Source organism: Pimephales promelas, chromosome 21 (genome assembly GCF_988280905.1).
Source record: "Pimephales promelas chromosome 21, fPimPro1.hap1.1, whole genome shotgun sequence".
NCBI lineage: Eukaryota > Metazoa > Chordata > Actinopteri > Cypriniformes > Leuciscidae > Pimephales > Pimephales promelas.
This window is the reverse complement of record NC_142789.1, coordinates 16,340,159-16,412,247: the sequence shown is the minus strand read 5'-3', so window position 1 is coordinate 16,412,247 and position 72,089 is coordinate 16,340,159. Positions and strand designations below refer to the sequence as shown.

The window sequence follows — 72,089 nt, the reverse complement described above, 5'->3', positions numbered from 1 at the left end:
CTATAGCAGCTGAAGACACACCGCGGTGCCGCTCCTGTCAGGTAAGAACAGGAAACTGAGGCTACATTTTACACAGGCTCAGTAAAATTGGACAAAGGAAGATTAGAAAAACATCGCCTGGTCTGATGAGTCTCAGTTTCTGCGGTGACATTCAGATAGTCGTGTTAAACGATATGAAGAAAGGATTCATCCTGCTTTGTATCAACAGTTATCAACAACTCAAACGTTTAATCCCAAATTTTTTCTTGCAACTTGAGTACATGCATTTTACTCCTTAGACCTCCCCAACACTCAAACATAATTCCCTTTTGGATTTTATGTTGGTTAAGTTAGTGGAATTTTAAGTTTTATACTCGGTCACAATAGTGACCGGTGGGAAACAACAAAGTCAGAATTCATTCACACAATTCATTCCAAGACATCCAATATCTCGTTTTGTCATTTCGTGAAGAATGCTTAGTGAAGTGAAAAGGTTGTCATGTACAAAGTTACACCCTGGAGGAACTTCTGCTTGTTCGGCTAGACCCCTATGGGCTAGACCATGACTACACTTGGGCCCTATCCAAGGCCAGTTTCAAGGAGATGTGTGTTCACTCATTCAGTGCACTGAAGATGGGCCGAACGTTGTAGAAAGGGTTGTTTGTAGTCATGTGTGGGGCACACACCAATTGGTTCTCATGAACATCTGCCCAATCCTCCAGATAGTTCACCTCTGCATTGCCATTCAATAGTCTACTTGGCAAATGGGCTGTTTCACCCTGGGACTCCCCATCTGAGCCATCACTATCATAGTCACTTTCAATTTGGGGTGGGGGGAAGGGGGCACGTACGTCAAGAAGGTCCAACTCATTGAACGTTTCTGGGATGCTGAACAAAATTATAAATGCAACACTTTTGTTTTTGCCCCCATTTTTCATGAGCTGAACTCAAAGATCTAAGACCTTATATACACAAATGGCATATTTCTCTCAAATATTGTTCACAAATCTGTCTGTGTTAATGAGCACTTCTCCTTTGCCAAGGTCATCCATCCCCTCACAGGTGTGGAATATTCAGTGTAGGATTGTCAATGCCCGCCAAGCACTGTGTTTTACTACTTAACAATTTTTTTTAAGTCTTACGAGCAAAATATATATGCAGGAGTCTAATTCTCAAAATATATCAGTAGTAAACCCTTTAAAGAATTTATGCACAAAATATGATAGTTTTAACTGTAAATTAAGATTTTTTTATGTAGTAGTCTGAGGTAGAAATCTTCTTCTAGATGTGCAAGCAGGAAGTGAACTGATCTGGTCATGTGACCTTTCACAGTAGTCACATGACATTAATTAATTTTAATCTATGTTGTCATTTAAAAGTTGAATTTCTTGCCCAAAGTCAATAACAACATTTTTAGAGCTTCCAGAAATAAGAAAAAAGATGCAGTCACAATTGTGACCGGTGAGATTTGTCTCAAACTGGTTTCTTGAATATGACAACGAGTTCAAAATACTTGCAAGGCCTCCACCGTCACCAGATCCCAATCCGATAGAGCACCTTTGGGATGTGGTGGAGTCTGCAGCAAATGTGTGATGCTATCACATCAACATGGACCAAAACCGCTTGTTGAATCTCTTCAATGGAAAAATCAAGGTATTTCTAAAGGGAAAAGGGGGTCCAACCCAGTACTAGCAAGATGTTCCTAATAAAGCATGGAAAGTTGTTATCTCCAACGATGTAAACCAGCAAGACACCTTTCGTCAACCCAAGATCATTGGGTTTACTTGCAGGGATAATTTACTTGCAGGAATAATTAGCATTCAGCAATGTCTTATTATTATTAGATCAAATGTGCCATTTCATGTGACCTTTTCATAGTATTGAGTTAGCAAACTCAAGTCTGATAGCAAATGAAAAACAAAGCCATGCCACAAGGACACGCTCAAGATAGACAGCCGGTTGCATTACTGTGAATGATGGCATTAGTGTAATATCTGGACAGACATAACACAGGAGCCACAGAAACATCGCAGACATAATTCACACAATTTTATCACCGCCTACGATAATATATCACATTATTTTGCATTTCCAGAGGGCGCGCACCGAGACGCATCTTTCTTGGAAGAAACTTGGACTCCTTTGAAATTCATTTCAGAAATGTCACTGATTTTCCATCTCCAACTTGGTCATTTCAAACTCATTTTGAGCAGCGGCTTTGATCACCTCACACAGCTGCACTGAACCACTTTCATTGCTCTCACAATGGAAGAAGAGTGTTTTTCTCCAGAAGAAAGCCCGGGGTTTAGTTCCCAAAGAAAGCTGAAGTTTAGCTCCTTCACTTTCTCAGCATTGTTATGCTAACAGGGTCAGGGCTGAAGAAACATCCCATTAGCATGTGAAGAAGACCCCACATCTGAGAGGAGACCTTCCAGAAAGACAATCTCCCATTCCTCTCTCACTCTCTTTCACTTATTCATTCATTCCTTCTCATTCAGCTCTGATCCTTCACTCTCTATTTTCCTGTCTTTCAGGCTTTTTTATTGTTGTGTGTTTCCAAAGATCCTCCATCTGTTTCCCTCTCAAAACGAGAAAGTGCATAACATCATTACTTTTTTAGAAGCTTCTTTAAACGTAGGCTCTTAACGCTAAACAATATTTATTGTTAATCACATGGCAATTATTGTTACCGTGACTCACGCTGTAATAGCAGCCCTAAACGTATCCTTCAGACTCGGGATGAATTCATCATGTATATGGCAACAGTGTGTGGCTTAACTGGTGACAGATGTGGAGACCTTCAAATCTGTGTGTGCGTTGCGTAGATCATGATAAGTATGACCACACTGATTTCTGTCTTATACCGAAACTCCATCCATCTTTAAACGCACATCAGCCAGAGTAAATGTATGTTTAGATGCCATATTGAGCACAGAGCTGTTGGATTTTAGACATATGGTTCTGCTGGAAAACTGAAAGCTATCCAGATTATAATGGGAAATATGAAACACATACTTCATAATGACAAAATATGCCGTTTAAAGGATTATCTATCAGGGTGAATGCGAGTAGCTATACTTTGGAGACAAAACTGTCCTTGATACAGCTAATTCTGACAAAATCTCTCTTTGGGGTTGCCCTCATAGTTAATAATAATAATTAATAGATATTTAGTTGAAATAATATTTTGTTTTATATTATAATTAATAATGTTTTATACTGATATTTTTACAGTTTAGGCAGTGTTACAATAACACTTTGTCGAATAGTACCCTCCACTAATGTTGGCATCATTGGTAAATATGAATAAAGGAGTGGGGGAAACTCACATTATGAAATATTAGCCACAATTATTGGAACCCAATATTGCAATGTCCTTTTGCCCAGCTATGAGTCTTCTTCTATAATGCCTGATGAGTTTGGAGAACATGTGACGAGAGTTCAGAGACCTTTCCTCCATACAGAATCTCTCGGATTCAAGGATTCAAGGATTCAAGTCAGGCAGGGCACTGGGATGGCCATGCAGAAGCTTCATTTTGTGCTCAGTGACACATTGATGTTGTTTTGGATCGTTGTCCTGATAGATCCAACCACGGCCCATTATGAGATTTCTAGCAGAGGTCATCAGGTTTTCCTTTTTTATCTGTTGGTATTTGCTAGAATCCAGTACATCATGTATCGTGTCTGCCAAGTGAATTTGCTGGAGTTTGCTTTTGGAGGACAGAGGAGGATGATTCTGCTGATGGAGGTGGTGTTTTATAAAAATGTTTAGGTTTTCTGACCCCAAGACTCAACTAATCTCTGCAATTCTCCAGCTGTGAGTCTTTGGCCACTGAAACTCTCCTCCACGCCATGCATTAGGACGATATGTTCAGGAAGATACCAGGAAGATTTGTAACATATTTTGTTGATTGGAACTTCTTAATTATTGCCCATATGGTGGAAAGTACATCATTTTGCTACACATCAGAACTAATTCTATAACTATGTAATTATATGCATTTAATTATGTACTTTTCTATAGGGCAACAGTCAGATTCTGAAAGTAAAAACTCTGTAAGGAAATTGATTTTGAACTATAACTTAAAGGATTAGTTCACTTTTAAAAAAAACTTTTGCTGATAATTTACTCACCCATGTCATCCAAGATGTCCACGTCTTTCTTTCTTCAGTCGAAAAGAAATGAAGGTTCTTATTCATTGTCTGGTATTGTTTAAAGCCCTTTGAAGCTGCACTGAAACTTTCATTTGGACCTTGAACTATTTGGTGTAGATGCATAGATGGACTCGAGTCCATATACATCTATGGATTTCACGAGTGATGATAGGCTATTCAGCCCATTATCACCCCAAGGCATCAGTTAGGTAGCATTTTGACCATGCTTCAATATCTGACGCTTTAGGCGCCCTTTAGCGTCAGTTAGATGATGCCCTAGGATCGCGAGTAACCCTATCCCTACCCCAGACCTAAACCTACCCACGTCATCTGATGCTTTTCCTTTAGCGTCAGTTAGATGACACTGTAGGATCTGCATGTAAGTGACGCTAAAGGGCGCCTAAAGCGTCAAATATTGAAGCATGGTCAAAGGTGACGCCTTGGGGTGAGAATGCATTGGCGATTTTACTGCGCCAAGTCGAAGTGCTCCCAAGCACTTACTGTGGTATTCCGCCATACAATAATCCACTTTACACGCTTAGAGAAGTGCAACGTTTTATTTTGTGTCACTGTCCTTGGTTGAGTTACACTGCTCGAGTAACTGTTTTAAATAGGGAAAATGTGGATGTGTTTGGTCTTCTCTGCTTGGCCCATATTGAATGAACTGCGCTAGTTAAAGGATAATTCCGGTATTTAACACCTTGAGTCTATTTTGTAGTTTGTTTTGAATGAAATAGAGTGGTGGACTTAGAAATTTTGACAATGGGTCCTGTCTCGACTTTTTGACTTTTTTAGAATCGCCTGTGACAGCTTTAGACTGTCTATGGGCATGCACAAACAGGTCTTTTCAAAACTCACCGAGTGGTTGGTGGTGTTCGTTGATGTTCCGAAGTAGCGCAGTGAAATACCGTTTCTGACGTGTTTTATTTGTCATTTTTTAAAATCGCATTGATGTCTGCTGGAGGACTCAGTGCTCGTTTATATTACTGCGCTAGGCTAGCTACCAGAAATGGAAAGGGGTCTGTTTACATCTAGTTGTAGTCTTTTCGCTCGGTTCTCCGTCTCTCAGAAGGCTAGCGTGAGCAGAGCAACTGTGCTCCCGGACTTTTTTTTACGGTGCGCTAAACACTGTGTTCCGTACAGCGTCCTGGTTGTCGCCATCAAGTGGTCAGGAGTGTGCTAACGCTTCAGACTCAAATATCGAGCGGAAGTTCATACGCGGTTGTGAGCTATCTGAATAAATAGTTCCACTATAGCAAACAACACGGATTGAAAGCATACATTGCGCCGATATATTTGTTTTTAATCATCAACGAACACCACCAACCACCACCAACCACATCGAAAATGAAGGTTAAGGGTTGTTTTAAGGTCATCTTTGTGCATGCCCATAGACAGCCAGTCTAAAGCTGTCACAGGCGATTCTAAAATAGTCAAAAAGTCGAGACATGACCCATTGTCAAAATTTCTAAGTCCACCACTCTATTTCATTCAAAACAAACTACAAAATAGACTCAAGGTGTTAAAAACCGGAATTATCCTTTAAGTGCTAACAAAGTGTCTCGTGCACCAGAGCGATTGAGTGCACGCACTGAGACGAGAGAGGTATGTATCAACTCATCTAAGTTAAGGGAATAGCATAGCTTAATATGAAAAAAAAAAAAACGGTGGAGTATCCCTTTAAAAGTTTCGTATGTCATCAAAATGATCAGATTCTGTAATAGTTCTGCTACGGGTTTCCCCACTAATGAGAACATGAGTCTGCTCACATACTCTGCTCTGGAATGTGAACTTACAGGTGTAATGATACAAACAGTGAAAAGTCTCAACTAACTGTTATATGCTTGATAACAACTTATTATTCATTGAGCTGTTGCCTAAAATCAAAAGCACACCATGTTGAACTGATTGTGTTACAGGAATGCTCATTTAAAAAAGAAAAACACCGGCACTTCCTCATTTTTATCGCTAGGTAAACTTGTTAAGGTGTCAATAAGCTGGCTGATTATCACTGAGTGTATGATAAACAGTAGTGAGTGAACACTGTGAGTGATGTGACACTCAGCCTGCTCTCGTCTCTAGAAACAGAAACTACTGCCAGCTGTACAAAGAGTCAGAACCGCTGCACAGGCCCATCTGCCAGAACAACACACACACACACTCTCATGAAATCCTGGAAACTCCAGAGTCATGGTACTTGGCGCCTGCGCTTGTGAGTGATGCTTTTAGTAAACACTGAGACAGCTGGGCTTTTAGAGAGGGAAATTGTTGATTACAACATGTACCTGTGACTAGCGCTGTGGTGTAACTTAACATAATAAGGAGTTGCGTTGAGTAACCCACACATACTCAAGGATGGGTAGGGCAGAGAGGATGACTAAGTCTCGCAGTCGCACCTGCTGGGTTGTCAGGCTATTTCACTAAAGACACGTATAGGCAGAGAAAGGGAACCAGAGAGGAAGGGAGGGGGAGTAAAAGAGGATATTTCCAGTGAAGGCAGAAGGGGGATGTTGTGAAATCATGTTGCGTATGTGACTGCACAGCTGCAGATTCGTAGAGAGGGCCGGACTGAGCATGTGCAATCACAAAGAGGCACATGCATGGCTTACGCTGACATTTCGTCATCGGGGACATTATCACAGATGAAACAGATAATGTGTGAACATGATATGACCTGCCAACGTGAGGACTGGCGGTGGCAGAGGACACAGGGAACTGCACATAAACACATGCACCTTTCGTTTCCTGTGACTTTTAGGCTCTGATCCATCCAGCATTCCTCTGTTCGGGAAGGAAATGCCTCACAGCTTCGGTCTCTCTGATGGTTTGAACCAGAGAAACACCCCGGCCGCACATTGACTTCTTTTGTTCTTCTTGACATATTTATGAAGGGACTTGCAGGTGGTTAGGTCATATCTGTTAATACATATAATGAATAAAATATCACTTGAAATCAACTGATGACGCAGTAAAATGTACAAGGAGGCATGTTGCATCTCCACAAATGAATTCATGAATTATTTCATTTGTTTTACTTCAGGGCACAGCAGCACTTCAGACTGAATACTTGATGTTTAAAAATATATAAAATATACCTGAATATATATTTGTACATTATATGCTTATTAATAAGCTTATAATATACTTAATAAATAAATAATTATATAATAATAATAATCATAATAATAAATTATAATATAATACATTTAATATGATTTGTATACCTATTTAATATATATATATATATATATATATATATATATATATATATATATATATAATTACAAAGATAACAAATATACTAACTATTATAGCAAATATTTAAAATGCTTAATGTTTAAAAATATAAAAACATAAAATATACCTGAATATATATTTGTACATTATATGGTTATAAATAAGCTTATTATACACTTAAATAAATAATGATATAATAATAATTATAATAATAAATTATAATATAATAAATTCTATATAATTTAAATACCTATTTAATATAATATTATTTACTATGTTTAATATATATAGGCCTATATATATACATATACATATATATATATATATTACAAATATAACAAATATATTAAGTATTATAACAAATATTTAAAATATTTACATTAATTACTCTAAAATCCACCAATTAAGGATGGATTGATTAAGTACTGAAAGTATAAACAGTATACACATTATATTTCTAAAATACCTAATATATATTAAAAATTAGGAACATAAATAACTATGAAATAAAAATATGACTTTATAAAATATCTGCATGAATTATTCTTTATATAAATACATCTAAATGTATATTTCCTTAAATTAGTGAAACTTTCCTTGTCATAAACCACTAACGCAAACCAAGTAGAGCATGTTAATTTTGACCTGTGGGGTCTGTAACCACTAAAGCCGTTTATGGTGAAATGGCCTCCAAAAACCCAGTATAAGGATGTATAAAGCCAAGCGTCCTTCCATACAGGCGCTGTGTGGTCCAGCTCCCCCTGGAGATGTGCGCAGGAGCCCCAGGCTTTCTTACTGTCTAATTTGCTTTGATGCCGATACTCAAAGGCTATAGTGTAACATATGTATTAAGATGAAAGCATGGTCTATTTGTGTGAGGTTAAGTCTAGATAAGGTGTGTCATTTAGGTCTTCACGTCTTTTTGAATGTGAATATGGTATGTGTGTGTGTGTGTGTGAGAATGCGTGTGGGGTGGGGTACGGCGGTCCCCTCCTGCCTGGTTGCCAAGCGAGCACCATATGGGCTGCCTGTTAGGGTGCAGCTGAGGTCTCTAGCCCGTTCCCAGAATTGAGATGGTAATGAGAGTGGCTCTCTTTAACTGGACACTGGACTCAAGCTGGAGCTGAGAGGAGACGCTGCCTTTCAGTGCCTCCAACAGGCTGCGGGACAGCCCAGCTCCACAAGACGCAGCCCCTCCAACAGGGCCAAACCACCTGTTTGATTTTCTCATGAAGAGGTGGGGGGGAGCAAGAAAGAATAAAGGGAGTGGGAGAAAGCAGAGGAATGTGCTCTGCTAATTCTGTTCATGAGTGTCTCCTTCTCTTCATTCAACTTTCTCCAGATACCCCCCTCAGCAGCACCGCTGACACACACATACTCACGAGAGTAATTTAGAGTCTATGCTCACAGATGAACGCGCACAGACGTGGACAGACACTAGAGGACGATGGTGTGAACATACCACACACACAATGTTCACCCGTTCTCCCTTTGTTACTGTAACCCCCCGAAACAATGCGAAGAAAGAAGAAGAATGTAAAAGAACTGGGGCACCTTCTGCTGCCTGTTTCACACAATTGGATCCCTGCAAGTCAGGCCTGATACATGTGTGTGTGTGACCAAGTGTATGGCGTTGCTCGGGCCTGGCTGTGGGAAAAGAGATAGCGTCACTGTATGTGTGTGTTTGTGCAGTGGACACATTCTTTATACCGTGAGAATGCCCAGGGGAGATGGGATGCATCCTTTGCATCCAGATTGCAGCCTCATTCATTCCCGTAGTCATTCCTATGGACTCTAAGGCTTGTTCACAGAACAACTCTTCTGCTTGCTATGGCATCGACGAGTGCTGATAACTTAACGAGAATTATTTTAATATTATTTACTTATTTGAAAAAGAATGTAACTTAAAAGGGGGCAAATAAATAAAAGTAAACAAATAAATAAACACTTGAGCCAAAAGAAAAAAGAAGGCTGTTGATTTATTTGATGATTTAGTGTGATTGTTTACATATAAAAAAACACCATAAAATGCAGAATTTCATTTCCTCATCAATTATGCACACAGTCATTTTTATTTAGCTGTAATAAGAAATAATAGCAATATTGTTAAAATTGTACACACACACACACACATATCTATATACTGTATATATATATATATATATATAGTTTTTTTAATTTTTCTAAAAATATATTTTAAATGTGTAGTTTAAATATTTTTAAGTTACATATATATATATATATATATAAGAATTAAGTTTTAATTTTTCAAAATATATTTTAAATGTGTAGTTTAAGTAATTTTAAGTTTTATATATATATATATAAGAATTATGTTTTTAAAATTTTCCAAATATATTTTAAATGTGTAGTGTAAGTAATTTTAAGTTATATATATATATATATATATATATATATATATATATATATATATATATTTTTTTTTTTTTTTTTTTTTTTTCCCAACAAGCTGTAGTAAACAAATTATTTTAGACTTTTTTTCAGAACTGTTTTCTTAGCTGGTAGGGATGTATGGCTCAAATGTCCACATACCGTACTTTTATCTTGTAGTATCTTGATCTTCCCATGCCATACAACTGAATGACAGATGATTCTACTCTTGTGAGATCTGGCTGAATTTACATATAATACCTACATAAAACAGGTGAGTGTGTGAAATTGAGCTCTATTATATTTAACAGCCCAGCCCTGCCATATGGCAGATGGGCAGCTGAAGTGATCCAGCTTTAGGCAGTCAGTACACTTTTAAACACATAGGCAAAATGGCTGATGAGCTTCACTTGTACTAAGGCTGCAGGCTAAACACCTGTGTGGAGGGTGTATGTGTGTGTGTGAGAAACACAGGGTGAGTTTGTGTATTTTAGGGTGTGGCTAACTGCCTCTGTGGAGAAACAGCCTCACAGCAGCACCTGATACATGTGAGTTTCTGGTTACCTCTTTCTGATGTGATTGCAAACCTATTTACACTCTAATAAAGGAATGAAACCAATGAGTCAAAACCAAACAATTCCTGCCTGCAGACTCGGTTGCCTCATTGCCTTCGGCCATTTCTTGCACCTGTTGATCCCGAGGCTTGAGAAGCGGTCGCAAACATTTCTGAAAGTATGACGTCGTCACCACAGTCAATCAACTCAGCTTTTATATGCAAGAACAAAACATGATGATTACCAAAATAACCACTTGGGCTAATTCAAAAACAATCATCCTGGAATATCCTGGGCTCAATGCAGGTTAAGCATAATCGACAAACTTATTTGTGGTGGCATAATGGCGATTACCTCAAAAAAATAAAAATAAAAAAAAATAAATAAATAATAAATTTAACTCATCTGTTTTCTTTTAAAATGCAACCAAGGTATACAGTGAGTCGCTTAAAATGAATGGGGTCATTTTTTTTTTTGAGTATTTGAAAGCAAAAATGTGACGCTTCAAATTTTGTAATATTAGAGTTGCGAAGCCTCATCATCCTTTAGAGAGTTATAGGCCTTACGGTGTCAAAGGCATCAAAAAACGTTGCTGCCTTAAATTTTTTAAGTCCAATCAACTTAGATTTATAAGTTATTTCAACTTAAATTACATTAAACTGGTTTAATGAGTTGAATCTTGTCTAACTTAAAATACATTTGAAAATTGCTCAACTTGTTTTAAATGTATTTTACTTAAAAAGATCTGTTGCCATGACTTACTGATCATATAATTTTACGAAAATGTGTAATAACATCATGTTACATGCATTTTATTTACACCTTTTACACTCTAAACTGGGTTGTTTCAACCCAAATTTGGGTCAAATATGGACAAACCCAAATGTTGGGTTAAAAATGTATTTTACAACTTCAATTTTCACAACTTCAACTGTGAATTTTTAAATTACATTTTTAACCCAACATTTGGGTTTGTCCATCCATATTTGACCCAAATTTGGGTTGAAACAACCCAGCATTTTTTAGAGTGAGCTTTACTATTGACACACTGACTTAACATTCACATTTATTGTAGGCGTAATTAGAAATTCACTTTAGTGGTAATCAACATTATGCCACAAGTGCCCAGAATATTCCTTTAATGACCATACAAATCAAATCAAAGTATCTTGAGAGTGCCATACCCTGAGGAGGACAATCTTACAATCCAGAATAATCCAGATTACATAGATGCAAGACTGAAAACAAAAGAGCTGGAAAGGTCTGCTCAGTGTCAACGCCGGCGGCCATTTATCAGAACCATCAGCGGAATTCATTCTCAGGCGACTGGCACAATATGCTCTGACAAACAGGAGGGCTTCCCATTCTTTGAGACTGCCACTGGGAAAACGGATTTGAGGAATTAATCTCAGTGTGGAACTGAAGAGGAGAGAGTAGCAGGCCTCTGCATTGTCCCCTTTACTCTGAATAGGGCTTTGTGAGGGGAGCACAGCTGCCACCATCATCACACCCATCTTTAGGCCATACTTCCAGCCAGTATCCAGATGGGTTTGGTGGTATTTTAGCACATATGTGGAAGTCAGGTGACTAGAGCACACAGAGATCTATTAGACGCAACCCATCCATGGCATAAGCAACAAGCTGCGACAAGCCGCGAGACCGCAAATAGTTGCTAACGGCAACTTTTTTGACAGCTCCGTAGAATATCGGAAATAGCACAGCACCTGACACACAGGGAGATCTGGGTTTAGAATAGAACGAGCAGAAGCTCTCCAGAGGGTCTCTGGCTAAATGGCCTCTGTCCTTCTCCCCTGCTGATGGTGACAGCTGCCCGGTAGTAAGGGTCTTCCCTCCAAAACTTGGCCATTATACCCCAGCTGTGAGCAGCTGGTCTCCCATAAACACACACACACACACATCCTCTGGATTTGTCCATACAATGGCAATGTGATGTAAATGAGGGTAAGGCGAGAACATCATTCAGCTTCTCTTGTTTTGAGGTGGGACAAGAGTCATCTAAGCATCTTTAACGATCAACCTCTACCCACCTGGCAATTTGTAGACTTTTGAATGTGCATTAAACAATCATGACGCAATCACATTAGTGAATTTTCGATGAATCAATATAGTTTAGTGATGTTTGAAGCACAGCTCACACTGAAGTCACTTAAACCAAGCAGCTTTCTGTTAGCCAACGCGGTGAAAAACGTTTTGTGAAAAGTGTGTGGGGATATATTCGCATTCGCACAAAACTTTAAGCATCTTTAAGACTTTAAGCGTCAACGCTTTTTTTACGCAGCGCAGACCGGACGTTACCACCGTTGGCTCCTTTCAGAAGCTCTGCCCTTATGTCTCTTTTCGAGGATGTTAATATGGTGCTGTCTGGTTGCATTTATTACCCCACTAACAGCACAAAACAAACGTCTGTTCCCAGAAGATGACACAGTCACAGATTAACTCGAAGAAGCAGAGCTGTCGCCAATGAGCATGAGAAAAAAAAAAGGAGGAGGAGGAGGAGGAGGAAAACAAAATGTGTTTGTATGCGTGAGGGGTGTGGGGGGCATCCAGAGGACAGAAAGAGCTCCGACGTTATTAGATTTGCAACAAGCCACAACACTGTCGCCCATTGTGTATCCACCTCCTCCCCCGTCCTGTCCCGTGCGCCTCCCGGAGTCCGGAGCTTCTCTCCGTAACCCTGGCTCTCCTGTCCCATCTCTTCCCAGAGGTCCAAGTCCTCTCCAGGCAATCTCCAATGGAGTGGAAACGATCCTGGGACACAATGGCCACTCTCTGAATGGGGCTTCAGCATGCCACCGATGCTCTGTCACCAGCAGATGGGGAGCTAATTAGGAGCCATTAAGGCACTTTGATAGTGTGTGTGGGAGCCGGGCAGAGAATGTGGAGTGTGAAAGTGTGTAGTGAGCGGGGAGATCGGCCTTCACAAGATGATACAACAGAACCACTATGTAGGAAGGAGTGCTAGCCTATAGATCATCATGAGGTCAATCAGAGTATATCTGATAGTATTGGAATGTATTGAAATCTCATAAGAGTAAATCCAGCTATAGACCAATGGATTTTGACTAATGTTGCGATGTAACGAAGCGACAGATCATTTCTTCCATATTGTGATGAATATCCAAGTGAATGGATTATTGAAAAGAATATAATGTAGGGTGGGGGTCCTATCAGTTGTTGATTGGATGGTAGGAGGATAGATTGAATGAAAGGGTTGGCTGAAACGATTGGAGAAGTCTTGCATACGTCACCAGAGAGAAGTCTGCCGTTTCCCCCGAAGATCCAGTTATGACATTTAGACAAGGAATTGCGAGGTGAAATAATAATGAAAAAACGGTAAAAAATGAAACGCGCATGGATGAATTGTTCGCAATAAATGCATTCGACTTAACAGATGAGTCAATTTTCCATCTCATGCAGATGTTAAAGTCAAAAGACAAAGTGTGATTCCCAGCAAATGCATTAACTGGTAAAAAAAAAAAAAACACCCTACACTGTAAAAAATATTGTTGGTTTAACTTAAAAAATTAAGTAACCTGGTGGCCTTAAAATTTTAAGTTGGTTGAACTGGAAAAAGTGAGTTAATACAATGAATGAGATTGATTTAATCATCAGAAACTCAAAATAATAAGTTATCTGAACTAAATAAATTATTTAAGTTGATTTGACAAAAGAAAAAAATATTGTGATAACAAATCAGCTTGGATATTTGTCATTTCAACTACATTAAACTGACAATTATTACAAAAAAAGTTTAAATTAGCTTATTTTGATGTTGAGTCAAGTCACCTTTATTTATACAGCGCTTTTTACGATACAGATTGTATTAATTACTGTGATAACATGAAAATAATCAACGCGTTGTCATCCCAAGGCATCATATTGATGCTTTTGCCAATGCGTATACATCCAACGCACATGGCACCCATTAGCGTAAATATAGCATGCTTCGGTTATGGTAGGTTTAGGTCTGGGGTAGGGTTAGACCCAAGCGGCAACATTCTAATCTAAAAAAATTGAAGCCTACCCGGAAGTGCGAAAAACTGCAATACATCTATAAATCCGCTAGAGGGAGGTCCAAAAAGGGAGCAAATATCCATATACCCCATGTTAAAATGTCCGTTTTCATAGCATAAATTCATATGTTTACAGTTTGGTCCCATGGACTTTTATTGTATTTTTCGATAGGTTCTGAGTGCCTGACAACTGTGAGGAGGGTGAATTTTTTTCTAACTCGTATATTAGATATAAAATTTATGAAAATAAGGGTGGTTAACTTTAATTTGCAGCTGATAACAGGCTGCGCCGAGTGGAATTTGACGTCTCAGCCATGATCTGACACAACACATCATACTTCTTCTTTTTCTTTTTCGTATTTTGTATTTCACAAGATTTTCCAATATGGCGCCGCCCAGACCCCCTATAAACAGCCTCAAAACTGTTTTTCAGAAAGTCTATAGGTGACGTCACAGACGCTTTGTCCATATTTTTTACAGTCTATGGTTAGACCACTAGGAGGCGCCTTCTAGCCCATATATATCTACGTCTCATATTGACGCTAAAGGGTGCCATGTGCGTTGAATGTATACGCATTGGCAAAAGCGTCAGTATATGACGCCTTGGGATGAGACCGGGCTGAAATAATACAAGTTTGTTTCTAGAAGAAAATTGCGTCAATGTCCACCTTAAGTAAGGCAGATCAATAATATTGTTGAATATTAAAGTATATTATTAATAATGTGTTAAAGCAATGTAAAAACATATGTTGGTTCGGACAACAAACAAAATCACTGTAAAATGTCACAACTTTTCCACTTATGCGTCACTGGCGGTTGGAATATGTTAACCAATGCCCAACTATTAAGCAAACTTGCTTTTATTTTGGCTTCTTTCTGGTATTTAATGGCCACCATCCAATCAATTCCCACCCTACATTTTTTCCCTCACTGCCCTGTTTCAGAAATACGTTATGTTACGGAAGTCAAATGTGTTGAGAAAAGTCATTGACGTTATGTCAGATGACTCACATAGCTAATTAGGCCATTTTATGCCTGTTCTCTGTGAACCATTGTCTATGCGCTTCGCATTGAGCACTTCCTTTCTGTGTCTATCTGCTTTATGTAGCTGTGATGTTGTGAATTAAAGACTTCATAGCCAGCTGATGACACAGCACAGAACACTGCAGCCTTGTCAGACAGCGATCACATGACTTCTGACAGGATGTGATTCCCTTGAGGACAATTATCTGAGGCCACTCTTCCCATGAGAGGGGAAAGTCAAAGATACATGCAGATGCTTGAAGAAGAAGAATATTCACACTGACCCGCACCAGCTTTTTCTGCAGCATGACATATTGTGAGAACATGCAGTTGTTGACAAGATAAGGGTGGAAGAACAACAATAAATTATTTATATGCGTATTTATGTTCACCTCCATTTAAGAAAGCATCCTTTTTATTACACATAGGCCTAAGTGTGAAATTATTGACACTAAATCAATGAAGGAATGAATTAGTAAATAATAAACATATACACTGTAAACAAATATGACCAATTTAGGTCAACTAACTTTTTTAATCAGTTTAATGTTTTTTAAATTGATATGACTTAAACATCGAAGTTGATTGTACTTTGATTTAAGGCAGCAACTTTTTTTTTTTTTACAGAATAATATTAATATAGAGTGAATTCATTCTGTAGCTATAGGCACACATGATCCAGATTATGTTTTACTGAACAAATAAAAAGGCGTGATTGCTGTCCAGTGTCCAGCATATGAGGTCGTTGAGCAATAAAGCATAACTTTTTTTTTTTTTACTTTCCTTTCTCCACTAGGAATATGTTTTATATTTTACCAAGAGTTCATAAGGGTGTGTGAGTGTGTGTAAGGGGGATGTTACACTCTTTGCCTCTCTTTGCCTTGATGTGCAGTAAACAGGCTTTGGAGAGCCCAGCTGTGAGGGCTTATTGTTGGAGTCGGTAGGAAGTGCTGATAGCTTGCGCAGCTGAACAAAAGCGGGATGAGCGAGTGGAGGGGCGCTCCAGACTCGTCGGCTCCAGCCGAGATTCTCTCTCACAGTCCCGATACTGCACTCCCATTGTTCAGCTCCTCCACCTCCCCTCAACCCCGCTCAGCTGTGACCGAGCCAGAAACCTCCAGTCCCTCTTGCAGGATGAGCCGCTATGTGCACGAGCCATCGGTAAAAAAAGAACGTGCACACATTCATGCACGTTGTTTTTTTTTTAAACAAGGCTATTAAAAAAAAAAAATCTATTAAAAAAATGCACTTAAATCGCAAATAAGTCATCTCTGTTTTATAATATTCATCTTTCTTTATTTTTGTTTAGTGGACCAACTTGTTTTTTTCCGTCACATTAGCCTATTAAAAAATGCATATTTGCTTTCTATAGCCTATTTATAATTTTTATTTTTTATTTTATCGTTTAGGCCATATAAAAATTATTTTTATTCGTAAAACATGAGCCTTAAAGTTCATATTAAACGCTATGCATGTCTAACTTTTAAAAATATCCGGACGAAAATAAACAATAGGCTATATGTTAGCCTAGCTTTTTTTAAATTAGGCTACAACAAAATAAGGTTCCCAGGCATCTAAAAAAACCAACCCTCTGGCTCAATAGGCTATTTTTCACTTTGTCTCTCACTTTTTGTGGCTTTACAAGAGTCTTTCGTGGGACGACAATGGCAGTTTGCAGGTGCGCGCGGAGCGGTAATCGCATCAGAGGTTTTAAGTGATAAATGAGCGCTGACCAGTTTGTTCTCAGGATTCCGCAGCGCGCAGGTGAATGGGGGAGAGTGGAGGGATGCTAGCCTGTTGTTTGTTGTTGCTATAGAGACCGCCCGCTCGGCGCCAGGCTGACAGGCGTCAAGGCTCGAATGAATGGGTGACGTCACGGCGCTGGCGCCCGGCAGTCTGCTTCGGTTTGTTTGGACAATCTGGGGGAAGAATCAGAGCACAGCAATGCAAAGTTATGTGAGTGCGCGCGCTCGCGTTCAAGGCGACGCGCACATGTGAAGGAATTTGGAAGTTTGCGCGAGGAAACACATTCGAAGAAAGACAATGAGACAATCATTGAACAGGACATTTTTGAATAAAAATTAGATTGTGGCAAGACTCGGCTGCACAATAGGATAAACCTCGCCACTATCTACAATCTATCTGCACTTACTGTAGGATAATGGACTGTGCATAGTTTATCTACAATACAAAATAGGCTACTTGATATGCTACTGAACGCAATTAGTCTAATGCTGACGAAAATGTATACAATGTTAACCATAGCATCAGATCACAATAAATGCATTATGTATTAAAACACACTGAATCCATATCATGCCCTGTTATCACGATTTTATCAGATTTTATTCAAACCACAAAACAAATAATCCCAGTCTATTTGATATTAAGCAACTTTTTTATTCATGTATAACTTTTATGACTTAAACTGCACTGTGAAAAAAAGTTTGAACAGTTGAAAGTTTGGTTTCACTGCTGCTCTGAAATTCTTGTAAAGCAACATGTTAGCATGAGTAGTTTTGACATAGGCCCATTCCTTTAAAAGGGCAGTTTTGTTTTTAAATAGCCTACTATGAATAGCCCATTTTAAAAACTTTGTCAGCCAAATAAAAAATCAGTGTGGCAAAACCAAAAGTCATTTTATTGTTATGTGACGAGAAAACAGTATACATTGTGACTGACATTGATTTAAAAAAAGTTTTATTTTAAAAACTCATAATATTTTTATAAACACGATTTGTGTGTGTGTGGCCTACTTAAATACGTTTGAAACAATATGTTTGCATTATGATCATGTACATGTGTGTTCAGGGATCACATCTAGCGCAGTACAATGACAGCAATTATTGTGACAAATGTCAATGGATGGAAACAAAGATGCTGATGAAACATTTTAGCCTACAGTGTGCTTTGTTTCTTGACGCAGCCCACATACGAAGAAATTTGTTTCATTGGAAAGTAATAACTGTTGCCTGTTGATCCTCGAGCACCCCCTCCCTCCGCTTGATCTGTGCCTGCTTCACCTGTGGAGAGTACGGACAGCTGGATATCCACAGAAGACACACATTTGTTTCCATTTGTAACACCATCCCCCAAGCATATTGTATCTGCGATAACAGAGCCGCGCCGTGATTGGCTCCGCGCGCGACTCCGGTGAAATCCTATTGGCCCAAGCCTGAAAACACGAGCGTTTGGGGACGCCCACAATTCTTTAAATACCCAACAACTCGACACTGTTAGCATGTGGTGAACTGTCATCGCACTCTCGACGACTCAAGACCCAAAAGGAGTACGAGCACATCGCTTCAACTCAATCTCTTTGACTTAATCGTCAACTTTTACAGCCAAAATGAAAGTTGTGGGACCTACCTGCGCGCTGAAGAGCGGCGAAGATGTTGTCCGCTGCCTCTCCGACCAGAGCCTGGCTATCACCAAATGCAAGATCCCGCTGCTGGACGAGCAAATGACCATGTTTCTGCAGGACATGAACAGCTGCTACAGCAAACTGAAAGAGCTGGTGCCCACGCTGCCGACCAACAAGAAAGCCAGCAAGGTGGAGATCCTGCAGCACGTTATTGACTACATCTGGGACTTGCAGGTCGAGCTGGACAGCAAGAAGAACCAGAGCTCCGCTCCCCGCACTCCCCTCACGACGCTCAACGCGGAACTGGCCAGCATCTCTGTCGAGGTAAACAGGCCATCTATGATGCTCTCTGCTCAATTAAATGTTCCATTCAATAACAATGTCTGTGTAAATGACTCAACTAATGATGTTTCCCTTCTTGTCTTGCAGAACGGCTGTTCAGACGACCGAATCATGTGCCGTTAAAGCTAATGCTCTCGGTTTCACATCAACTGATCGAAGCATCGCGTGGATCGAACAAGGTGCGCTGAGGTGATGATGAAGATGATGATGATGATGGACCAGAACCGCCGTGACGCATTGAACTGTGTTGGGAGAGACTCTCATTCTCCTGTTGTAGAGGAAAACAACTTTCAGCAGAGAGCCACAAAACCCCGTGGACATTGAGAAGTTTGACGTGCTCTCTGAGGTCTTCCCAAACACACCGATTGTGTGTGTTAAAGCTGTGGAATCCATGGCGATTATTCACTTATAGTTCATGCATTTCCCTCTCGGTCAAAGTTTCTCCAATGTTTTCTTAAGTCTTTAGAAAATTTTCTATTTTGCTGTAAATGTCTTCTCAGATTACTGAGCGAAAGAATGTATTGTATATTACAATGACATATGATGCGAATGCCTTATTGTGTTTTTTACAATGTATATTGTTTTTTTATTATTAAAACAAGAAAATGAGACTTATTTTGGACTTGTTTGATCTGTTTTGTATGTGGGAGTGAATGAAAGTTGGACTGAATTGAGTTCCCCAATTTTTTTTAAAAGAGTTGTTGGTCAGTTTTACTGCCATTTTAAAATGAGTTGGTTTCACAAGGTTAAAGGTCATTTAGCCTCTTAACACATTAAACCGTTTGCTGTAACATGTTTTCTTCATGTTACGACATAATTGTTACACAATTTAGGTCATTACAATTAAATTGAGTTCTCAATTTCAACTTGAAGTACTTTGTCAGTAGCTAAACTGAAAGTGAACTTATCATTCCAGATTGTAACTGAGTAAATGAAACATAAAAACAGCCATTTTAGTGGCTTCATCAGTTTGAAAATGTAAATAATGAAAAACAAATTCAGCTATATAAGATAAGGGCCCTATATCTGATAAATTACATCAACAAAAGGTAAAATAAATAGAAAAGTAGGCCAATAAAGAGAGGGAACTTTATAATCTTTTCTTTGGAAAAAAAAAATGAAATAATTTAAACGTATGTATAGGCTAATTAATAAAGCATTTTAATTGGTTAAGGATTGCTTCATTCATTATTCAAGTTATTTTTAGCTATAGTGCTATTGTCAAACTTTTTTTAAAGTCTGTGATTCCGCTTCTTTTTACGCATCCCAGTATGTAAGCACGGGTAGCGGAAGGGTTAAGTGTTTTCCGAGAAGAAGGCAGTTCGTTATAAGATTTATTCCGTCTCCCTGGTGCAATGTTTTTCTCATTTCCCTGCGGTGTGATGCTCGCAGCTGCAGGCCTCTGCTCGGATCGGCCGGTGTGTGTGATTGTGTTTGTGTGATCGCTTTGTGCCAAGGGCAGGGGAGGGCGCAGACTGAGCGGCGCCGCCGCACACCTGGGGAAGTTCAGGTTAAATCGCTCCACATTCCTCGGCACACAGCTGATTGAAACATTAACAAACAGTAATCCGCAAGCCCGGGCTGCAGATGGGCCGGGAACACGGCCAAGGAACTCTCACTCCCTCTGTATAGTTTCCCACATACTACAACGAAAGCTTCTTTTAATAAGAACTTAGCGCATTTAAACATAGCGCCACACATTATACAGCCAACTTTTCCACTGGAACATCAACTTAACAGCAGCACGCGCTTTGACTTAAGGACACGTTGTTTTCAGGCCAGTGCGAGATATTTAAATTAATTATAGGTAAAAAGTAACCCCACCACCACTAATTAAACCAAATTAATGTTAATTAAGGGGCATTTAGCCTATCCATGCAAGTATTGGATGTTCTCTGAGAGACGTAAAAGTGATAAGGCCAGATACATTTTTAGAAAATCCTAATGCTCATTGTTTTCATTGAATGATATTTAACGCTTCAAGACTATTAATAAGACAATCCCTTTTCAAGAATAAAGTTTGTTTTGTAGTTGAGGCGGGACATTTGAGCTTCTAGCGCCCCTTTGTGGTAACATTATGAACTTTTTTACCTAAAGAGACGCACATAGGCTACTTTGGGTTTCCATCTTTTATGGTGACTTTCCATATAAATGGATTGTATACAGTGCAAACTGTGTATTCGGTCCCCTAACACGTTCCCTAAACACCACCCTCACAGAAAACTTCCTAGATTTGTACATATATAAAAACATAATTTGGTATGATATTATTTATGAAATGTCTGGTATTACTTGGAGTAGCTCACTTTTTTAAAAAAATTTGCTGATAATTTACTCACCCCCATGTCATCCAAGATATCCATGTCATTCTTTATTCAGTCAAAAAGAAATTAAGGTTTTTGATGAAAACATTCCAGGATTTTTCTCCATATAATGGACTTCAATGGGAACCAAATGGTTCAAGGTCCAAAAGAGAATTTCAGTGCTGCTTCAAAGGGCTTTAAACAACACCAGACGATGAATAAGGGTCTTATTTAGCGAAATGTTCGGTCATTTAAAAAATAAATAAAAAAGTTTAAGTTTTATAATCACAAATGCTTGCCTTGCTTTGTTCTGTGGTGAGCATTCGTGACTCTCCCGTTCAAACTCTTTTTTCGAGTCATGACCCGAAGGGTCCTAGATAAGACCCTTATTCATCATCTGGTATCATTTAAAGCCCTTTGAAGCTGCACTGAAACACTCATTTGGACCTTGAACCGTTTGGTTCCCAATGAAGTCCATTATATGGAGAAAATCCGTGAATGTTTTCATCAAAAAAAACTTAATTTTCTTTCTATTTTATCCCCTGAGGACAAGGATTTTAAAAATTGCCATCTTTTGGGATACATTTTGTCCCCATTATGTAGGGTTTACCAGGAACCACAAATGCACACATTGGGTTTCGGTCTGGAACTTTCTATAGACAATGTTTTTATACTGTACAAACTGTACATTATATCCCATAAACCTAAACCTACCATTTCCAGGAAACATTCAGCATATTTACATTTTCCAAAAACATAATTTACTATGATTTATAGCAGTTTCTCATGGGGACCAAAAAAAAAAAAAAAAAAAAAGGCAGGAGCGCAAGCAAACACGCACAGCTATTTAAGTGGGGTCATTCTATACACTTGTATTGTTTTAATATAAAGCTTATTATTAAAAAACAATGCAATTTTGACAATTAAAATAACCCCCAACACCTTTATTTATAAATGTCCTCAAAGTAGAAGTGTCCTCAAAAGGAGCTCTTGTCAGATTTATCTCACTTCTCAGTACAAATTTGTCATCAAAATAAAAAAAGGTACACACAAACTGCAGAACATACATGTCACGTTTAAATAGAACTTTTATTTACAACAATATCAACATCAAGCAAAATAATTAAGTGTAATGCAATTTACATCCTGTAAAATGTGAGCTTATCTTCCATGTTCACACCCCTCCGTCAACCAGTTCTGAAAACACACCAGAATAACCTAGATTTCCCGGAATTATCATTTCAAAATATACTTTGTCACAATCAACAGTAATCTAGCGAAATGAACACAAATGATAGCGTCGCTTTCCTTAAAAGACTGACGAGACTGACTTATTATTAGTTTCCCCATTGAATTTCATCCCCGCATCTGAGAATCAGCAAGTCACTGAAGGTAAAGATTTGACTAATGAAGCGGCCGAGGATCACTGCAACACAGAGATACACGAATGAGCGTCTGACAGAACAGAGTCCTTATTACTTGTACTTTTAAAAAGCACACGGCGAACCTCTTAAAAGTGGTTTAAGAAAGGTTTTAAAACAAGGTGTGTAGTTACAATTTGCCTTGGCAGTTCTGTAGATAATTCAAAATCATTCAAATCTTACAAACTGAAGAGCAAATAAACCACATGATAGAGAAATCCCCCCAAAAGCACAGACAATACTGCTAAAATATGAACTGGCCTCAAAAATAAACAGGTATACTTGGTTTTGTATGTATACAGTATATAGTACAAAATCATAATATGTAGTAATATGTTCATATGATATGTACCTTTTACTCCGCGCTTTTGCGCAAAAAACATATAAATGGATACATTTCTGTAATCAAACTTGAGGAAACAGAAAAAGAAAAGACTGAAAAAATATCTTTGGATTGTGCATGTTTCTCAAAAGGTAGATTTCTGAAGAACCGACAGTGAGAAAGTGAGTTTAATAAGAGCTAGCTTAAAGAGCAACATCAAGCTTTGCGTATCATCTGAAAACTCGCACCATTGTTTTTGTTTCGTTGTTTTTTGTTTTTTTTTTCGGTCAGAAGAACGAATGGAAATGAAAATAAAATGATGAAACCATCACTGCACAACATTTCTGCGATAAAAAAGTGCCATCCAAACATAATGGCGCTCATTGTTGGAAAAAAAAAAAAGAGAAAAATAGGCTGTGCTGGAAAAGATAAAAATAAAATATTTTCTCCCTTTGATAAAAGTTAGAATAGATGTAAAACCCAGAGCAGTATTGACCTAAAATATAGATAAGATGGACCTAACCGGGCCCAAACTCTGTGCAAAAAAAAAAGTATGTAGTAAAAGCATGTATGATACATATGTAGCATACAGTATTTACAATTCCAATCTTATTCACACACAAAAAAAGAAAAATCCTGTCTAATACTGCAGTACCTTTTGCTTTTTGTTGACACCACTTGGGTGTATTGAGAGGAGGTTTATTGCTTTGATATGCGTAAGTGATGAAGTTCTGGTTCTTACAATTCCCACGGTTTTCATTCAAAAGACAATATGCACATAATCGTTCTATAAGGCTAGAAAAGCAAAGAAATATATTGCAACCATCCTTTTCCGTACTAGCCTTAAAATAAAGTGCTCCCCACACTGTCGAGTTGTACCACAACCGTTCCTACTCTGCTCCCCCTGGTGGTTATGTTGTGTACTGCAGTACAGCCACGTGGGACAGGAGAGAGAGAGCCTTCTGAGAGAGCCATATTCCCCAAAAACCGCCACAGAGAAGGCTTGAATCTCTCTCTTTCTCTCTTTATCCCTCTCTCCCTCAGTCAAGTGTTCACTGAAGAGTTCTAGCGATTTCTCCTCTACGAGGCAGATGTTGACATTTCCTCAGTGGACTGATGTGCGAGTCCGAGTTAGACTCCAGCTTTGACAGAGATGGCTCGTCGCCTCAGCAGTACTTCTGTAGAACACATTATACACGCACAGGTAAGTAAAGGTAACGTGTTTTAATGCAGTCATGCGTACGTAAGCGAATCAACGCGGGTCTGTACCTGATCGGGTCCCATCGGCATGCGTCCCATGCCCATGGCACTCATGCCCATCTGGCCCTGCATTTGGGGCATCTGCCCAGCACCGTTGCCATTTACACCTCCCTGCATGGACCCGTTCATCATCATTCCCCCGTACTGTCCCGGCGCCCCCTGCTGGGGATATTGCTGCTGCTGGGAGTATGAACTAGGAAAAGGAAAAAACAGGAGAACGATTTAAATACGCTCTTAAGGCTTAACTGGTAGCACTTTATTTTACAGTCCTGTTCCCCATGCACATACAATGAACTTTTGCCGTAATTAACTGGGTAACTAACTCTGACCCTACTCCTAACCCATGTAGTTACCTTATATTACCCAGTATGCAAGTACACATGATGTCAAATAAAGTGCAACCACTTAACTACATTAAAGACCATGTATTTATGTTTGATTGTTCAGGTTCAATTAATTGCCTGAAAAGTTGTTTGGTAACACTTTAAAATAAGTTAAATGTATTACTTGTAAATAATATTAACAAATACAGCAACAAATGTTAGTTAATCTTTTTAATATTAGTTAAATACAGCTGTTTATTGTAAGTTCTAGTTACTAGTACTAGTAAATGTTGAAATTAACATTAACAAAGATTAATAAAAGCTGTATGTGTGTATAAATGCATTATTAGTTCATGTAGTTAACAAATCTTATTGTAAAGTATGACCAGTTTTTCATTTATTTAGCACAGTGTACCACATAAGCATTGTTTTAGTACTATTTAAATTCTATAATAATATTTATTAATAATTTAGTTGTGTGCTTTTGTCATTTTCATTAGTTTTATTTTCTTCAAATATCTTTTTTGTTGTTTTAATTTATTTTTATTTCAGTTTTAGTTAACGATAACGACCCTGCTTTTGGTCAATACATTTTTTGATTGATTTTCAAAGATTTTCAAAAATAATTTCATAGCATTTCTAGCTGGTTAAATATTATTTTAGAACTGAGCACAACTAGAAAATCTTATTTATATATAATAATAAATATTATATAAAACAATAATATAATATCTAAAAAATTCTTTTCGGTCGTTTCGCTTCCGGTCGTTTCGCAGCCGCATCGCATAACAATAACTATAATAATAACATTAGCATCCATATGATTTTGTTCTATTTTTCTAAACACAATTATGTCGTCTTCTGCTTTAAATACTCAAGCTCTTTAAAGCAGGAAGAATTCTGATTGGCTGTCTATGTTTTTATTGTTCATCAGCTGAAAGAAAATATTGTTTCTGCCATTCTTTTACCATTTCTTTAACTATATCTTTGTCATCCTTGCTGTGAAAGGGCCGTTAAGTGTGATTTTATGTTTAGAACTTACTTATTCATGGACATGGGCCCCTGTCCCCAGCCTTTCATCTCTGCGGACTGGTACATGGGATTGCTCTGTGGGTGCTGTTGCATCATGGGATTCTGAGGGCCACCCATACGACCAGACATCATATTGTTAGGGGGACTGCTGCCTGTTGTCACAAATGAAGGGTCCCCCTGCTGGCCCATCCCTGCAATCACAACACAGACAATTACAAGAAAGCAAGAAGGAAGTGCATTGTGCATAATTTACACATTGTCCCCATCATTTCATGATTACTTTAAGCAATGAGATCCCAATATGATAACTATCCTACCATAGTTGCCTCCATAGTTAAATGCCTGCTGGCCGGGCTGGTTCATTGGGGGTCCTCCCATTGGGCTGTCCATTCCTGTGGGAGCGGTGACATTAGGAGGGGGACTAAAGCCTCCGGCTGCGACCTGTTGCTGTTGATGCTGCTGTTGTTGCTGCATCATCATCATCATCCTCTGTCTTCTCATCTGCAGAAAGCAATCGTAAAAATCTTATACAAAATGATATACTTCAGTTACACTACATAAATTGCCATTGGGGGTCGAGTATGATATGTGACAAACACAAACGCATATTTTGAAAACGGTCTGTTTATACCTCTGTTTGAAGATTCATCATTTCTCTGCTGCGCTGGGCCATCATCTGAGCATTCAGAAAACCAGGCTGAAAGATGAGGAAGGGTGATATTAGAGAGAGAAAATGAACATTCAGATTTCATTAAAGGAAGAAAAAAGTACCTGTCCACCCATGCCCGGCTGCATGCTAGGTCTCATGCCAGGGTTTCCGGGCGGGTTGTTATCTGGCCGCATCACCATGCCCTGCCTGCTCTGGTTCAAAAACTGCAGCAAAGACACATCCAGATGTTATGAGAGTAACATCATACATTACACCAGGGCTGCAACTTGCAACTATTCTGATTATGAGTTAATCTCCTGGAAGGATAAAATAATAAAATCATGATCAATCAATCATAAAGTAAATGTCATTACCCGTGTTCAAGTTTAAATTATGGTTTATTTATGATTTCCACACTCCAAGTATCTCAAGTTTATCGACAACAGCAACATTTAATCACACTCTTGCTGTTTTGGATGTTCAGTTCTGGAAGTATATTAATGTCAAAAGCACTGGTTTCTCTGCATTTCTCAGATTGTGCTTGAAATTTAGAAGTCAATTTTGTAAAGTAAACATTTTACAGAACAAAAATGATTTAATGTATATTTAAAAATGCAAATATTTTATATTGCAATTTTTGCAAATATGTATTACTGAATTTTGTAAAATGACATTGTGTGTACAATGTTTTTAATTCAAATGTACATGGCTTAAATATACAAAAATGGTCAACTGTAGTCCTCATGCAAAAAGCCTTTTAATATGCTTATTCCAATAAGTTAATTTTATAAAGATATTGTTGCCATTAATATTCTTCCATATGTGTTTAAGCTATATATATATATTTCATTATGTTTTTAATGTAGATATGTAAAAATATTCCAAGTAAATGTTTGTCCCAGTTTTCTGTCATAGCAAAAAGATCAGACTAAATGATTATTATTTTCTGCCATTAATTATTATTAATTAGTAATCCTAGCACTACATTACACAAAATATTATAGCTGCTCACCTGCTGCCCCTGCAGTCTCTGCTGGAGCTGTAGTCTGAGCGGCTTCGTCGTGTTCACCATCCGAGGTCTCATCATGTTCGCACGGGGATGCATAGCGCCCATTCCACCCATTCCGGGAAAACCACCCTGCTGGCTCATCTGACTCATCATGGGGTTAAACCCTGGTCCAGACTGGGGACCAGGTCCAGGGCCGGGACCAGGGTTGGGACCAGGGCCATATCCGCCCTGCATCGCCATGGATGGGGGGCCTGGGTAGCCCTGCCCATACATGCCCTTGGGCTCCATACCCATAGACGAGTCAGGCCCCGGACAAGGACCATTGAAGGGGTCTGTCGGAGGGGTCTGGTCTGAACTATGACCCTAAAGGGAGAAAAGAGAAAGACATTTTTTTTCAGGGAATGTGACTGGACAGTTGCTCCAATGCCATAGCGTTACAGAAAGAGAACACATCTGTTCCATGAAGCAGGTTGGCTGAGTACCTGGTTGATGAGATCCGGTATGCCAAGGGCACGGTCGATCTCCTCCAGAGCAATGACGTCAGTGTTGTTGAGTAGAGAGTCCAGCTGGTCCAGCAGAGCTCGCTCATCACTCTGACCCTCAGTGGTGGATGGAGGCACCAGAAGATCATCCAGAGAGTTATTAAAAGGCAGCCTGATTCATAAAAAGCAGAGAGCAAAGAGGATGCTATTGACTTTTGGGTATAAAAAACATCTAAAAATTGTTAAAACAAAATAAATTTACTTAAGAAGTAATAAGATGAACACACTTGTTTTCAGAAAATATATCTTGAATTAAGTACTTTTTTTGGTTTTAAGAATAAATCTAACAAAATGTTGTGGAAGGGAAAATTTTATATATTTATTTTATATTAACTTAATGCAAATCTTATTTGACATGTACATTTATAAAATTTTATATATATATATATATATATATATATATATATATATATATATATATATATATATATATATATCCAACAAAAAAATATTATATATATATTAATATATTTTTTGTTTAGTTTTAAATCCTTAAAATAATGAATGTAACATTTAAATGTAATATATTTTATATATATATATACACACACACACACATACACACACTGTACATAATAATCAAGTATAATATACATTTATAATATATTTATATTATAACATTATAACTATGTGTATATATATATATATATATATATATATATATATATAAATAAAACATTTATATATAATTATTTATTTATTTATAATTGAATTTAAATATATAAAATATTTAAATATATTTATTATTAAGAAATAATGTTTGGCTTTGGTAACATGAAACCTGTCAATTTGAAAGGGCTTTGGGGAGAAAATATTTGATTGGATGCGAGGATATGATCGATTTCAAAAGTGCTATCAATGCCTCATTTATTCATTTCAGTGAATAAGTCTACCCTAATTTTAAGCATTTTCCATCAATAAAAGCAGGCAAATGATCTAAAACTGTAGATTTAGTGTAATAATTTAATTGACCTGTTTGCATTCTGTGGTCCCTCCATTCCCATCCCACCGTCCGGCCATGAAGGGGACTGTGGTGGGGGTCCCTGCCCTCTGAACGAATTTATACCCATTCCTACATCATAAGACCCTGCAAAAACAACATCATGCCATTTAAAAGAAAACCTGTTTTGCTGGTTTTTAGTTATTCTGCACATTACCAGCACTTGCCACTTACCCATATCCATCAACTGCTGCTGCAACATGGATCTGGTTGCGGGAACGCTGTTAGATCGGTTAACCATGGGTCCTCCCATCATGCTCTTAGGATTGTGGTCCATACCTGCACGACCCATGCCAGGGTGTCCGACAGGGCTGCCGGTGGAACCAGGCATTCCCCAATCTCCTGCACCTGCCATAGGGGGACGATTGGGCATTCCCATTGGCCTATTTGGACCTCCTGGGAACAAAATGGTGGATATGTTAAAAATCCAGCTATAGAATGAATGTATGGACGGTTTTACAGTCACAGTGAAAATATGAGACTCACCCAAGCCCATCTGGTTGTCAGTGTGCTCCTGTTTGACAAGAGAGGAAGGGGCGCTCCTCCTACCCGTCATGCCCGGCCCGCTCAAAGGTTTACCATCGACGGACACTGCCCTCTGGAAGGGCACACGTTGACCAGAGCCCATACCAATAACTTCCCGGTCTGGAACACACAACAATAATGCATACAATTCCACAAAGAATAAACACAATGGGGAGCAGTTTTGGTAATCTACGTGGTCATCTGCAGTTACCTTTAAAATATTTGTCCAGTTCATTTTCTGTTTTTTTACAAGTTTACATGTTGTCATCTAGTCAGATTAAATTTTCAACATCCCCTCCTGGCTTTGAGGCCCTCGAGGTTTTGTGACTCACCATGTGCGGTGCTGTTAGGTCCATTGCCTTGCTTATTGCCCCCTTCCATCCCTCCGCTTCCAGAATCAGCAAACATTCCAGAACCAGAATTCCTCAGCCCTCCAAGAATACTCTCTAAGTTATCCAGCTGGAAAAACAAAACAAAATGATGGATTTTAGAATAATAAACAAATAAATCTGAATTAGATCCCAGTTTTGCATTTCAATAAAACAATTTAGTAACTTAAAAATAAAACAATAAAACAATTTAGTAACTTAAAAAAAAAAAAAAATTCATATTGTGGAAAGATATTCCAAAACCCCTAATTTTTAAGTAATAACGAAAGTTTTTTAAATATTAATTAGAATATAATATATTTATTAACTAAAAATGAACAATAGATCGATATATGCAAATTAAAGTGTCTCTTATGCTCATAAAAAAAAGACATTATTAAAATTTAAATGATCTGTTTTCTAATTTAATGCAAAAGTGCAATTTATTCCTGTCATGGAAAAGCCGAATTTTCAGCTTATGCGACTTAATATTTTTGTGGAAAGTGCAATGCATTGTTTTTCAGGATTCTTTGTTGAATACAAAACTAAAATTCAATAAATATATCAATTAAATATTTTTTATTAAATAAATTCCAAAATATAAATCAACCACGAATACCTCGTCGGGTGGTTCGATCTTGACTTTGCCCTCCTGGTTGTTAGAGTTGGAGGTTGTGACCCCTGACCCATGCCCTCCAGTGGCCCCTCGCCCTTCCAGCTCCTCCAGCTTTGGCTTGACCTCAGTGGCATTGGGGTCTTTGGAGTCATCCTTATTGAGGAGGTAGTGAAGAAGGGCTTGGGGCTTTTTTCCTTCTTTCGGACTGTGCTGCTCCTGTTTGAGGTCCAGATTCCTCCCTTCAGCGCCTGGGTGCTCCGAACCGAGAGAGGCCTTACCAGTGGCCTCGGCTGTGATGCGAGCTACCTCATCTGGCGTGTTTCCATTTTGAAGAAGCTTGTGAAGAATCTTGTGTTTTTCCTGTAAGGTGTGAGTGGTGTGGTGTCCACTGGGACAAGCCGTGGACGACACTCCTCCCGAGCCTTGCTGATTTAGGTTATTCCCTGATGATGAACCGGAGGAGGAGGACACCCCCGTCGACGAAGGACTCATCATGCCGCTTCCTGCCTCCTTTGAGTCGGCACCCATTGGGGTGGAGGCGCGGCCTGGGACGGGTCCACCAGTAGCAGTCCCAATCCCAATCTCTTCAGTTGGGGATGTGAGCAACTGAAGTAATTTCTTGTGGCCCTTTCCGTCAGGGACTCTCCGGTTGACTTCCGCCCCAGTGGAACCGTCCTTGTTGGACTGACTGTCCGGCTTATCCGTGGTCTCTGATGAAGAAGCCTGTTGTTGCTCCAACCCTGTGCTGTGAGCACTTGACGGGCTCTTGGAGTCACAAGCGCTGGGTTTGTTGTTGCCGGTCTGGCCTTGCTGACTGGACTGGGTCGAGTTGATGCTGGGAGAGCTGTCAGATTTGTGGGCAGGCGAGTTGAGAGCTGAAGGTAGAGAAGAGCCAACACCTTCGCTTATGGCCTGGAGGGCATTCAATGAGCTGCTAGAGAAAGTGTTCCCAACTGATGGACCAGAAGATCCACCACTGCCGCCCATACCCACGGGACCCATGGGAGAGTGCATGCCTGCAACATCAAAAAAATAAAGAAATTAGAGTCAAATCTTGATGTTTGTTTTCTAACGGAGCACTGAAGGCCAAAGCTTGGGCGAGACACGGCAGGCGAAAACATTGATTTTTCATGCAGTGATCAGTTTTGAGATTTTGGGCTAGTTTACTCCTTCAATATTTGTTCCTTCAAGCTACTATAAAAAAACGTTGAAAATATACATTTAGATGGTTTTTTTTATTACATTTTGTTTACTTGCGGCAGTAAATTTCACCCGAATTTACCAAAAAGTTAGCATTCCAACGCGTTATGCTGCGTTCCATCTGCTTACTGAAGTATGTCATGACCAGTATCGTTGTAAAGCTCTGAATCTCCCACACAACACTATGCAACCCAAATATGGGCATTTCCTTTCAGTAACCAGTAACCAGTAACCAATCTCTGAATCTACCACACAACGATGTGCAACCCAAATATGGGCATTTCCTTTCAGTAACCAGTAATCAGTAACCAATTGTGACTGTCCAAAGGGTGATTTAAAGCCAATGACGAAATCTCATTGGCAACTGCTGGTTTTAGCTAACGTGATTCGCGATTAGACGCATCACATGGTGTACTCTTGCCCATGTTAATTCATTGAGTTACTGCAGTTGTAGGCCTTATATGCCTGCCATGTTATTAAATAATCAGTTTTCATGAGCTTGAAATATTATATATTATTATTACTAAGGGCCCGAGCATTTATTCTGTTTTTGAGCAATGTTTTCCGATAGAAATATATTAAATTCCCTACTTAAATCTTTAAATGCCTTTTTCTCAAAATGACTTTGTCATTCCCCAGTTGAAACTTCTCACCCAAGGTAAGAGCATGATCAAATTAGCAAATATCTTTATTAAACGAATACACAAGGTGCTTGAGATGTGGAACTTTAGAAATGACGTGTTCGAATGCTGTGGAACTGAGCAGAGCTTTCTATGGAATTATTTTAGATCCCACAGGCCTAATATTCCAACCATTTAATCTAAACTGCAAAAACAGGACACATACCTCCAGGTGAGAAAGGACTTGCACCCATTTTAGGACTCCCTCGAATCCGTGGCGACCCCATGAGGTTCTGTTGAGTAGGATTCATACCGGGGCTTCCTTGTGAGGGACTTGTCATGCCCATTCCATAGCCACCACCATGAAACTGACCCTGTTGGTGCTGATTCATGCCAGGATGGCCTATCTGATTCATAGAGTTCATCTGATTCATAGAGTTCATCTGATTCATGGAGTTCATCTGATTCATGGAGTTCATTTGATTCATCTGATTCATCTGGTTCATTTGATTCATCTGATGCATCGGGTTCATTTGATTCATCCTGTGGCCTGGGCCATACATAGGTCCTCCTCTGGGTCCCATGTGACCTTGCTCGTTCATGCCGTAACCCCTGGTATTGCCCATGTTCATCTGGGCATTTGGATTTGCATTGCCCATAACTGATCGCATTACACCACCCTGGTTGGGTCGGTATCCATTTTGCTCCCTGTGTGAAAGAGATTGAGATGAGGTCGAGGACAGCACAGAGGCATTGTCATGTAATATCAGAGTAGTGTGTAAATGTTGGCTTTGGGCAGAGCTGCACAAACCTCTGCAGAAGATGTGTAGAGAGGAATGTGACCGGGTCGTTGGTGATGGGGTTTCGGCATAACTCGCTACGTGTTTGTGCCGTTACTGGAGTGCCATCTGACAAAGAGAACCGATAGAGGGGAGTCTCTGCTCTGCCATGAACAAATGCTGAAAAGAAGCGGAGAAAAAACATCATTAATACAACAAAAGTACTCAATCTGCCAATTTCACACCTCATGCAAAAGCAGCATGTTAGCGAGTTACAGAATTCGCACTTCCATTTTGTCTTTCAACATCTTTTCTCAAAAGTACATGGAGTCATTTATTTAATTTAAACACCATACTGTGCAATGGACTGTGATGACGTTTCCGCAGTTATTAAAGGTTTTTTTTTTTTAATGTTTTATATTATGTACATGTGTTACACTATACTTTGCCACAACTGATGTATGATGTTTATTTATATATGAGTAAAAGCCTAAATTAAATCTGTTCATCATATAAAGCGATCAAGTCTCTTCAGAAAGTTTGGAGTCAACAGCTCAATTCATATGGATTCGTTTTTGAAGCCTCAAAGTGGTAATTGCATAGCTGTCAATGGAAGGACAGAAAGCTCTGATTTCATCAAAAAGACCTTCACTTGTGTTCAGATGATGAACGAAAGTCTTAGGAGTTGGAATGACATCAGGGTGAGTAATTAATCAAATTAATTCAAAATTTATTTTAGAAAAATCGTAGAGACACTAGTTTTTTGCATTTGGATTGCAACAAAAATATTTTTTAATAGCTTCCATTCACCATATATAGAAGCTTAACCAGCTATGACACTTCTGAGAACCCCAGAAATGTGAAAAGGGTTTGCACTAGAAATAAAAAGATCCATGCAGGTGTACAACCACATACCTTCTTGATAGTGTCTCTTGTAGGACCAGGGCTGACCCTCACTGCGATGCAGGAACATCTGCATACACCTGCGGACTAAATCCTCCCAGCCAGGACGCATGGTGGTGTGCAACAGGCTCTGCTGCTCGATCTCGATCAGTTTACCTGTAGTCAAATGCATTTTAATATTATATCATAATTCGGCAGCAAGTATATTACGCTGCTGTCACTTTAAAGGAGAACTCCGGTCAATTTTAACATTGAGCTCATTTTTTTGTACATTTGGAGTGCTGTCAGTACAGACAAAAACAACAAAAATCGGTGTTGCCTTCACTAGTGTTGATCTCTTTTTAAAATTCGCACCCTGTTGACTTCAATGGGGCAATTTCTAAACCTGCTTTCAGCCTCTTAACATCCTTGATTTGCCATGTGAGTGGTGTTATTAAGAGTGACCACGGTCAATCTGACTGCAGTAGATGTGAAAGATATTAATAAAAATGATGTTAATTCAGGCAGCTCACATACCTGTATTTACTTCCTGTTTTCGAAGTCCACAGTAGTGAATTGTCGAGTTTGTGCCCGCAATCATTGGTAACTAAATTATGTTCAACATTTGATTCAGATGAACTATCCATTTGAGCTGATATTCTTAGAACACCACACAGCACCGTCATTGGCTAACAGTCTGAGTCTCCACTGTTGCTTAGTTACCAATGATCACGCACGCGAACTCGACGATCGACTACTTTGGACTTCGACCGAAAAAGTAAGTAAATTCAGGTATGTAAGCTGCCTGAATTAACATAATTTTTATTAATATCTTTCACATCTACTGCAGTCAGATTGACCGTGGTCACTCTTAATAACACCACTCACATGGCTGTGCCATGACAAATCAAGGATTTTAAGAGGCTAAAAGCAGGTTTGGAACTTGCCCTATTGAAGTCAACAGGGCGCGAATTTTAAAAAGAGAATAACACTTTTTTGTCTGTACTGACAGCACTCCACATACAAAAAAAATGAGCTCAGTGTTAAAATTGACCGGAGTTCTCCTTTAAGACCTGGCATACAGATACAATATACTGTTTCACATGCGTTGTCTTACTCAACAATTACGCTCACTTAAAACATAACTGACTGTGTTTATATAAATACTCACCAAGACTGGTAATTTGACATTATTGTGTATTTGACTGTAAAAGCGCAATAAGCAGCGAAATATTTACTCAATTTAGTACTGAAAGGCGACTTTATGTGTGTGCATTTTGGGAGCACAAAATTCAAGCCATGTAACACCAACAATATTCATCCAGAGCAAAAGAAACGAGCGAGGAGGCGCAGGTTTGTGCGTAAACTCGCTGTCGGAGAGATGAGAGAATGAGAAAGCACAGCTCGTGTATTTATTCTGTGGAAATCAGATTTTTCAGTACTATCAATATATTTGAAAACACAACATTGCACTTAGTTTATTATTTCAGATGCCTTTTTAAACGACTACATTTGAAAAAATGTATATATTATCAAATTCACGGTTACGGTCAAGTATATGTGCGTGTATGTGTTTTTAAAAAAGCTTATTAACCTACAAGTTCAGTTTAATGCTACTCCTCCATTTCAGTTCATAATTGCAATATTCACATTAATTCTGTCTAATTTAAATTTGTAAACACTTATTACCTTTTTAATATCCTGCAGTGCTATATCATGTTTTCATTAACAGTATTTAATGAGTTTAAGTCATTTTAATTAAAATCATTAAATTACTGGCATGACGAATTTTCACCTTGTCTATGTATTGCAGAGGAAATCAATTTTACCTGTTAGTTCGTGTCTAGTGCTGAATCTTTCTGTCCTCTCCACTGCTGTCACTCTTCGTGCAACACAAATCATACACGACTGCAGGTCTGAAAAGCAGAAAGAAAACACTGCTTATACTTAAACTGCACTGCAAAAGAAGAATAAAAGTATTGAAATGTATACATTTACAACTGACCTTCCCCTTCCTCCATCATTGCTTTAGGCTGCGTGAGAGCGAAGCATTGCATAGTCTCGTAGCGTGGCCCACCGGACCCTTCTTCACCACCAGGACCACCATGACCACCATGGCCGAACTTCACCAGCATACGGCAGTTAAACGTGTGACTCTTCTGACGGGAAGCATCAACACCCCACGACACACTGTTGGGACCTTAACATACATACAAGATATGGTTTGCTTTAATCATGTGGCATCATGAATTTACTCATGAACACTTGACACATTGTTTGGATTAATACAGTAGCATTCCTACCATTGCTTTTGGGCAAGTTTTTATGCAATTCTTCTCTGTCTTCCTCATGCAGTATGTTGTAGATGCTGGTGTTGATCAGCTCCTCCTGTTTATACTGCAGGTACTGAGTCACATTATCCGACACAAACACAATGCTGCCTTCACGACTCACCACGAACAAAAACCCATCCAGAGCCTGAATGAGAGAAAAAGATGTAGAATCAATATTATTAATTCATTATGAATATATATATAAAAAAATAAACCTAAATACTTTTAACTTGTTTGAATAATAATTTCCCAATCCTTTGGAAACTTTAGATACACTAAATTATAATTGCAAATGTTTTACAGGTGACCCTTGACCTTTAGGTCTCTAATCTCACCTGTAGCAACAGAGGGCCCAGATGGTCCTTATCGATGACTCCTGGACCAGTGGAGGAGACATCCGCCTTCTGGACATCATCATCGCCACATGAGCTTTTACCTGTGTGATGTGCGATTATAAACCACATATTAAAAATAATTGAGAAAAATACACAAAGTTGTAATAACAAACTTTAAAAATGGCAATGTAATGTATTTTTCGACAGATATTAATTGATGAAAAGTGATAGTAAAGACAATAACAAAGTTAAAAAATATTTCAACAAAATAATTATATTAATCAAAGAAATATGAAAATGTTTCCGAAGGATCATGTGACTCTGAAGACTGGAGTAATCATGCTAAATGGAATACATTACACTTTGAAATGTATTAAAAAGTAAAACTGTTATTTTCCACAGTAATAATCTCTCACGATATGACTGCTTTTACTGTGTTTGTAATGAAATAATTGCAGACTTAGTGAGGGCAAGAGACTTCTTTCAAAAACACACAAAAAATGTTTTCACGTATAGAATATTACAGCGAGAGAACAGTTTGAAAAAGGACATTTGATCCGTTTATTTTAATATTTAGATTTGTATGTTTAAAACCTGTAAAACAAGATGAACCGAATGAATATCAAATAAGGCAGAATGAACACCAACGCCTTTTCATAGTTTTGCTGTGTGAACACCGGGTTATATAGTCTATAATATGCAAAAAGGCATGTATAGGCCTGTCTCATGCAACAGACTTGTGGAGAATACTGTTTTGAATGCAATATATAATTAAGTGAAGGATGAAAACAGGGCTGTCATTGTAGAAAATATACTCAAAATCTTACAAACATAGTAATTAGGTTAATTATTTAACTTTATGTAGAATGATTTATTGATTTTAGTCAAATTTGATTTGCTAAATTTTGCAGTCTCATTCCCATTCATTTAAATCCACAGGTCATGATTGCAATGTATTTAAAAGAGAAACTTATTGTTTGTTATTTTTTATCCGTTGAAGATGCACTCAATGTTGAGACCAGACTGCAGTAACACAACATTCCACTTGCCACCAGGTGGCAGCGTTTAATAAAACCGAGCGAATTCATCCGGTTCCGCACACTGTGGGTTTAGTCAATATGGTTACAGACAGATATGTAAAAGAGCAGTTCGAGCAGATGTGTACCTTGCTCTTTAATCTGTCGTATCTGGCGCACTGTCTCTTTAAGGATGGCACATTTATCGGGTTTGACATTGAAGCTGTCGATGTCACTAAGGTTGGCTGAAATCAGTTCAGCGAGCTCCTCTATATACTTGCTCTCCTGTTCCCTCCTGCGCTTATCACATCTGTAATAAAATCCACACATATGCCATTTTAGTGAGAAAAAAAAAAAACACGTCATACATTGCTTGTTGCATGTTTCCGTTCACCATAAAAAAAGTCTTACCCTTGTCCTGGTGTGTCACATGTGGAGAGTTTGCGCTTCCGGTCTGAGCACAACGGCTCAAGTGAGTTCTCACCCACTCCACTCATGTTTAAAACATATCAGCACCTAAGAAACACACGCAAAGTTTAGATTTGGGCCAGAAAACACACATACAAAGGCATTTTTAAGAGCTCAAAATGATAAGAAAACACCACAAGTGTACTACAAAACAAATAATGAGCTGACTTTGACACTTCTACACAATGAACTTGAGTGTTTCATCTCTTTCCATATGGTTTAATAAAAAAGTATGTGTGTGTGTTTGTGTGTAGCACTTATTTTTAAGTGTTCCCACATACAGCTGAATGTGCGGAATGTTCCAGGCCTCAGCAGCGGTGCTGCGTGCGTGTGTGTGTGTGTGTGTTTGTGTGACAGTGTGTCTGAGAAGAGACACTGATTATGATGGAGTGAAACGGGGCCCCAGGGGAAATGGATCAACCCTCAGTGTGTTTGTGTGTGTGTGTGTGTTTCTATAGCAGGGACTGGGTCAATTATCTCAATCCGTGAAGCCGTACGATGCACAAAATATAAATGAAATGTATAAATAATCTAATTAAAAAGCAGACTAATGAATCGGAATTACTCTAATACAGAATTAAAGACAATGTGGTCACAAAACACTCTCTAGCCCCCCTCCCAAAATGCATTTCAGATATATCATGTCCTTCCTCCACACGGACACACCATTTCTTCCACCTTTTTACGTTTATTGCTCCGCCCACTTCACCAATGCCAACACTTCCTCCTTTTTAGTGTCACTTTTTTTTTTTCGTTTGTTGTTACTGGCACTAGCAGTTCTGATATGTCTGTAACATGTGTACCTTTCAAGTTATGTATGCAAAGACAGAGTGAACCCAAAATATTAAAACATACTTGGCCTAATCCGAAGTTAAAATGCATAAATGTCATTGCATTAGATAGAAAATATCAAATCAACAGCCGTTTATTGAAAAGGTGAAGTATGTGACTTCTGTGCAAAAATACTGATTTTAAAACTGCAAAGTATCTTCTTTGGAAGAGTCACAATATTGATTGAAGACCACACAGGCCGATTCCCAAAACGAATGACTGTTATTAAATTGAAATGACATTGTGAATCGGAATTGAATCGACGCTGTTGTCACCAACTGCAAAAACGATGACCGTTTTACTGAACATTCTGCCATTGGTCGCCCAAACGGATCCATCCCAAACCTACAGCACTGAACTGATTGAGCCAAAGTTGCTGTCGGGCTGCACAGATTTTTATAATTTTGAATGTATTTTTTTATTTGTGATAAAAAAGAGAAGAGAAGAGAGCGACATCATATGCCGTCGATATTTATTGCTGTGTTTGAAGACATTTTGCATACTCAAAGCCTACAATGAAATTTTGCATACTCAAAGCCTCCAATGACACCTTTCTGTGAAATATATTCATAGTCAATATGATGAACTACACCTGTGATTAGCTTGCTGTGTAAACTTGAGGGGAAATGACTTCATTCATTCAGTAAAAATCCCTTAGAGGCCAGTTGGTTTAAAGTAATCACACATGGCTGTCTTTCCATCTCCGTTCTTTTCATTCTCTCTGGCGTCTTCTGCTGTTATCGGTCTCTGTCACACTGGTCATAGACCCTCTGCTGCATGCGTGCATGTGTGTGAGTGTGTTTGTTTAGAGCCCTGACCTTGCCCGGCGCCTGACCCCTCCCAGAGTTCAGCGGAAATCTCAGAGCACAGACCATCGGATTGCAGTCTTTTCCCCTTCCCTCTCTGAACACACACATGCAAACAACCTTTTCCCCTTGCTTAAAAAGATAGTTCATCCATAAATTAAAATCCTGTTATTGCGTTGTTCCAAAACCAATTACATTAGTCTTCATCTTCAGAACACCTTCATTTTTTTAAATGTATACTTTTAATATTCTCTTTTTTGTCCATTGATTTAAAGTCTGGTTGAAACTATGCTTAATAGTGATGTAGCCTATATCCATAATTTTAAGTTTAGTCAACTCAAATACCCAAGTTGTCACATTTCAAGTTGACTAAACCCTTTTCAAGCAGCACCAACACATTTTAAGTTGAATATTTTTTTAGTGTTCATAAACATATGGAAGCTTGTTTCCACCACAGAATGAAAAATAAAAAAAGGTAATAGCGACTTTTTATCTCACAATTCTGACTTTTTTTTCTCACAACTGCGAGTTTACATACATACAAAGTCAGAATTGCGTGATATAAAGTCAGAATTGTGAAATGTAAAGTCAAAATTGCGTGATATAAAGTCAAAATTGCGAAATGTAAAGTCAAAATTGCGAGATATAGTCAGAATTGCGAAATATAAAGTGAGAATTGATTGATATAGTCGCAATTTTGTTATAAGTTCAGAAATGCATGATATAAAGTCGAAATTGAGAAAAAAAGTCATAATTGTGAGATAAAAAGTCGCAATTACCTTTTTTTTAAAAAATGTTTAAGTCTTATTTTCTCACAATTGCGACTATTTCTTAGAATTGCGACTATATCTCGGAATTGCAACTTTATATCTCGCAATTGCGACTTTATCTCTCAGAATTGCGATTTTATATCTCGCAATTGCGACTTTATATCTTGCAATTCTGACTTCATATCTCGCAATTGTGAGATAAAAAGTCGCAATTTTTTTTTATTCAGTGGCGGAAACAAGCTTCCATATAAACAAGAAATACTGCTACTGGATGTTGGCAATTTTGCAGGAATTGACAGGGTTTTAGATTATATAAAATTCCTAGCGACTTTAAAGTCAATATTTCCACGTTTCAAAAAGAGAATTAAGCTGTTTAAGCCAAACCTTAAATAGACATGATTACTTTATATGATAAACACATTTATTTTAAGCTTTTATACACAATTTAAACATTGATCAATGGACATCAAACATGAACATCAAATATTGTAAACCGAAGCGGAAACAAGCCTGCTTGACACTTCTGTTTACCATAACCAAATCTTCTAGTTTACTTTTACAATGTCTTTATGTACTTTTTAAAGCATTTCCAACACTTAAAATAGGTGGACAAAAACTTATAGAAAATCTTACATTTTAAATTTTTTAAATCTTAATTTTTGTTCTGTATATGAAGCCTGGAATTACATGAGGGTAAGTAAAGGATGACAATATCCATTCCTAGGTGAACAATCTGTTTAAGGAAAACACAGTTTGCCCTCTGTCACCTTAAAACCCTCAGTATGAGCTCATCATTCCTGAGTGTGACAGAGACATTACACAACTATGCCCATTACTGCACTGCATGTGCTGACATGTACAGCTGTCTGTCACAAACCAAAAACCTGCTGCTGAAGCATTTGCATCTTCCAACTTCATTATTACTCTGGCTCTGTCTTTTACCCTTTCGATCTCCTTGAACTCTACAGTGGAGTGAAACAAACAATGATAACCATGACTGTTAAAGGGTAAGTTCACCCAAAAATTATATTTCTTTCATTAATTACTCATCCTCATGCCGTTCCAAATCCGTAAAATCTCAGTTCATTTTTGATGAAATCAAGGAGCTTTCTGCTTTCAGAGGCTGAGTATTTAATGAGACTAATTTTTGTGTGAACTAACCCTTTGGGGTCAAGGCAACATTTAAATTAAAGAAATTAAAGAGTAATTTCATCCAAAATCGAAAATTCGTCATCAAAGTCACCTTTATGCCATTCTAAACTGTGTATTAGGGCTATCAAGATTAAAAATGTGGTCAATGTACCTTATTGTGGATATTTAATAGCTTTATGCAGTGGAGAAACCCTAATACTGGCATGATTCATCACCAATGCAACATATTTAAGTAACAATAAGAGGTTGCAGTTGCTCCGAGCATGTTGTGCCAAACACTGGTCTTCAGTAATTACTAAAATTCACTCAAATCGAATCAAATTCACATCCAGAAATGAAATATCAGGGTGTTTTTCTTTAACTGAATATACATGAAAACAAGTGAGATTTGAAAGCAAAGGAGGAGGGGCAAATTGTCAGTAGATAACGCAAATTTGAGCAGTTCCTCACATAAAACCATCATAGGACTTTGGAAAATTTGAATATAGCCTAGTGAAGGAGTCACATGGACTATTTTATGATGCTTTTATGGTGTTTTTATTAAATTTTGGACATTGACAGCCTCAGTCCTCATTAGTTTTTATTATAGAATATAAAGGTCATTTACAGGTCAAACGGATTTAGAATAACACATCTATTGAGAGGGGAAAAAAAAAAAAACAATACAATGCTGCTAGTTTTCTGGTCCAAATGGATCTGTTGGCTGATCTCAAAAGGGTTTTGGGCACTTTTCAGCTGGTCAAACCAGTTAAATGCCAATTGAATTGAGACCAGTAAACCAGCTTAGACTGTTTGTAGCAGGATTTGTTTAGCAGGAATGAGAGAGTAAAAGATTTAATCTGTTCCCTTACTACTCATTCATGTACAGTTCCAGCCTCATCGATACTCTAAGTGCACCTGCAAGAAAACCAGACACCACATCAACATTCTGCTCAAGGGAGCAAGAGAGCGAGGGTGAGTGTGAATGCGAATGTGAGGAACGAGTGAAAGCAAAATACTGAGACAGAAAAAGAGCAAGAGTGAGACAACTTCAGTCCAAGGATGAGCACTTCACATATGCTTTTAATTAAGCAGGAGATGTGGAATGTAGAAGCTCAGGATCAATGATACAAGACAGAGTGCAACTTCTATCTGAATGGTGCTCTTATGTTTCCGATCTAACAGCAGAGATGGCGAATGGGTTTTAAGGACATTATGGCTCCATTATACAGTGATGCAGCTCTACATCTTTCAGAAGTTCAAAAGGTGAAGCGGGTATCTGATAAAAACACACAAGAGCATCGCTCATTATAACTGAGCTCTTAAAACTGCTTCTTCCAGAAAGCACCAGATGAGCATCTCTAAGCAAAGAGCCATTATTCTCAGAAAGGCTGGACGCTGATATTTTAATGGGAAAGTTATCGAGAATATCCGAATCAGGAAGCAGCAAAAACAGGCATCCTGTTTGTGCCTTCCCACACACACAGAGGTCTGCGTCACCACTTCCTCTTCCTGGAAAAAGCCTGCTGGCTCTTTGCAATCATATTTACATATTCAACCTCATGAGCTAAACTGGTTCTTCTGTTCAGTCTCTTCGAAGCTAATCTGTGTGTGTCTTTCCGTGGTTACTTTATCTTACACCAACACCCATCATCTCTATCACTCTCTTAATAAGAACTTAATTTTGCAAAATTATGTTATAGGAGCCATTTCTACAAGTTATTTTTTGACCCTTAAAAAGTTAATTCAGCATATGCGATCACCAGCTGCTTAAAACTATTTCAATTTATAAAGCGATTAGTTCCAATCCTTGATTGTGATTGGTTAATAGCTGTGTTTTATTCATTATAAAACACGGCTATGACTGCTCCACCAAGTGATTCTATGTATCACTACACAACAACCGCTAGCAACCACTCGTAGCAACGTAAACATATGTTTGTTCTCAGTTATTTTGTTCATTGAAGGTAGAGTACAGTATTGTGAGAGATCAAGTAAGCGAGTGTACCTGCATTTACAGTAGATACAGGATTTTCCTTCAGGTCAGTACTATATTCATAATGAAAAAAATGGCTGCTGTGAAATCTTGTCCTTTTAATGCCTGGTTCAGATTATACTTTTTTTTTTTTTGTCTGTTACGATAGTCACTGTGTCAGATTACGCGATTTTGACTCCTAAAATCTTGTCGTGTTGTGGACAGAACACTTGTCAGACTACACGTTGCTTCCTGACCAGTCATCGCATGCCGTCTTTAAAAGCGCGTGTAATGTCATCGAGAAGGCGAAACTAGTAGCGAGTGACTTTCGGAAATGAACGTAAACAAACAATGAATTAATTGTCGTGAAGCATCGCAGACGCGACGTAGGATGTCACTAGGGCTGTATTCAACCAAAGAAATCCTTAGTCGACCAAATCGAGTCCTGCTCAACGATTAGTCGACTAAAAAAAAAAAAAAAAAACGTGATGTTTTGATTAAACATTTTTTTAAACAATTGTCATTGAGCATTTATAAAACAACAACGAAAAAACATCACAAATAAATAAAACTATAATAATAATACAATTCTTTGAAAATTAAGTGATTTTTTAACTGCAAAAAGTGAAGAGCTCTGTCAGGTCTATAGTACAGTCCCAATCGCGCACCTGACCACACCACACGCTGCAAAAAATATAACTGCTATCTGCCACATAATGAAAAATCCCAACGAAAGCTCTCGTTTATACAGGCTTTATATTCTTCTTTACTTTCAAAGCTATGGGTTAACTTTAGTCCTGACGATCAAGGCGTTTTAAACAACACTCAAAAAAACCCAAATAACTTAAAAACAATCCTATAATAGGCTGTAGGACCGCGTATAGGTTTATTTTCGTTTTGTTGCATTATTTAGGCTATTTTCAAATGCGTCAAGTGTACAAATAAAAATGAAAACATTAAGAAAACACAATCTATTGAGTCAGCATGATATAGCCGTTAAAAGGCTGCTCACGTCTTTTGCGCGCTCAAGTTCGATTTTAAATGTAGGCGCGCGACTTGCGCGCTCATAATGGCAACGCGATCGCCTCCCTCCACAGTCTTGTCGTCTTTGTTTTAAAATGCAGCCAGACAAAAGATTTATATTTCCTGGACATTTTGTCGACTAAAGCCAAAACAAGCAGCGTTCTAACTGAATGAATACAGCATCCCGTACCGAGCGCGAGCAGCAGCGCAGCCAGACACAGGTGCGGTTCCCGAGTGTATTATGTGTGTGCGCTAAACTGTGGCGCAGTTACAAAAATAGCCTAAATTAAAGCATTTTAAAGTTGGGGACAAAACATAGGCTAATTATATTTAGAATACAGTAATAAATAACTGCTTATAAATGAATAAATATAAAGGAGTAAGTCATTGAAAAATTCCTTCTATTGGTAAAAAAAAAAAAAAAAAAATGCAACTGGTCGACCAATAAGAATGTCAGTCGACCACGACGGCATCGACCGATTAGTCGACTAAACGACTAAAGTTGACAGCCCTAGATGTCACCCACTATGACACACTATACGAGATGATACGATCGAATCTTGCGTCCCGACGCCCGTTGTCGTTGTCGAATCCCCACGACATCCTACAACAAATGGATCGTGCCAAAATCGGGCTAAAATCGTGTAATCTGAACCAGGCATAAGAGTCAATGGGTTTTCCTGTACCCTGGTCATTTGCGTCTTGCTTTTCCGTCTTCACAAGTTTGAGTCCTTTCAATATAAAAGTCTTCTCTACTGAGTCTTCACCCCTATTTAATGGCGAAAATTTTTTACTTCTGTTGCTGTTTACGATGTTTTTGTTTATGTTTTTACAGCTGAAAGGAAGGCTTTTAGTGATTTTACTTCATGAAAGTTGCATAGGTACATATTTTTCAGCTTTAATATTTGTATTGTGTGGTAACCATATTATAAAAGCATCTATGTGAATAAATCACGGCTGAAGGGAGGTGTTAGGCATGCCGCGAAGCGGAGCTTTGACTTATTTCTAGATACAGCACAGCCTCTCGTAGCTTATTTCTTATATATAAGGAATCAAATATTTAGAAAAAAAATTGACAATGTTCAAAATGTAAGAAATAAAACAGTAAAATTGTTTACAATTAAAAGCATATCATCTTGACACAAAATGACAAAGATTTAATACTAGGCTACCACAGTAAACTAATGAAATAAGAATAATTCATTAAAGCTGCAGTCCGTAACTTTTTTGGGTTAAAATTTATCCAAAATAAATTTGAGCAAGTACATAAACCAGCCAGTGTTCAAAACTCTCTGCCTGCCTTAGCTCAATTCAAAAGCGGTAAGCTTTTAATAATATTTTTAATTCCAGTGGTACTGGTGGATTTCCGCGGGAGATTCGAGCATGTCTTTACGTCATTATGTTACTACGTCACATCTGTACGCATAAAGAAGTAGTCTTGGCTAGTAGGATATATTGCGTGTGAGGATGTTGGAGGTGGAGATTTAAAGCCTTTTCTCACAGAACTTGATATAATTAAACTTATCATCAATTTGATGGCGGATTCAGAAAGGTTCAAATGACAATCACCAGTGACAACAGATTCACCTGTTGTAAAATGCAAAAGACTTTGGACTGAGGCCAAGTTTACACGGAGAAAGAAAAAACACAAAGTGGCATTGAGTTAACACTTTTTATTCTGCATTAAGATGAGCGTTATGGGTGGGAAATCCGCGTGCATATGGTGACACAAAAGTGTGTGAAATTCCATGTAGTATGCACTTTTTTACTTTTCACGTTTTTGCATTTTCAAGCCCCCAAAACGCTGTCACCATGTAAACGAAGGGCTTTAAATGTAGTCACGCAAAGTTGTTAACATTAAGAATTTGAGAACAAAGTATAATTTGCATGGTTTGACGTGATATGATAAACGATCATTAGATTTAATCAGCGCGATTTATTGCAATGCTTTTTTTCAGTTGGTTGGTCAGAACAAAAGTGGATTTCTTCAGATTACATAGTAAGGTGAAAATTCTTATGTTGGTCATACTTCCAAAGAGTAGAATCTGTGATTCTTCATGCTAGTATCCACACCGCATGGCAACTGACAGCTGAACACTCTCCTCAAACATGGGATTCATCCGCGCTGTGCCATGCCGAAGTACAACTCACGTAAAGTTGATAATTCCGCAAATGACTGCAGTTGCAGATTTTGAACAGAGATGGCGACAGAGGAAAAACTGCGGACTGCAGCTTTAAAATAAGAATAATTAGGTAGCCTATTTACTTGCATGTATGATACACTTATAATAAAAAACAGCAATATTTACACACATAGAGGCTTATTCTTTAGGGAAATGAAAAATGACACGGTGACAAATAGAGGTCGCCTGATTGATTGATTGATTGGTTTTGCCGATATAGCCCATTGCTGGAACAATCGGTTATCTGCAAAAATCCATACTGATCGTTTTTCCAGGTTGCGTCAATAGCTGGAGCGGCTAAGAAGGATGCACTGTCATTACACGGTATGAGAGCGGCCTCTAGAGGCGAAATAAAAACTATCACTGACGCCTCGCAGAGTTTGTTTTAAAACGTGAGGCTACGCGCTGCACAGAGCTGGACATTTCAGATGTGGATTCAAAACAAAACAAAAAAAGGTATGTATTATACAGCACTATCATATGCTTTCATATCATTATAAAGTTATTAGTTTGTTGAGTGGGGGAGAAAATCTGTACGTTTGCCATTAGGGCTGAGAGGACACTAACATTATTAGCCTACATAAAGTGGTTAAAAGAGTGGGGGAATACACGCAATGCGTAACGCGGTTAATGGATTCTCATCCTTGGAATGCACCACTTCCGGTATTTAACACAGGTAATTTTCTTTAAATCAAGTATCCGAATTTAATAGAGGAACTGTGTCAGCCCTAGACACGTTATTAACCTTAACCATCGTCACAAGACAAAGAGCACAAAAAAATATTGCAATATTCACAATGTATTTTATAATATAATATTATAATCATCATGCATTTATTGTGTGACATTCAATAGGTGTCTCAATCTTTGTTTGCAATTCTGTTGTAAAATGTTCAATACAGAAGCAGTGAATTCAACGGCTATTTGTAAATTTATACAAATGCATCTGTCACGTTTTATGGATACTAATACACTGGCCGGAGGGGAAAGAAAGAATCATTTATGAATAAAAAATAAGATATGAAAAACTAGAGATATCCCGAGTACAAATTCAACAGATATAGGCTACAAAACCACAACCACCCTCCCCAATTGCTGCCTTCTCCTCTGCCTGTTTCCCTGACGACCAGTAGGGTAACGTCTTAATATCCCATCATGCCTTGACCCCATACAGAGAGAACCTGCATTATTGATGGGGCTGCCTCCTGTCGCCAAATGCACACAACACACAGTCCACCTCAGTACCTCAGAGGCTTTTTTTCCATACATATCAGCAGTGAAATTCAATGGGCTGTTCAAAACTATCACACAGAGTTAAAGGGACAAAATGCATTATTGAAAAGAAACATAATTATGTCAGCGGCACCTGTCCTCCATGTGCAATAAAAGGTACATCAAGCCATTTAACAAATCATACTTCAAGCATGCATTAAGGTTAAATATGTTATTAGCTTATTTTCAATACCTCATAAAAACTCCATTTGGCATTTTCTATAAAACTGGAGCTGTTTTAAACCAAACTGCCACTTACAGAAAAGTGAATGGAAGACATACAACATGCACTGACTGTTAAAGGACAGCAAATTGCATGTTACGCAGCTGTTATCACTGAAAACCTGGTTACACTTTTAAAAAGACCCAAACATGAATGACAATAAAACGTTAAAAAAAAAGTATTCAGTCCACTTTGTATTTGCAAAAAAGCCTCCCAAAGCAGCAAGATTGTGGACAAATTGAGAATCGTGATTTTTTTTTTTGTTAAATCGAGATCACGATTCTCCCACGATTATGACCAGACAAGTAAATAAAGTAAAATTTACTAGAGGTTCTGACAAAACGCTATATAAAGTCGGAGCTTGATGATGTTGTGAATGAGAGCGTAATCATGGGAGTCGTCGTCTTCGCAGCCACAGCCAATGGAAAGCAATCTGACGGGAACTCAAGAGGTAAAGTCCATAACGTTACGGGATATTTTAGGTTCCAGTTTCTATTATGCTTGTACACCGCATTCAGCAACTGACGCTCTTTTCGTTTTGTTGTTTATTTTACGATTAAAGTAACGTTTAACATCCACCTCCTTCACATTATTTTATTTCATTCTCATAAAACAGCCGCAAGTGCTAATCTACTCATACAGGTCACTTTATTTGACAAATTAAAATTATAATCATATTACCAGCAATATAAGCTGGATGCCTTGTGTTGCTAAATGCCATGAAATTAATTAAAAAATATATTGGATGGCAGAGAAAATGCTGTATTACTGTTAATACAAAAACACTTGACATGTTCAAACACTTTACAGACTGTAAATTGACAGAACAAGAGATTCAAACACTACACTATATAACAATGATTAGCTGTCTGATAAAAGTATTTAAATAGTTGCTCACATGTTTTATAAAACATAATATATTAAAGTGTCTTTGGTGCTTCCGTGGTTTCTATGGATGTAAAAATGGAAATCGAGGGTATGTGACGTCACTGACACGGGCCGTTACACTGGTTAAAATATCTGATTTCTCTAGATTTAAACATTGTTGGAAACATTTGAGATCATTTAAGTACACAAGTCAACAAAATGTACAACAATGTTAAAATGGTCTTTGGGTATTTTTTTTTTTAAACTTACATATTGTACCTTTAATTGAGCAGTGTATTTAAAAATTGTTTAATTTGAATCATTTATTTAAAAAAAAAGATTTTAATGAATGAATAATAGATGAATCAGCGTTTTAGAACGAAACTCTTGAATGATTAAATGATGATGCAATACAATCGGTATTTGAAGCTTCAAGTTAATTTCAGGTGATTTGCTCTATTCTGATCGCTATTCACTACCGTAGACATAATTGTTTATATTCAAACTATAAACTTTTATCCCAGGACTTCTGTGATAATTTCAATTATTGTAACAGAAATAATGATACTTTGTGCTTAAAACACTTGTGATGCCATTTCATACGTACATGTCAAATGCTCTCTCTAGCTCAGAGACAGCGAAGCAGATTTGAATGTTCCGCTGTGATTTTGTCAAAGGTTTAATAGACAGGCGAATTGTCATTTAGAAATAAGATCATACGGGTGTTGGAATCGAGATGGTGATCTTTTAATGGTTAATCGTGCAGCTCTACATTCCAGTATTTCAAATTTCAACCAATTACACATTTACTAAGCTCAGTTCACTTTCCATTCATATAATAACTGGACTTAAATCTTTGTTTGATCCACTTCAGTTTCACTTGAATTGAAGAAGTTAGGGCTGAATTTACACTAAATGTAATTTTATTTGAATATTAGATCTAATATGACATTGATCAACAACAACAGGTCTTAATAATAACAATAATAATAATAAGCTGTAATTTGACCCACTTCAAATGAACTTGCCCTGGCTGTATATTAGATATATTAGATTTGATATATCGATGTTACAGTTCGAATAATAAGTAGAATATGTATTATTATTATGCAGTAATTTTTGGATCCACTTCAGTTACTCCTCTTGAATATCACATTAATGCAATATGCTGCTATTAAATAATAGACCAAATGTAATATTAATGGACAGTTAAACGCTTCAGCATATAATTTCAAATGGCTGAAGTCAGCAAATTGCATGTTGTTAACTTCTAAGTCCTTTTTTAGGTTTAGGCAACCATACATGTGCATGCACATATATCTGCCCAGTCATGAATTCGTTGAAACTACATGCAGTCACAATGAGAACACACACATCACAGATACTTAAAGGGTTAGTTCACCCAAAAATGAAAATTCTGTCAGTATTTACACACCCTCATGTTGTTCCAAACCTCTATGTGTTTATTTGTTCTGCTGAACTCAAAGGAAGATATTTGGAAGAATGTTTTAATCAAACAGATCTCATTCCCCATTGACTAGCATAGTATGTATTTTTCCTGCTATGGTAGTCAATGGGGAATGAGATCTGTTTGATTAAAACATTCTTCCAAATATCTTCCTTTGTGTATAGCAGAACAAATAAACACATAGAGGTTTGGAACAACTTGAGGGTGAATAAATACTGACAGAATTTTCATTTTTGGGTGAACTAACCCTTTAACTTACAGTATGTATAATGTGGGTAAGAATACAATGTTTCTTTAAAAGCAGATGAATGGAGCTTGTAAAGAAACAGAAGAGATGTAGGAATGGATGAAGAATGACTCTCAAGCAGGAGCCTTTCAGACTCAGAATAGCCACAACATTCTGGCAGAGCCTGAAATAAAGCATGAAATCTGAGCTCAGAGAAACACTCACTAAACAACACATACACAACAAAATCTATTCAGACACGGTGCAAGAGGAGGACGAGGAGGCACAAGTTACTGGGTCGCCGCTCTCTTTCTCTGCGATGGACCCTGCATGACCATGACCATCTCAGGACGGCTCCATTCTGCAGCAGAGAGGAGCGAGACAGCAAGTGCAAGAGATGAGCTGAGGTAGAACAAAAAGGAAAGGAGGGAGGGAGAAAAAAAAAACAACAACGAGAAAGAAAACAGAACAAGAACAAGGGACAGAGACTGGTTATGATTGGAGGAGGAGGGTGAGAAAAAGCAAGAGAGAGAACAATAGCGAACAGCCCAGACACGCAGACATGTGCCAAGCATGTGTGTACATGTGCAGACATCCAAAAGCTTTTCGCAGTAACACTCGCTGCATTATCTGAGCACAAGCGTACTGACACATGATTCAGTGCCAAACCTGGACGAACTCACAGTCCAGGACTTAAAAAAAAAAAGGCAAAGATATCTGGGGTCTGATGTCTTAAAGAAAAATCTGAATTATCACAATCATTCTAGAAGGAGAATACTGTTTTTGTGTTTCGTGAGCAAATCACTTTCTAAGTTTTCTTCCACTAAACCATTTAAAATTTTGTAACAAAGAGGGTGTGGCCTTATCTGTGCATTAAAGTGCACAATTTAATTTCATACTGCAATTATTTTGTTAAGTATCGTTAAGCAATGACATGCAAAATAAACATTTAAAATGTTACATCTCAAGAGCTTATGAAATGGGAATAATATCCCGTGATCAACAGGTTGTGCACAAACTAATTCATTCATTTCATGGTCCAATCAATTTCTGATGAATAAAATAAAAATCAAGCTTTATTCTACTTTTCCCCTTGTTAGGGTTAGGGTTACATTAGAGAAATAAAATGGATTGCATGTGCATTTTCTTTTTGAATTCACATTTCAGATTATACTACCCTTTAAACATATGCTTTCTTTTTTTTACAGAAATTAACATTTTAATTCAGTGAGGATGTATTAAATTGATACAAAGTTATAGTAAGGACATAATGTTACAAAAGTATTCTCTCACACAGAAATGCTGTTCTTTTGAACTCAAAATATTTTTATCACGGTTTCTACATTGAAGATAAATGTTTCTTGAGCACCAAATCAGCATATTAGAATGATTTCTGAAGGATCATGTGACACTGAAGACTGAAGTAATGATGCTGAAAACTATGGAAGCTTGTTTCCGTCACTGAATAAAAAATTTTTTAAAAAATAATTGCGACCTTTTCTCTCACAATTTTTACGTGTTATAAAGTCAGAATTGCAAGATATAGTCAGAATTGCGTGTTATAAAGCCAGAATTGCGAGATATAACGTCAGAATTGCGTGATATAATGTCAGAATTGCGAAATAGTCAGAATTGTGCGATATAAAGTCAGAATTGCGCGATATAAAGTCAGAATTGCGTGATATAAAGTCAGAATTGTGTGATATAAAGTCAGAATTGCGAGATAGTCGCAATTCTGAGAAAAAAGACAGAAGTGTGACTTTTGACTTTTTCTGACACAATTTTGACTTTTTCTCACAATTTTGAGTTTACATCTTGAAATTCTGACTTTATAACAGATAATTGCTAGTTTATATGTCGAAATTCTGACATCTTTTCTCAGAATTGTGAGTTATAAACTCACAATTGTGACTTATCAGGCCAATTCTAAGGGGAACTTTTTTCCCCTCAGAATAGTTTAAATCTCACAATTCTGACTTTGTATCACGCAATTGCGACTTTATATCTCGCAATTGTGACTTTATATCTTGCAATTCCGACTTTATATCTCGCAATTGCGAAAATAAAGTCAGTAAAGTGAGAAATAAAGTCAGAACAGCGAGAAGTAAACTCGCAATTGTGAGAAAAAAAGTCAAAATTGTGAGATAAAAAGTCGCAATTACTTTTTATATTTTTCATTCTATGGCGGAAACAAGCTTCCATAGAAAACTTTGCCATCACAGGAATAAAGAAAAAACATTTGCAAATAAGTCCAAACATAAACCATTTTAATTTACATTTGACTTAATATATTAACGTTTTGTAATTTTACTGTTTTATTGTATTTTTACTAAATAATATGTCCATCATTAATATACATTTACTATAGAATAGTAAGCTTCTCTAAAACCAAAAAAATGCAGCAAATATGAACACCATATTACAAGCCACGTGTGCTTGAAGAATAAGCAGTAGAGGCAGATCAGAGTGCTTTCCTTCACTGTGTGTGAAGCACACTATGCATTTATATTTATTGAATTAAAATCACAGCCTTTTGAGGTCCAATAATACCATATCACACCAGGCCATATCGCGAATTTCGATTTTAATCCGATTAATTGTGCAGCCCTAATGTGTAAGTGGTGTTGCTTATGGGTTCACCACAGGCCCGTTTTGTAATTCATAACAATAAATCTGTTAATCCATCTGTGTTACTGTAACAGACCACCAGATAATAAGATTCCTGCTGTGCAATACCAACACATTACGTGTCTTTAAGTACTAGATTAAGGAGGAGACAGAGAAAGCATTTGAAAGTTCGCCTTCCCTCTCCTTCAAGAAACTTGGCACATGCACCGGGTACCAACCAGGTAGAGTAAAAACTGCAGAGTTCGGGAAAATTGCAACAAACGCTGCAGAATCACCTCCGCAGGAGAGAGAGATGTGGGGGGGACGAGCAAGCATGGAGGTACAAAAAAATGTATTTAAACACCATACTATACAAATTCACTCATCAATCTTCGACAGAGGGGCTTTCATCAGCCTGACGGGGAGAAAGAAGCATGAAAGGAACACAAAAGTGAGGGAGAAAAGTAGAATATAGAGGAACGGGGGGTAGAAGGGTAACATGTGCCTGGTCATCTAGTCCAGTCCGCTCTTTCAAGCACATAAAAATCACAGAGCTCGTAGAGTAAATGGAAAAAGCAGAGGGTGGGCCTCATTTTCCTCATAAAAAAGCCCATTTAAAGAGCACAGCTCCACTTTGAAAAACATCCATGGATTTTTTTAACCCAGAAGGAAGGGAGAAAAGAGAAAGAAAGAAAGAAAGAAAGAAAGAGAGAGAAACTTGTGCAGCCTAAAACCCAACTGCATTTCTCGTTTTTTTTCCATCCGTGTTTTTCTTTTTTCTTTCTTGAACTCATGTTGACTGCTCTACACGCTTGAACAACTTATTCATTCCAGACTGTGACTGTGTCGATTCCTTTTTCCAGCCTCCGCTCTTTCTCCCTCCCTCTCCCTCTCTCTCCGAGTAAACAGAGGAAGAGCGTAGGCTCCATTCCAAACTAGTCCTGGGCGTTCCTGCGCAGCTCCGGCAGGGTCAAAAGTTTACAGTGGTTTTAATTTCACCTTTCTTCAGCCAATAGCAGCACAGCACCTGAACTCTGACCTCTACAAAGAGATTCTACTGGCAGGAGGAGCGCTGCTCTCCTTCGCTCTCCAGTCTCCCCCTGCTCTCTTTTACTCCGTTTCTTTCTCACCGCTCGGATTTGTTTTGAAATCGGTAGAACGTGGGATTTCAAACAATGTTAAAAGCAGGACGACTCAGAGGAGCTAATGTGAAGGTTTTAGTGCTGATGCTGAAGATAAATTAATGCTGTAAAAATGAATTTGCTGCAGCTAAGGTGAAAACTTGTGCCATTTTCAACGTATATTATAAATGTTTCAGGAGGAAACAACTAAAAATGAATCAAGATACATCTAGATGTTGACTATAATCATTTCAAAATCATAATTCACCTTTTTTATGTTATTTCTACCCAGTGATATTTATTAAGTGATATTTTCTAGAACAGTCAAATTAAGGATTTTTAATGGTTAGCTTGCTTAAAGCAATTAATAAAACAAAAGTAGCTATATAACTGTACACTGTAAAAAACATCGTAAAAATATCGTAATTTTTACAGTAAAAGAAAAAAAATGCTGCAGTAAAAAAACCTGTTATGGTTAAGTTTCCTTACAATGTATGCGTTGAATAACTGTAATAGATCTAACTTTACATTTAATGTAATTTTACAGGAAAATAATATTACAGTAACAGTACAGTACAATACTGTATAATGCAATTTTGGAAGTGAAAAAGAACAACTCATTGTATAATTTTCAATGAAAAAAAATGTAAATTGACATTCCCAGAATTTCCTGAGTGACACTTCACATTTGATGTTTTTTTCGTCTTAGTTTTCTCTTATCAGTTATGTACATTAGGGTTTTATGTTACATCTAATGTTGTCAACTAAATGCTTATTGCATTACTTTAGTGTCATATGTGTTACCTTGAATGACACTGTACACATTCTATATATTAGTATTTAGTAGGGGTGTAACGGTACACAAAAATCACGGTTCGGTACGTACCTCGGTTTTAAAGTCACGGTTCGGTACGTTTTCGATACAGCAAAAAGAAAGAAATGCAAGAGAAATTTCCTATTTGTTTAAAGAAAAAATATTTTTAAATAAGTGTGAGTTTTCCTAGATCTTGAAACTTTCAGGTTTATAAATGGGGGTTATCTTTGAAGGGTGAACAAATAATGTTTTGGTCATCACATTAAAAATAACATTTAAATATATATTTATTTATATAATATTTGAATTTTGAAGTGCTGGTAAAAGATGTGTGAAGTACTTGAACGCATTTCACCATTCCAGCCAAACTGGTTTCAGTTAGTGTTACTATATTAAATCCATGGTGAATGTTGCTGGTCTGTGGACGTAAAGTTCATTCACGGCACAATGTTTCTCCTGGTTTCCATGACAGCGCTGTTTGATCTAATAGAGATCTGCGGTTAATAACGGAGAAATGTGAATGCATCTCACTAGATCTCGCAGCGATGTTATTACCCGAGTGGCGAATTCAAATGTTTTCTTTACCGCATCTCTTAGCGCGGTGTAGTAACAGTGTCGCTTGGTCGAGATCGGCTCGCGCTGCACAGATGTTGCTGGTCCGAACTGATAAACGATCCGTGAAGCACATTTATAGCGCAGTTTCGTTCTGCATTCATTACGCTTGCCATTTGATGTTGCGCAACGTTGTGTTGGCCGCGTCAGCACGAATTTTGCCGGTAGGAAAAATGGTCCAAGCAATCGTTCGGTTTGTATGCGTACCGAACCGGAAGCTTCGAACCGAAACGGTTCAATACGAATACATGTACCGTTACACCCCTAGTATTTAGCATCTCAGCTTCCTTCATCATGTGACGTTCTCATCACCAGTTGTTTTTGGTGTACTTCAAGGTTAGCATATTACAATTATATCAGGTAATGAGATTAGTTTTTTTTTTTTTTACTGTTAATCTAAATGAAATCTGCAAAACCTTTTACAGTACATTTTCTGGCAACCACAGCTTTCACCAATTTTTTTTACAGTGTAGATAATGAGGACAGAAAAAATAAAAAGACTTTATAACCTTTAAAAGGGCTGAGATGATGCTTTTTTTAAATTGATGTCAATGGCAAAACTCAAATGTCAAACCAAACAAACAGTAATTTGGTGAAATTAATCTGTTACTTATCTGTCTACCAGTTTTGGACAGTTTTTGTCCCATTTGCATATGTCTTGGTAATATTTAATAATATTAAAATAATTAAATTCGATATTATATTAAATAAATAAAAAAGTAATTAATTATGAAAAAATAAATAATTATTGAAACAAGTAAAAAATTGCTGAAATTGTTTAAATGATCAAATGATCTTTTTGCGTAGATGTTTGATGTAATTTGATGAATTTTGGGGTGTTTTCATGCCTTTCATTTTGTACAACAAACAACGTTGACACTTTAATATAAAATGAAGGTAGTGAAACAAAACTGGACTGGCTTAAGACAGACCATCCCAGTGACTTTGTCTCACTTAAACAGCTGGTTCTCCTAGACTTAGAGAATAAACTGAATACTTTTTTCTCCTCCATCATCCTCATTCACAAATCAAATTATGCAGTTTTCATAGTAAAGGGAGCTAAGTGCCCCATGCCGACCTCTCAGCCTGTGACCCCTTCTGTTCTCCAGGTTCCCTTTCCTCTCCCTCACCACATGCTGCCCCAACACGGCCTAAACGGCAGCTCGACGTAGGCTAACACTATTAAAAGCGTGTTTAAATGACTTATGAGCACTGAGACAACAGAGCGGCCGAATGGCCCGAGCACCCAGGGAGCACGAGAGAAAGCCCAAAGGATGGGGAACGCTCCAATATTGAAGAGAAAAATCAACTAATCGAGTTTGAACTGCCAATACGTTCGATGAAGCCCAGTTGGGTTCAAAAGGCTTCTCTGCATATTTCAAGGTTACACTCTTTGTCACCTTGGCAGAAAACCGTTGACTGACGGGCAACTCCCGCAGTTATTTCATAAAAACGAATTGAGCTTCACACAAAGAACGGTCTGAAACCAGTCGAATGGCAAAAGCTACACAAAAAGTTTGATCATCATTTCCAAAAGACACGGAAATCAGTAAATAAACAGTTGTTCTCAAAAAGACGGGTGTGTGACAGAAAACTTACCTCAGAATGCATATGAAATTGGTGCAGGCGTCTTTTTCACAGTCATCAATGTCAACTAGGTGAAATTCTCCAACATATCAGTGCAAAACCACAGTTATGCAGTGACCTTCCTAACCTGAATTTCATCAAAACAAAACTAAATCTATAAATAAACCTGGAAACTTCCTGTAACAGTATATTCTACATAGACTTGCTAAAGCAAAGCGTCAGCTAGCTCTCAACGCTCTAAAGAGCAGAATGAACAGGGTTAAAGGCCAGTTGCTTTTGTTAGCTTGTTCTTTTCTTAAAGATAACCCCTGACCTGTTCTGGGGTCAGCAGTGCTCTGTCCTCACTGCTGATGGTGTCTGACTGGGTGCTGAGTGAGAGATCGGTCACTACGCACTGAACCTGAACACTGTTTGGTCAGATGCTGATTGGAGACAAGCACAGGTGATGAGTCAAACTGTCAGAAAGCATTGTGACACTTTCCTTAGGCAAAAAAAAGGCACATCGGCTTTTAACGTCTTCCGATTTCTAAGCATCTGACAGAACATCAATCACTGTGGATCAATTCAATCTATAGGGAAGATATTGGTACATTCAATCAATCAGAGTGATTCTTGCATTAAAATCCTGTTCAAGGGACGGTTCACTTAATGAAAATTCGATCATTTACTCCCCCTCATGTCATTCCAAACCTTTATGACTGACTTACTAAAGAAAGCACAAACAAAAGAAAATTTTCAATGTTTTTTCCCTGAATGTTGTGTCCATGTTGCGTTGGACAATGTCAATGTTGTTTGGACAATATATAGCCTATATTTTTGTGTTCTGCAGATGTTCATTCAATGGAGAATTGTCCCTTAAAGTTATATTATTTTAGGTTTATTAGCATATTAGTCACTAACACCAAACCATGAATCTTTTCTAATGCATCGGAATGTCGATGAGAGGAGACTTTTTACGTAGAATCCAATGTAACATTGTGATTAAAGTCAAAGCACTGTTATTTTAGCATTATTCATACCTTATAGTATTTATTATAGTATTTATTCATACTTATTCATAATTTTGATAGTTTCAGTTTTCTTTTTAGCCATTTTGTTTAGCCATTTCATTAGTTTATATATATATATATATATACACACTATATACATATATACACTATATACATACATAATTTATTTATTTTGGCTGTCGATTTAGCATGTTAATGATTTGTGTAAAAATAAAGCAAATTAAGTGATTTAACACATTTAAAGGGGTAATTTCTTCTCTTATTTTCACTTTGTTGTCGCATGTTTTCTCATCGAGCTCCCCCGGCCTACAGTCACAAAAAAAACTCACTTGCGGCACCTCCTCATGCTTTTTACCGCTGCTTTGCTCATATGCATTTGTTATTATCAGAGCCGGACAACTTTATAGTATGGAAGTATGTCTACCGAGTGGTTAATACATCACACAAAGTATCATACAATTATGTTGAATTGCCATAAAGCAGTTTGTGTTTCTCGCTCGTTCTCGCTTCTCACGAGACGTCTATTTCTAACTTGCCAGAACGTTAGTCCCCATGTTGCAAGGTTGGTTTTCCACCTGGGGACACTGGGGGGAGCGGGGAAAGTCACCATTCTCTCTAGAACAGGTTATTAAACCATTCAAATGATTTCTAAACGGTTTTATTAAGTTGAAATAGTTGCCAAATGCGCCTTTAATGTAGCTGCCATGCCCCACTCATTCATCTTTGGAACACAAATGAAGATCTTTTTGATGAAATCTGAGAAATCTCCATTGACAGCTACGCAACTACCACTTTGATGCTTCAGAACTTTCATAAGAGATCATAAAACCAATGTATGAATTAATCCGTTTAGTCCATTTTACTGAAGAAACACAATCACTTTATATGATAAATTGAGTTTACGCTTTTATCCACACAATTGATCAGCGAACATAAACAGAAGCTCAACTGAATCTGCTTGACACGCAAGAACAAACCTCTTGCTGAAGCTCAAATGTGCTGTGTAACACGAACGAATCTCATTAGTTCATGCATATCAAGCGAACATACTTCCGTTTACCACAACTGATGTGCGAGTTTATTAATGTTTATATGTGAATATAAGTGTAAATTCAATCTGTTCATCATATAAACCATGAGTTCAAAGTTCAAACCATGTTTAAACCATGACTCGCGACTTTGTAGCGTTCCAGGCCAGTCACGGCAAACTACCTGAACGCTATATACATACTTACTGTTTCAGACACATAATATTGTAATACATTATTGTGTGTATTATCATTATTATTATTACCTTATTATAAATTTGACTGCAACGTTACATTGTCCCAAAGTGTATTCTCACCGTGTACCGCCAGCAGAAACCATAGGCAGAAAAAGTGCATTCGTAGGGACTAGAGCCCGACCGATAAAGGATTTTGAAGGCCGATACCGATACAAATATTTGTTGATTTTAAAATCCGATATATCGATATATCGGCCAATATTTTTGTAATTTTTTTTTAATTTCAGAAACGCGCATTTCCCTAACATTAGTTATTTGTAGTTATTTATGAGTTTTAACTAAAATAATATGATATGATCATTTTAAAAAGAAACTAGTTTCTTTTATTGTCACAACAGAACAGAAGAACATCAAAACTTATTAAAGTTCTGGATCAGCGGGTTGCAGCATGTGTGGCACGTTATACACGAGTGTTGCCAACAGGGACATATAGAGTGCTCTCTGGTGGAAAAACTATACAACTCCAACACTCATGACATGGTTGAAGCTTGTTTCGTCCATTTTTATTTTATTTTTGAGATATTCATTTATTGGCCATTATAACTGCCGATACTAATAGTTTGGAAAATGCCTAATATCGGCCGATAATATCGGCCTGCCGATAAATCGGTCTGGCTCTAGTAGGGACTGCCATTGTCGTTTTGTATAGTTTCGCTAACTAAGTGACGTCAGAGCTCGTAACTGGGAGTACATCGATCTAGTACGAGTTCACGGTTGGGAAGTCACGGGTTTGACTGACGCTCCAGTGCAATTTCATGGGTACAAGGTTGTAAAAAGACGAGTTACAGGTTGCCTGGAATGCGGCATTAGCATTGCCTGTGTGACTAAGCGCTAATCGAAACTCAACATTGCTAAATGCGTCATAGCATGTCACATGTGTGCTAACTGCTAGGCTGTAACAGCTAGGCTCCGAAACAAACATATTACAAAAGTCAACCTCCTATCATATCAAATGTTGTACAAGCAGTCGCAACATGCTCCTTTGAGACACTTCCTGCAAAATGTTTACCATTCGTCATCAACTTCAGTGTCTGTACTCCATGCTAAAGACAAAAAGATTGGATTAGTCCACCCACTGAAATGCCTCTGAAAAAAATGACAAATGTCAAGATGTGAAATGAATGCAATAGATCATCCAAACAGTGTCAACCTGTATTTTTGGCATCAGGGTTTTGTACAAAGTTTCGTCATTTGCAACCACAAAGAGTGAAAGGTAAAGCAGCTCACGCCAATATGGTATGATATACAGGACCATGGCAGTCATACATAACTCAAGTTTAATTAAAATTTAGTTATGACAAAAGGCCAATGCAAGCTGCTCTATTAATAGCGCATTGGATAGATGGACCTCCTGAATGGAAGAGGACGCCCATCATCTTTTCCACAGCGAGGAGAGCTGTCCCCGCCCACGACTGGCCTCGTCACCTTGACAACAGGCCATAAACACGAGTGAAGCCATGGTGACAGGCAGACCGACAGCAGAGAGACCAGGATGTAATCTGCTTTACCACACGGTTTTGGACTCTATCCAGTAGAATGAAATGCATGTCCAACCGAAAGCCATAAGACCCTCCTACATCCCGTAGTAGCATAAATATCTAAAACCAGAATCTTAATACAGACTGACATCGATACCGATTCTAAAAGCGCCAATATATTCAATGCAAATACGCATTTTAGCCAAATTGGTCGGACTGTGGTGTCCGTTCCGTCTGTCATGCTCTTTGATGAGTGGCATGTGTGTCTCAGGTGTGTGACCGGTCCCGACAGCACAGGACGGCTGCGACAGTGGCTAATTAAAACATAAATTATGTGATTAAAGGGACAGACCGTTGCTTTCCCCACCTGGTGCCATCTTTTTTTGTCGAGGCAGACGCATGAGGTGCATCTGCTCTGCTGCAAAGCTGCGAACACACAGCATACCTGTTTTTATCACAAGCTTGTATTCTACCTTTGATTTAATCACTGCAATGCTAAAATCCTATTCCGCATTGTCCCTTCAACATCATCAGATTATCGGCCTGAGACAGAGAGATTATGACGCTCCTCAGGAACAAAGAAAGATGAAGCCTAAAGGGAAATACAGTGAGCAAAAGAGGGGTGCATTAACCTTGGATGCAAATAAGCCTCGCGGTATGAAGGTAGACATAAAAAAAATAGTCTACTTTACAATGGTGTTGCATAACATGGCTCATTCTGTAATGTTTATAATGTATAATTGTATTATTTATAACCGACAACTAATCATCACAGATCTAACCTTTTGTTTGACTAAATTATCAGAAAATATTAGGGCTGCCCCCGACTAAAGATTTTTCTAACCCACTAGTAGTCATTCATTTAAGCCAATAGTGACTAATCCAAGTTTATATTAATTTAATTACTTAAATATATATTGGGGGAGGGGGGTCATAATATATAGCATAATCCACGTTTGCATGCATAAAGCTTGCAGCAAAGCACCGGAAAAAGTAATGATTATGATTATGTCCTGAAATATGTGTGGTAGTCAATGGCGAGAGACTACTTATCTTTTTATTCCGTCTGAACTGTGCCTCGCCCTGAATTACACATATGATGTTTGTCAATTTAAAAAATAATTCTGAAAGTCAAAAACGTCGCAGTTTGTCATAAAACATAAGAGTAACGTTTAGTTTTATGTGAAAATCGCTCAATGAACTACATCTCCCGTGAAGCGAAACAACGAGCAAGATCCGCTGCTTGTGTGTGTGCAGTCTGGTACAAAACACTCAGACATGACGGCGTAACGTTACGATTATAACGTAAGACTACAGAAACAATGACAGACGTTAGCTTCAGTAAAGTTAGCCAGTCTTTGTAATTACGTATTTTCACAGTCTTATACCCCAACAGTTTTACATCAAACTGCGACTTTCTTGACTTTAAAATGTATCTTTTAAATTGACAAACATCATATGTGTAATTCAGGGCACAAATCAAACGAGATCAAAATATTTGTTGTCTCTTGCCATTGACAACCATACAATATTTTTCAGAAAAAAGGTCCCATGGTGGTGGACCGGAAGGGGAGGGACTTAGGCTCCCTATTGCAAGCACCATATGGAGTCTCCAGAATAACCCCGCCATTTTTAAATAGTTTGGCCAGAGATAGTTACTAAACTTACTACTATTATTATGGCAACTCGGAAGAATACGGCGTGGTCAAACGAGGAGGTGTAGACTTTCCTTTGTTTGGTTGCCGAAGAGAGGATCCAGTGAGAGCTTGACGACCGGGTACTATTTGTGGCAGTACTGTCTGCAATGGAAAACAGAGCGAAAAGCGAGTCGAGTCGAGTCGAGCTGGTACTGGTAATGGAAAAGCGCCATTAAGGGAACATGGCAGCTCATCCAGATAAAAGTTCTTGGTTTAAACATGTTCTTGTGAAGCATAAAATTAGACATTTTGAATAGTGAGAGACTGATAAATCGGTCTATATTTAGCTATTTTAAAGAAATATTTTACCCCAAAAATTTAAAATCATTTACTGACTCTGTAGAACACAAAAGAAAGTCAGACACCATTGACCCCACTGACTTTCATTGTATTGACAAAAATAATTTTTTTATCTCTAAACTGGCACATTGTGATTGGTCAAGTGACAATGAATGGAGCTTGGCATCAAACCTGAAAACTTGATGCACAATTTAGAAAACAGGAAAAAGCACTTTCAACATTCGTCAAAATATCTTCTTTTGTGTCTCACAGTAAAATAAAAAAATGCATACAGGTTTGGAACAACATGAGGGCTAGTAAACAATGACAGCATACTCATTTTGCGTTGAACTAATCCTTTAATTGTAGAGTAAATATTCAAGATTAATTCAGTTCGGCTGTAGTTTGTAACTCCAGCAATACAGTGGAGTTTTGCAAGTGTGGAATTCTGACTAACTCTCCACAAACCTTTCGTCAAATTGGGGGCTGGGGATGCTGGCAAAATGAAAACAAGGTGGCCGCTAAGCAGTTGAGAAGTTCATCCAAAGTTGACTTTCTCTCTTTCCATCGTCTTCTCTCTCTCTCCCCCTCTCCTTCCTTTAGGCTCAACTGCCGAAGAACGCATCTGGTAACATTTACCTCGTGACTTAAAACTTTTCTCTACTATTATACAACAGGGCCCTAAACACAACACAAACACACACCAAGTCTTGCTAACTTTTTACAATGGTAACAAGACCAGACCAGGGCTTTACCCTCCCGTGGGCTCATTCAGGTGAGCCCGTTTTACGAGCATTCTTCAGCAAAGGGTGAGAAAGCCAAAAAACGAGAGAGAGAAAAAAAGGAGTGTGCACTTTTCACTCTTTAAACCTCATTAGCCATCCACCCCCCACCCCCTTTTTTATCTGCTTTTGACAGCAAAAACAGGAAAACAATGACGGATCATGGAGAAATCAGAAACTGGGCTGGGAAATTCATCAAATTAAGTACGGCAGCAATGAGTAAATTAAAAAAACCGAACACTATATTTCCTCCTCAAGCCCTTTCACCCTCTCAAGAGAAAGTCTTCATGCACAGAACGTGTTTGCATACATTTCCAAGTTTCACTTTCAGACACCTACAGTACTGCAGAGAGCTTCCTTCCGCGTATGTGTGCATATCGAGCACACGCCGTCGCCAGGCACATCCAGCTCGACGTCACCGCCCGAACGACCTTGAGCCAGTCGTGCAGGAGTGTCGTCATGGCAACACAGCTTTACACAAGCAGCCACAGCTGGATGCAACTTACAAATTCCTCTTAAATTCGACTTGTGCTATAGGACACTGAGGGGAGCTGTAAAATGTATCCGGAGCGCACGACGACACTCGCTTGCAGATGCCATGCAGAGACTCTTAATTATGACTCATAAGTTTCCAAATGATTCACACAGAAATTTTGACATATGACAAACAAACCTTCACAGTTGAGCTCTTGAGCTGTGCCTAAAGAGTGAAGGGAGAAAGTTCACAAAATGTTGTTTATTAACGGAGTAAAAAGACTTAACTGAGGACTAACTTTACTTGTATGCTTGTTTCTCTAGTTAGCAAACTGGAAACTTTACAACGGCCTACAAATTATCATACATTATGCCGTGAGCTCCAAATTCAGAAGAGTTACGTATGAAAATGTTTTCGTGGAGGATCGTTGAGGTAAATCATTAATATCGTGAAGGTTCCAAGCCGTTCATCACAAGATGTGAGTCAACCTCGCCACGCATATTAAAAGTTTACAGGGCTAAAATAACCCGCCTGCACCAACACCTTTAACAACTCAGAGCAAAAAGCCATCGCAAGTAACCGGTATCACATTTCAATTAGTGCAACAATCAAGCTATTGTTTCAACCCACTGCCACCAACACAAGCGCCTAGGAGCAACACTATACACCCCCCACCCCCCCCACCATGAATCTTACATTTGAAACAAACACACAGATACTTGATATAAACTGGACCATTTTCCCTGCTCTGAAAATAACCGTCAGCCACAACCACACTTTTTTCCTTCTTTCATTTTCACGTAGCGCTCAGAGAACGGCAGCGTTTCAGCTTCTTCGTGTGTCGAGGACTGAAAAATGCTAAATGAGCTAGGCCGATCAGATAAGTGTCAGAAAGGTGACGGGAAGCACATTAGTCATTCTGCTGTTTCGTTAGACACAACCTCGTGTGATCCAAGAGGAAAGCCACAAAATAGGCTATATGTGCAAAAACTCACATCTATAATAGATTAGACATTATGGAATAGTTCAACAAAGAATGAAAATAACCTCCATATTTAATTTCTGTCTTCAGTTGAACTTTGCATGAATATTCTTCTAGTCACTCTTTTCCATGTTAATGGGGACTAGGGCTGTAAAGCTCCAAAATTACAATCTTACAAATATATTTATAATTAACATGTTTCATAGACTTTTGAAGACTTTTGCACGACTGAATCGACTGCTATGCGTTCAAATAACTGACCAACGTTGTCGCAGTTAACTAAAACTATTAAAGCAACACCAAGTAACTTTTCCTCTGCGGTCGCCCTACAGGTTGGAAGCGGAATTGTCCATTACCGCTGTCGTAAATAATTTTGTGTATATAGCAGCCTACTGTCGCACGCACTCTTTCCAACACCAGCTTTGGAATGAGCGTCCACAGGGTAAGAGTATGTTGCATGATTTCATGAAAGTCTGATGTATTGTGACATCAGAAACGAAGAAAAACAATATAATGACTATTGTAACGCTTGACGTAAAGCAAGTCAAATTTGTAGTTTTTTCTTATGTTGTATTAGAACTATATATGCGACCCGATCTGGCAATCTTGCATAGAGTTAGGTCTGAAACGATTAGTCGACAATAAAAAAATTGTCGACAAATAGCATTGTCGAGTAGTCGTTTGATCTCACTTGACCAAATGTAAGGGCGTGCGATATGATGTGGCACTAGAGTGTAATGCAGCCCTTTACAAATGCTATTGCGGTACTAAAATCTGAAAACTTAAAGAGAATGACCTGTTTAGTTGGCTCAAAGTTCATTAAAACAACTATTTCAAAAGCTGAAGTAATTTTCTTTTTTATATTATAGTAAGAATATGTTTAACTAAGGGTTTTAACTAATTGAAAAAGCTGAATAATCATTCCAAACTTACTGATTAGCCGGCAAAATAATTGGCGATTAGTCGATTAATCGCTCGAATAACTGATTGCCAGAATAATCTTTATTGCAGCCCTAGTGGTGGTTATAGCAGATTGTAGGACCGCAAAGCAAATCCAGAAGTGCCAAGTTTCACCCTGTTATGACTTGATGGACCACTGAAACAATTTTGGTAAAAAAAAAATCTTACTTAATGAAATTTAGAAATTTACTGAAATAAAATAAGCTGAAGAGGTAATAAATTAACTCAAATTTAAAAAAAAGCTAGGCTAAATATATTTTTTTTTTTTAAAATGCAAAAAAAGTCATAACATTATTAAAAATCTAAAACTAAAAGCTAAATTACAAACATCTAAATAAATACCATAACAGCACATAAATAATGATAAAATAACTGACTCAATGGTTAAAGTTTATGACCAATGAAAATCAACTTAAATTTTGGTCTGTTTTTTTCATAACACAATGCATGAAATAACGTGCACAAGTCATATGGTCAACTTTTATGATACTTTTTGCTTTTATGGTGCTTTTGCCTCAAGTTCGTTTGATTCAGTCACATTACATTGAAAATATGTAGGCACATCATTTTGGGGGGGAGGGTTGGGTTAACTATTCCTTGACCCACAACAATAAAATCAAAATAAGAAAAAGATGTTCAAATCAAAACTCAGATGGTCCTTCAAATATCATGGGAAAACTTTCGCACAAGGATTTTTTTTCTTCCCCAGAGAGAGTCCCAGTTAATGAGTTATAGAGCCAGAGCTAACAAATGGACGAGGACAGAGAATCTATGCATCCTTTAATTCTTAACCCCATCTGCAGTCAAAGCGTTCAACACAAGATTGATTCATAGTTAATGCAGCCTGACGCTCGGCGTGTGAGAGAGAGGGAGCTGCGGAGAAAGGAACAGATAAAGGGGGAAGGAGGGGGGGGCGGCCTGCGACTAGTGTGAGGAAGAGTTCAGAGGGTCTTTTCCCACACGCAGTCAGGGCATCCGTGGGTCCCGTAGCGTGTGAGCACCAACATACACCGCTGAGCATAATGCATGTTCTGTTCTCATGCATCCATGGAAATGTTTCTAAAATACACACTCATATTAAACTATTTTTAAGCTGTGAATAAGTGCACTAGTAGAGGCTAAAAAGGCTGCAGACCCAGTTTTCAAATTTAATAACATTAATTATCAGGAAGATTTCCTATTACACTGCGGATGCAATAAAAGCAAATCAGTTATGGTTCTAACAGTATGTTATTAAAAAGTGCAAGCATGCTTTCTACCTGTATCATCAGGGTGCAAATAATAACCAAAAGTATATTTCAAAGTGTCAACATGTCAACATGAGTGCATTTCAGGTAAACATTGGTCCTATACAAATGTGGTTCTGTGATGTTTCTATAAATGGGCAGTGAGTGAATATTTTTGAAATGTGGGATGTGGGCAAAGTCTCCTAGCTCACAAACTGCAGCATTTGGATCGCTACAAAATGTGAATTGCTTTGAATTCAGAAAAACATCAAACTTTCCAGTAGTGCTGCAGTGCACTGAATACCTCAGGCTAAATCATAGCAATTAACATTTCAACTGCAAAGAATGGGAGTGTTAAAAATAGTGTCCAAAGACTCTGATAAGAATCGTTCACGTTTCTACGTTCACAATGTACACGTTCCATGTCTGATCACTGGAGTTTGAGACACAGCCATAATTCAAGCGTCTAGTACAGTAGGTAGGTACAACCTACACCACACTTTGTCACCATAAATACGCAAAAAAAAATAAAAAATAAAAATACAAAATCTAAAAGATAAGAGTTATCCTGCTGACTTGTGCATCACTAAAGTGGTCAACTGATTTGAATTGTATTAACCCTTGAACTGTTTTGTCAACTGATTACAGCTCAGTTAGGAAAGTAAAAGCATAAAAACACAGTAAATAATGCCTAGCTTTGATTTGTTCATTGCTGACCTATGATAATTTATCTCCACCCTCAGTGTCATTAACCAGGAAACCATCTTGTTGTTTGGGTTATTTGAACTTCATGTTGAACTTAGAGCAAAAGCAACAAAACATCCTCATAACATAACACCACATCACATAATACATCTGAACAGATCGTTTGAGTTCAATAAGTTTTTCATGAAAAATCAGAAAGAAAAAAAGTTGGAAGAATTTATCAAAATATGAATTTGAGATAGTGACAGATAAAGGGTTAAGAACATGTTATGCTTAAGCAAACCAACTTCAGCTCGTGTGAGTAAACTATCAGGTGATCCACAAACTGGTAAACAAACGTCCTGCTGATCAAAGATTTTAAAAGGAACAAAATCTATTGATTGTGGTAATAATCTCAAAATGATATAAAGCAAAAACGGCAATAGTACAGTCAATTAAACAAACTTAATTATTTTGAGTTGTGGTTCATCTCAAAAGACTCAGACTAGATTCAAACCTGTTCAAAATGTTCACCAACTTAGGAAAACTGCGTTAAAATGCGTCGATTACTGACAAAATGTTATTATGGACGCAGTAGAATACAAAAATCCACATACGGATCTTGTTATGAAAAGTAAACAAACATGCTGGAGAATGTTGTATCTGGCAACACTGTGTTACTACGATTATTGTCTCAAAGGCAGAATAACTAGGTGGCAAGATCCTCACCGTGGACAAGAATGTACTTCTGAATAACCGGCATCACGTAACATTGTTTCACGAACACAACAATTGGTTAAACGTCTCCATTTACGATCGCGATGAAGTGTTTCGGTTAACTTACCGGTGTAAATGTATCCCGTGAAACACTCCAGTTTCTTTAAGCCACTTCTACGCATCCGCCATCTTCAGCATTAGCTATGTTTGTTTAAATGGGAAACACTCCCAAAGCTTAAAGAAGCCTGCCTGAACCATGCGCGCGGGGAGTTATGGGTAATGTAGTTCTGCCATCCGGGCGCTCACCGCATTCCACCCAGCGCTAAAGAGAAAAGAAACTACAAATACATGAACCCCCGCAGATCGAAAACTAGACATCCAGTAGGAGATGGGCAGTAGTAGCAATATCGTAAAAAAAAAATACAGTGCATTTATTTTTAGCTCATCCAAGTACCACATAGAGATAACAGTCACTTATAATTAATGAGTAGGCTGACGTAGCTTACGCCATTATTTACATTTTTGAGTGTGATTAAATCGCTGTCTTCACGAGAGATCGAATTATTTGTTCGCTTCACACCTTTTTATTAATTGTCTGTCAGATCAAATCACTTTATTTTCACTACTACATGTACATAAATCTCGTGTTGTCCACCAACATTGCAGTCCCGTACAGTGACTGTAAAAGACAATGTAGAGCTACACACAATATTGGCCAGCTCATTTCACAGTTTTAGTTTTATTTCACACATTTAGAGGCTACTATACACATAATACACAAGTATACTGTATACATTATGCATACAGACGATCTACAAACAGTTGCTTGAAGTTTCAAATAAGTCGCAGAATGCATCATGCATACAAAGTTAAATTTGCCAGCAAATGTGAAAAAAAAACCTACCCTAGATGTTATAAAGTATACAATTTTGCCTCCACATTTAAATATTTTTTTTCCACTTTCGGTGGCAAATTGTATTTTGTATTACAAACATAAAGTAGGCTATTTCATATATAGACATGACATTATGCATTGATTTTATGATGCACTGTAAGCCATTTTTCACAATTTCACAATTGATGATGCTTTGATCCAGGTGGCATAGCCTATAGGCTACACTGAGTTTTTATGTGGTTAAAAATAAATGTTCTTGTACAGGTAAAAAAATGTAATTGAAAATCAATTTTAAGTGTGCAAATATTGTCAAATAATTTTTAAAAAAAGTTCATTTCTGATGGTTTTGCATGTGCACAATAAACAAACTGTATATAAATGACAAAGCAAACATTGATAGCTACTGTAAACTAGGCATGTAGTTCTATGATAAACAATAATCTCACAGTCTATATATATATATATATATATATATACTGTATATATATGTATATATATACATATATATAAAGGCATTTTAGGGATGCACTCGTACTCTTGTGGTCTGCAGAGGTTGTAAGTGCTCTGCCCTCTTAAGACCAGACATGGAAGATAGCAACGAACCCGTCTCCATGGTGATCTCTGAGGCATACCAGTGTAGAATTTCAACTGTTGGAGGAGACAGTGCTAAAGAGGGAGGGATGGAAAAAGAGAGGGGAGGTAGGAACGGTGGGTGGGTGGGAGGGAGGGGGAGGGGAGAATGAGAGAGAGTCAGACTCGTCAGACTGAGAAAGAGAGAGAGAGAGAGAGAGAGAGAGAGAGAGAGAGAGAGAGAGAGAGAGAGAGAGAGAGAGAGAGAGAGAGTAGTAATTAGCTCATAGCTTGCTGTTTCCTGTCATGACAGTTCCCTGCTATATAACCTCTGGTCTCATCTGGCCAAAAAAACTTAGACGTGAAGCTGAAGCATCAAGCAATTTAGCTGCGAAAAAAAATTAAAAATAATCAGATTTTATTTGTTGAATAAAATAAATGCAGCGTGTTAAAGCGGAGTGGTATTTTTTTATTCTTAATTTTAAATATCGATGAATTATAACACTATGCGAGATGTAAAATTTCAGTTATGAGCTTCTTCACGTTTGACCACAAGACTGAGAGAGCCCCAATAACATTCTTGAGAAGCCCAGAAAGAGGCCCATAGACCTGTTGTTGTTCCCTCCCCCAATTCACAGCACAATCTGACTTCCCCCTTCCGAGAGTGTGAGATGGTTTACCCCCCAACCCCCTCAATCTGCCTGTCCCCTTTGAAAGGACAGGAGATAGCATTTTAAAAGGACAGGAGATTAGCCCCCAATCATCTGCATCTATAGATTCTCTACCTGCAAACATGCAGTCATGAACCTCTCTTTCTTTCACCCATCCTCTCTCCAGATGAAGTGCTTTAAAGATTTATTAGGGTTAAATCACCTCTTTAGGAGTGTAAAAATGAGCATTGAGTATGAAATTGAAAGTGCAATAATTACATCTGTTTAATACTAGGTTAGGAAATTGTATCACTGGGGTTAAAGCTCCTTGAGGCAATCAAGTGTTTGATAAAAGAGATAAATTAAATGCTATATTACTTATAGATCTCTCTGGAGATCTTCCAGGCTGTCAGTATTTTTGTTAAATACATATACAGCATATTTATATATACAGTGTGGTTTTTTTTATATCTAAACTGTGTTTTAAAGCTGTGACTCATCTCAAAGGGATACTGTAAATATGGATCTGAATGAAATCAGTGTGCCTATGTAAAAACTCTCCATATCATCAATATTTCTTTGGCTTGAGATCTTCCACGCTGTGTGAGTGTGTGTCTGTGTCAGTATGTGTTTTGATTTATTAATGCAGCAGGGAGTCTCAGACAGCTGTCCTCAGCATAATGACAAGATGACGAGCAGAAAGCTGAATAGCCTCCTCTAGTGGACAGCCTGTGATATGACCTTAACTTGCAGGCCTCTGACCTCAATGAACGTTTTCAGTCGAAGAATCGTGTAAGTAGG

General features: G+C 38.0%; 2 protein-coding genes across 2 annotated transcripts; one reads left to right on the top strand and one right to left on the bottom strand.

Annotated features, from left to right (window-relative positions):
- The first annotated feature begins 18,604 nt into the window (after nucleotides 1–18,604).
- Nucleotides 18,605–19,694, top strand: id1 (inhibitor of DNA binding 1, HLH protein). The gene is made up of 2 exons (XM_039674268.2): nucleotides 18,605–19,061; nucleotides 19,167–19,694. Exons 1-2 carry the CDS (start codon nucleotides 18,723–18,725, stop codon nucleotides 19,200–19,202), a joined length of 375 nt encoding a protein of 124 aa, XP_039530202.1. The 5' UTR covers nucleotides 18,605–18,722; the 3' UTR covers nucleotides 19,203–19,694.
- A 2,758-nt stretch (nucleotides 19,695–22,452) lies between these two features.
- Nucleotides 22,453–69,433, bottom strand: ncoa3 (nuclear receptor coactivator 3). The gene is made up of 23 exons (XM_039673566.2): nucleotides 69,301–69,433; nucleotides 38,026–38,130; nucleotides 37,764–37,924; nucleotides 36,599–36,699; nucleotides 36,234–36,408; nucleotides 35,936–36,130; nucleotides 35,760–35,846; nucleotides 33,964–34,107; nucleotides 33,081–33,228; nucleotides 32,496–32,977; nucleotides 30,453–31,465; nucleotides 29,798–29,924; nucleotides 29,427–29,585; nucleotides 29,115–29,336; nucleotides 28,913–29,027; nucleotides 27,881–28,052; nucleotides 27,402–27,761; nucleotides 26,512–26,613; nucleotides 26,372–26,437; nucleotides 26,058–26,241; nucleotides 25,751–25,931; nucleotides 24,395–24,578; nucleotides 22,453–24,303 (listed from the first exon to the last, which is right to left on the bottom strand). The coding sequence occupies exons 2-23, from the start codon at nucleotides 38,109–38,111 to the stop codon at nucleotides 24,292–24,294; spliced, it is 4,476 nt and encodes a 1,491-aa protein (XP_039529500.2). The 5' UTR covers nucleotides 38,112–38,130; nucleotides 69,301–69,433; the 3' UTR covers nucleotides 22,453–24,291.
- Nucleotides 69,434–72,089: the final 2,656 nt, after the last annotated feature.

Coding starts and splice junctions, on each gene's coding strand:
- id1 (XM_039674268.2), top strand. CDS start 18,723: ATGAAAGTTGTGGGACCTACCTGCGCGCTGAAGAGCGGCGAAGATGTT. Junction 19,062..19,166: donor TGGCCAGCATCTCTGTCGAG/GTAAACAGGCCA, acceptor CTTGTCTTGCAG/AACGGCTGTTCAGACGACCG.
- ncoa3 (XM_039673566.2), bottom strand. CDS start 38,111: ATGAGTGGAGTGGGTGAGAACTCACTTGAGCCGTTGTGCTCAGACCGG. Junction 33,229..33,963: donor CAAGAGACACTATCAAGAAG/GTATGTGGTTGT, acceptor GCTTCTTTTCAG/CATTTGTTCATGGCAGAGCA. Junction 27,762..27,880: donor TACCGGATCTCATCAACCAG/GTACTCAGCCAA, acceptor TTCTCCCTTTAG/GGTCATAGTTCAGACCAGAC.